The 70,785-nt window shown below is 39.8% G+C and overlaps 5 protein-coding genes across 7 annotated transcripts in view; 4 read left to right on the forward strand and 1 right to left on the reverse strand.

Moving 5' to 3' along the window:
• Nucleotides 1–2,345: 2,345 nt before the first annotated feature.
• Nucleotides 2,346–14,224, forward strand: GPRC6A (G protein-coupled receptor class C group 6 member A). The gene is made up of 6 exons (XM_051614927.1): nt 2,346–2,539; nt 4,099–4,402; nt 6,807–7,634; nt 10,297–10,509; nt 11,601–11,724; nt 13,104–14,224. The coding sequence occupies exons 1-6, from the start codon at nt 2,346–2,348 to the stop codon at nt 14,222–14,224; spliced, it is 2,784 nt and encodes a 927-aa protein (XP_051470887.1).
• Nucleotides 14,225–19,467: 5,243 nt separating this feature from the next.
• On the forward strand, nt 19,468–24,086 carry FAM162B (family with sequence similarity 162 member B). The gene is made up of 4 exons (XM_051613409.1): nt 19,468–19,612; nt 20,124–20,235; nt 23,629–23,737; nt 23,976–24,086. Exons 1-4 carry the CDS (start codon nt 19,495–19,497, stop codon nt 24,072–24,074), a joined length of 438 nt encoding a protein of 145 aa, XP_051469369.1. The 5' UTR covers nt 19,468–19,494; the 3' UTR covers nt 24,075–24,086.
• Nucleotides 24,087–24,882: 796 nt separating this feature from the next.
• KPNA5 (karyopherin subunit alpha 5) lies at nt 24,883–45,660 on the reverse strand. 3 transcript variants are annotated; one of them, XM_051613406.1, is made up of 14 exons: nt 45,538–45,660; nt 42,751–42,884; nt 40,400–40,501; nt 40,224–40,323; nt 39,366–39,460; nt 38,489–38,620; nt 37,490–37,578; nt 36,311–36,410; nt 33,905–34,068; nt 32,754–32,832; nt 31,609–31,734; nt 30,801–30,928; nt 30,227–30,405; nt 24,883–28,527 (listed from the first exon to the last, which is right to left on the reverse strand). In XM_051613406.1, exons 2-14 carry the CDS (start codon nt 42,877–42,879, stop codon nt 28,340–28,342), a joined length of 1,611 nt encoding a protein of 536 aa, XP_051469366.1. In that variant the 5' UTR covers nt 42,880–42,884; nt 45,538–45,660; the 3' UTR covers nt 24,883–28,339. The 3 variants fall into 3 exon arrangements, with proteins under 3 accessions (XP_051469366.1, XP_051469365.1, XP_051469367.1); XM_051613405.1 differs by lacking the exon at nt 45,538–45,660 and adding an exon at nt 45,070–45,182; XM_051613407.1 differs by lacking the exon at nt 45,538–45,660 and adding an exon at nt 42,025–42,139 and having other exon boundaries at nt 42,751–42,836.
• A 98-nt stretch (nt 45,661–45,758) lies between these two features.
• ZUP1 (zinc finger containing ubiquitin peptidase 1) lies at nt 45,759–57,179 on the forward strand. The gene is made up of 9 exons (XM_051613408.1): nt 45,759–46,058; nt 48,361–48,474; nt 49,411–49,520; nt 50,257–50,425; nt 53,131–53,319; nt 53,633–53,801; nt 54,454–54,605; nt 54,946–55,166; nt 56,347–57,179. Exons 1-9 carry the CDS (start codon nt 45,818–45,820, stop codon nt 56,392–56,394), a joined length of 1,413 nt encoding a protein of 470 aa, XP_051469368.1. The 5' UTR covers nt 45,759–45,817; the 3' UTR covers nt 56,395–57,179.
• Nucleotides 57,180–64,960: 7,781 nt separating this feature from the next.
• The window catches only part of LOC127383144 (amine sulfotransferase-like), a 9,766-nt gene continuing 3,941 nt past the window's right edge, over nt 64,961–70,785 (forward strand). Inside the window, exons 1-3 of the mRNA XM_051615606.1 lie at nt 64,961–65,046; nt 66,754–66,923; nt 68,248–68,456. Coding sequence (XP_051471566.1) covers nt 66,785–66,923; nt 68,248–68,456 — 348 coding nt within the window. The 5' untranslated portion in view covers nt 64,961–65,046; nt 66,754–66,784. The remainder of the gene's footprint in view (nt 65,047–66,753; nt 66,924–68,247; nt 68,457–70,785) is intronic.

The raw sequence follows: 70,785 nt of genomic DNA on the forward strand, positions 1-70,785 counted from the left end.
ATCACTAGTGGTAATTATGAGATATAGGTCTTGAAAACAAACAATAACAATAAAAACCCTTGCCTTTGAAAATACTCTACACTGTGATGTAAACTCAATGTAGTTGAGTTTGAAGCACACCTCGTTTTGTGATGTTTTTATAAATAACATTAAATTATGCACCAATTATGTGTGATGTTTATTTTGTCAACTTCCACTTTCCAGAGTGACCAAGTAAGGATTTTTGTTTGTAGGTAAAATGCTTTTCTGTAGAAATTAACAGCTTTTTTAGACACTGGCAAGAGTAGTTTCTTTTCTGGTTGCAATAACAAATTAGAGTAAATTTGAAGTTTTGAATTATCAGTACTGTGTTTCCATTGAGTCCCTAATGCAATACTTAGTGTTACGTCCTTAAAAGTTATATTTTCTCCTAGAGACATATGGCTAAATATTTCTTGTGGCTTGCTTGAGGAAATAACTAGCTCAAATCTTATGCTTTAGCTGCATAAAATATACACCTGGTTTATACAGAAAACTGTGTGCAAAGTCAGGGAAAAGGAAGCACCAGAGTATATGGAGCCAGGCTTTAGGGCACATTACCTGGATGGAAAGGAATGAGAACTTGAATATTTGCAAGTGAATGTCTTATAACTCAGGGCCAGAATCTAACTACCCTTACACTGCCATAAGAGGAGACCCTTTGGAATAACTGAAATTTTTGCCAGCCAGTACAGAAGCAGAATAAACTGGTATCATCATCTGCCCATAAATGCATTTGATCAGTTACATTGAAGAAAATGCAGGCAGCTGTTTACTGTATCCCCTGACCCATCAGTGAGAATGCTGCAGGGAAAGAAAGAAGGCAAATGAAAGCAACACAAGCAGTTGTATTATAATAAAGGAAAGTCTGAATGGTGACTTAACTGGGGATTAACATTTCCATTTGCAAATATGTCTGTTGCATTTGCATCTGCAAGAAATATCTCTGTTGTAAAAGGATACACACACTATGAAAAGACTAGTAAGCAAAAAAAGCAAAATATAATAATTCAAATTATTTTATGGTATGGATTATGCTTATCAGAAAAAAATTTGTAACAGATATCCTGTTTCTCTTTTTTGCTTGCCAGAAAAAAAATCTTAAATTGATTTTTCTGTGTAAAACTCAGCTTTTTTTTTTTATAGTATGATCATACACGCTAAACAGTATGACTGACCCCATTCTTCTGAGATATTTTTGGCATGCTACCAAAAGAAGTAAAATCTGAAGAATCCATTACAAGAAAATGGAGAAACAAGCCAATGTCAAGGACAGAAAGGGATCGTTGCCAAATCTGTGTCTCTTATGTAAATTGGTATTGCTTAGTAGCATCACTCGTATTTCTATCGTAAAGAAGTTTGCTTTGGTGTTTGTGGTTAGAGCGTATGAAATCTGAAGTCCAGCCCCTGCTTCTCTTTTCCCCACTTCCCTTCTGGTGCAGCATCCAATTTCTGGGAATCCAAGAGGAATGGCGACACCAAAACCAGCTGCTGCCTGGTGTTCCTATAGGCCAGGAGCTGCTGCTGGTGTGCTGCTCTCCTCAGTCAAAGGCAGAAGAGAGCCTGCTTGCCCTCTGCCAAAAAATCTAGGACCAGTATTATGTTTTCTCACTGTTCTGTGTTCTTTAGATTAACCAGCAGCAGGCATGGCCTGGCTTGCAAGTACAGAACCTGATCCAAAGCCCACTGAGGTCCCTAAGCACTGTATGTGCATCAGAACCATGAATATAGCTTATCCAAACCAGTTTTATAAAAAGGTTTTTAAAATTATAAGAAAACATTTGAAAGAAAAGCAGTCTTTTGGTAGTTTTTGGGTGGGCTTTTTGGACCAGAGTCTAACCCAAAGCATACTGTGGCAACGAGGTCTTTTTTCAGTACTCTGGACCAGATCCTTAAAATATGGTTGCAGCAATGTCACTACCATATTACTATTGCTTCTTCTCACCCTGTACTCAGTTGGAAGGTATTCAAGACAAGCCCAAATTTATACCAAAAATATTTGCTTTGTGTTTCAGATAAGGTCTAATAAACGTTGAACACAGCAGGGCAGATTTTATGTCTAAAATTTCCTTTTAAACTCACCTATCTTCTCCCTTTTCACTCTCACACCCCTACGCCCTCACATTACATGTGACAGCATTGCTTTAGTACCTTTGATAAAATAGCCTCAGCCAGTGAAGCAAATACAAGCACCTTGTGAGGTGTGACTAACTTTTGAGTGCAGCCCTTCTCCTTTGCTGCTGTTTATAGATGACATAGGAGCCCTGGTTGGCTCTACAGCTCACTTAATTGACTTAAAGCTGGTAGTGAGCAAGTGAAATAGAAACATGGCATTCCTTTGCTTTCTGATCCCCTGCTTTGTGATCGGCACTGATATCGCTTTCTCTTGCCAGAATACTCATGACTTTGTGGGTGCCAGTTCTCCAGGGGACATTGTTCTTGGAGGCTTGTTTGCAGTTCATAGTGAAATGCTGCGTTCAGAAGAACATCCCATCATGCCAGTAATTCAGAACTGTGCTGGGTGAGTAATACTGGAAACTACATAAATAGCAAAGAAGAGATGGCTGACACTGAGCGTGTACTTCTCATATTAAGACCAGCAAAATCTATTTCACTTGCATTTCTCTGGTCTTTAAAAAGACCATCACAATAATTCTGCATAACATAATACAGAATGACAAAGTATGGCAAAGTTACAGTAAAATATACGTGGCTGTCTGAGGAAGGAAATGAATATTTGATCCTATGTCAGTCTTTACATATAAACAAATAGCTCTGGGGTTTGTGCTGAACAATTATTTAATTTCCATGTAAACACTAATTTGTTGTTATAAGTCTGAAGTTCTTTGCCATGCATTTGTTCATTATTTGATATGAAGTTGAATCTAAATGATTTGAACACAGGCAAATTCTTCCCACCTCACAGGGCAGATCAGTTTAATGTGTGATTGTACCTTGCTGACCTTGCGGTCTGTAATTATTATTATAATTACTGTAGTTAGCACAATTTGTATTATAATTATGTCATTATGTTACAGGATAACCTATATAGAAACCATGTCATGTATGTGTTTAAGCTCAGACTACATGTCCAAATATTTATGTGGTTGGTTCCAAATACTACTGTGCTTGAAACATCAATATTTCTGGAAATGGTGCAAAGGAAACCTGGTGAAGAACTTTCTTTTAACTACATACTAGTGCTTTCCCAAGCCCAAGAATTACAAATATGCCTTTTGTTTAATTTTAATACAGGTGTAAACGCCCAAATTTTATCTGAATTTTACATGCAACTTAATCCCATACCTGATTCTAATAATCAGCTGGACATAAAGGTATCCATCTGGATTTATTTCAAAATTATGATGACACTGCTATTTTTGTTATTCTTCCATTATTTTTCTATGGAGTCATAAATTATCTCAGACCCATCTGAAGTTTAATTTAGTTTGCAAGATCTGTAAAATTTAGAGAAGCTTGCCTGAGAGGAGGGTTGGGTACATTGCAGTTCTGGTTAAGGGTCTGTTACAATATCCACTGGAGGTAATGGGAATAGCTGTATGGACTTCATCAGGCTTAGAGAGGATTTTAGGAATGTCAATGCAAGCGCTAGAAGATTCAGCCTCTGAAATATTTGCTTTTATTCTGAAACATGTAGTCCTTTCGTTTCTCTGCTTCATGTTTATGGTGACAATAAATATATGTTTTAAAAGTTTATTGGGCAGAATGAGTAAATTGAAACAGCCCACTAGCTTTGACAGATGCTTCCTGAAGCTATCCCTTGCAATTTTTCTTGTAACATGAAAATTTGGGGTTTAGTACTTGTTTTTTTTCATGAAAACATTTTTAATCACGTATGTTTTAGATTTTGTCTTTATTTGGCTTAATGTACCACTTAGATGGGACAAAAAAATATCATTTCTAATCTTTTTTTTACAGTAAACCCCATGCAAATCACTCCAAACATACTAGCCATTATTTCTTTTCAAGTTCTAAGGGATATGCTCAAAACAGACTTTGCTTTGGCCTTGTTCCCAGCTATCATTTTTTCTAAAATAGAACTTCTGTGTTTCCTGACAGCTTTGAAATTCAAATTTTTCTTCAGACACTCGCAATGATACATGCTATTGAAACAATCAACAATTCAACCCTGCTATCTGGAGTTACTCTGGGCTACGAAATTTATGACACATGTGCAGAAGTCACAAAAGCCATGGCATCTGCTCTGAGGTTTCTGTCTAAATTCAATTCTTCTGAGGATGTTGTAGAGTTCAAGTGTAACTACTCAGACTATATCCCAAGAATCAAGGCAGTCATTGGAGCCAGCTACTCGGAGGTGTCCATGGCAGTTTCAAGGCTGTTGGCTTTGCAGCTGATCCCACAGGTAGGTTTGAGGGAATTACTTCATTTTATCGTGCTTAGAACACAGATACAGCTCTGATGGTGGGGACTTGAAAGCCACATGTATGCTTGCAGGGCAGGATTTGTCTCAACCTAAGAACATCAGGAGGGGTGTTACTCAACTCCAAACAGAGGACTAGATTCACTTGCCTAAACAAAGGCATTAAGGGATATTTTATATCCCTTCCTTTCCCCCTGTATTCAGCACTGATGAGGCTACTAAACTGCGTTTAGTTCTGGGCTCCTCACTACAAGAAAGGCATTGAGGTGCTGCAGCACATCCAGAGAAGGACAATGAAGCTAGTGAAGGGTCTGGAGAACAAGTCTCATGAGGAGCAGCAGAGGGAACTAGGGTTGTTCAGCCTGGTGAAAAGGAGGCTGAGGCGAGGAAACCTTACTGCTCTCTACAACCACCTGAAAGGAGGTTGTAGCAAGGTGAACATTGGCCTCTTCTCCAAAGTTACAAGTGATAGAACAAGAGGAAATGGCCTCAAGCTGCACCAGGGGAGGTTCACATTGAATAGTAGGAAGAATATACTTAAGGAAAGGTTTATCAAACACTGGAACAGGCTGCCCAGGGAAGTGGTCAAGTCACCATCTGTGGAGGTAGTTAAAAGATGTGTAGATGGGGTGCTTAGGGATATGGTTTAGTGTTGGACATGGCAGTGTTGTGTTCATGGTTGAAGTTGATCTTAAAGGTCTTTTCCAACCTAAATGATTCTATGATTCTATGATTCTCTATGCCCAAGGCACATGCTTCTGAGTGCTGCTTCAGGATGGTGCGGGGCTCTTGTCAGCCTAGGAGTGCTGTTAGTCAGTCCTGCATGGCTGTGCCAGATACTCCAGTGTACCTTGGATCCTTGGATGACACTCAAAGACTTTGTTTAGGCAACAAAGTTATGCTTGCCACATCTAGTGGTGAATACGAGAATAAGCATCTCAAACTTAAGGGGGAAAAAAAAAAGGCAAAAAAAGTTTGGGCAGAAATTTGAAAATTCTCTCCTGCCTGAGAGAGATTAGATTTTGGAGTCTGTTACAACTATGGGCAGGGAAGTGGGGAATATTTCTCTAAAATAAAGTTTTGTTCCTGTTACTCTACTACAGTAGAAAAGAGGGAATACATCTTTATAGATCCACACTGGTCCTTCCCAAATCATTCTTCTCTGCTTCTGACCTCTCTAGGACTAGAACAGTCGCACACTTGCACTTAGGTTGCTGCTTATGTTTCTACTTTCACCATTGTAAAAGAGTTTGGGTCAAGGCCAGGAGCAACAAGAAAAAAAGGAGAACCCCTTCCACACCATCCTATCTTGCACCTTGTGTCTGGTAATTTGCCAGAAATTACCTCCTGCAAAGTAGCAGTATAGTAGCTAAACATGTGGAAAAGACATAAAATCGGAACTAAACATGACTTCTAACTGAATCTTCTCTACAATGGTAGGAAGTAGTTACAACCTCCAGCTCCACCACAGGAACGATAGTAAGTATGAAAATTAAATGCCACACTTGACCATACTCAAAAGGCAAGTGATTGGGATGTAGACATGGAAAAGGTGACCCAGCACGTTTTTCTCCTCTGTAATCTTCTGACGTCAGTAACATCTTGCATCCCTCCAGACTGGTGAATCTGTTTTCAGAAAGCTTAGACGTATTGTTTTAAGAATTTTCAAGTAATGTATGAAATATAAGTGTAGGAAAAAAACCTCCTACAATCGAATAGAAAAGGATTAAAACTAAAGAGATTTAGATAATTATGTTCCATTCACCTTTTTCTAGCTGTATTCACAAGGAAAAGGTAATAAATCTTTTCTATGATGGAATCATAGCATTCTGTAGTACTGGTTACTGTTAGCTTTTCTGGGAAATGCTCCTAACAGACTTAAGGAATCTTTAAAATAAATTAATTACATCTTGGAGAGAAAAAATATATATGAGTGAACCATACTAACCTACTCACTGATAGAAAAATATTGCAAAATGTAAGGACACTATAAATTTGAATAATAACTCAAAAAAGACTCAATGCTTCAAATGTTTTAAATACTGTTTTGAAGAGAATGTTGATGGTATCTGAACAGAAACAGAAAACACAAAAATCTTATACCAGTATGATTGCTGTATCAATTTTTAAAGGTTTTCTTCCCTGCCTTTACCAAAGTAATTCTGTTCACGAAGATGAAAACAGAGGAAGCGGTACTGGGCATGACTCTGCTTCCAAATAGCAGGGTGAGGGAACTTGCCCCATTTGGCTCCACCTGCTGATGTTCAGTCACAGGAGGAGGAAGTGTTCGATTAGGCTTGATGAAAGAGCAATTGTGGCAGTTTGGGATCTCTTGGCATCTTCTGCAGGAGACCACTTCTGTAACTAAATTGTTCGCTCTTCCTAGGTCAGTCCTGTGTCATCAGCTGAAATCCTCAGTGACAAAATCCGGTTTCCTTCTTTCTTCAGGACTATCCCCAGTGATTTCCATCAGACAAGAGCAATGGCCCACTTGATCTCTGAGTCTGGATGGAACTGGATTGGAGTAATAGCCACCGATGATGACAATGGGCGCTTTGCTCTGGAGAGCTTTGGAGTCCAGGCCATGGCAAACAATGTTTGCATAGCTTTTAAGGAAATGCTGCCTGCCTATCTCTCTGACAACACCTTTCACACTAAAGTTGATCATGCCATTGAGAAGATTGTCAAGGAAACCAGAGTAAATGTTATTGTTGTCTTTATGAGACAGTTCCACGTGCTCAAACTATTTCAGAAGGCAATTGAGAAGAATGTAAATAAAATCTGGATTGCAAGTGATAATTGGTCAGCTGCAGTCAAAATCAGTACAATTCCAAATATCAGACAGCTGGGGACCATTGTGGGATTTGGATTTAAAAGCGGAGACTTCTCCACATTCCAAGACTTTCTTAGAAACCTTCGTGAAAAGCCCACTGACAACAACAAGTTTTTACATGAATATATTATGCTTTTGTCAGTCTGCGCACATCTGGAGTACCACGATTTTCAAACGTGCATTTCAAACCAGTCCCAAGATGATTTATTGCAAAACGTTGAAAATAACCATCAGCTCTGGAGAGACGATTTTTTGAATGCTAACATTGAACCAGGGTTTATCCATAGCACGATACTTGCAGTCTATGCCATTGCTCATGCCATTAAAGGGCAATGCAAAGACAGAAACTGCAAGGATCCCTCTGCCTTCACTCCCTGGGAGGTATGATGTTCATTCTTCCAGGTCTCGTTCTTTCTGCAAAACTTTCATCTCATTTTTTCTCCCACACTTTTCAATTTGCAAGCTTGGTCCTTTTCCTAAATTTCTTCCTGTTCCTGCCCTTCTTCACCAATTGAAATCACAGCTGATGTGCTAGAGCAGCAGCATTTAACTGGTGCAGTGCTGAGAACAAGAATCCAGTTTTGCCTCCCTTTTTAGGCCTATGGAGACATGGGAGCTCCTGGTTGTAAGCCATGGCTGTGCTCTGCTGGTGATAAAGAACAATTACTGCATTTCACATACAGTTGACTTATCAGCTGTTCAGCTACTAGTGGTTGGTCCTGTTGTAAACCACTATAATCCACAGCAATGAATGCCCTTGAGACATGGGGTTATTGCAGGAAAGGAGCATTCACCAAAGAGTTTCAGTTTTCCTGTTTCTGACCATTGTCTGTGTTTTGTCTGAATTTAAGTATTTTCCTCTTTAATGAATCTTTACTTGAGAGTCAAAATGCAGCAAACTGTTCTTCTGTCTGATACTGATTTGGACTGAAGTGAGTGGTAGGAAAATTAGACACAGTTTTTAAGATGGGTGAGGTACTTGTTATCAACTCTACTGGGTGGGAAAGAGAAGAAAAAATCAGACAAGTAAACCTGACCTGACCTTTTACCCAAGAACCTGCTCAGGAGTATTCACTTTTACACACTTTTACTCGGAGGATTAAACAAAAGTTCATTTAAAAGTCAAACAACTTCTGAAGCACTCTGACTTGCTCTGACCTCTTATCCTAGGTCAGGGCAGGTCAAACCAAGATAGGGGATTTGAAAAAAATAAAACCAGTAACAATCAGATCCTTACATGCATTGGTAAATGCAAATGAGACAAATTCAGGACTGCTCTACAGGGAATGCAACTTTATGGAGCTCCATTTATATAATCATTAAATGATATCCCAAGCAACTCAACTTAAAAATACTGTTGAGAGGCTAAGAACTCATTAAGAAAATGGAAAGAGATAGTTATTCCTCTTGTGCTATTTTCATAATACATTTCCTTTATACTAAATTTAAGCCCTCTGGAAATTGATTTGTGTATTTATAAAGCTTAGGATGCAACTAACCTGTATCACGAATCTCCACATAGAAAGAAATGACAGTCATTGGTGCTACAGACTTTCAAAAAATAGCCATCAGTTACATCAAAATGTTGCTAATTATTAGATATTGCTGTCTGAAGCTCAAGATATATTCAGAAAGCTCTGAAGTTCCCATATTGTTAGAGAAATTGGAAAAGTAGAGAAGAGAAAGGTTAAATTACTAGCCTGAGTGTATAAAATTTAAAAATTCCTATTCAATCCCACACACCATCCAATTCAAATGCAATATTGTTTACATGTACACTTCAGTTCTTCATGAACTGGTTGAGATACAGTGAGAGTATATGAACTCTCAAAAAAACTACATTGTACTTGAAAAATTGCCATTATATATGCCAGATATGTTAAATACATACATTTAACAAAGCCTGTTCAAGAAAAATACTTGTTAGTGTGTTCATTAAATGCTACAAATATCACAAATGGATCCATATGAGTGTGTTTTCAAAGGGGTGGTTAATGTCAGCCTTTTACTAAGATCTCCAGGTTTTTCTTGTTATGAATCCCTTCGCCAAAACAGGCATTAGTCCTGCAAAGGGATAAAACCTTTAATAAACCTTAAGCAGCATCCAACTAAATGTATTAGAGTTCAAATATCTGCTTAAACAGATTTTTTAATATTTGTTTAGACTTATGTGGGGAAGAAAAGAACAGTTTCCCACACCTTTCCTTCAGTTAGGAAACCTGGTAGTTAATGTTAGCCCTTCTGTGGTCTCCTCATGAACTGGGAGAGGGTTATATGTGCCTTAACCTGTCCTCTTCTAGATTCACAAAGAGCTTTTTGATCTGGCTTTTTATGATGAGGGAGAAATTCCACCCTGTGGAACAGCATGAGTTGCAATATGACACTGGACAGTTGCCTTATCAAAGCATGCTTGTTTGAATATTTCTGACAATCTGTCATATATGGCCTTGCTGTTTATTGCCATTGATCACTTCATCTGAGCAAACTGGCATGTATTATTCATTTAACAGCTTTGAGTCTTGCCTTGCAATGTAGAGTATCAGTCAGAGTCACAGCTGAAAACAATATTAGATATTTCATGACATGCTAGAGGAGGTTACTCTGGAAGCAAATGTTGCCCAGATTCACTCTGGTGACAGTAAAGTAACAACAGGAGCATCCCTCATGGTCATTCTTTGCAATAAGAAGAGTTCCAAAAGGCCATTAGTACTTCCAAGCAAAAATATTTTATTTCCTAGCATCGTACAAAAATTTCCAAAGCTGGAAAGTAATACTAAAGTATTTGTGCACATTGCACTGAATTAAGAAATTATGGAGGTTTTATTAATAAATTTTTAACATCAAGAGGATTGTCTGAATATATAGTTTTGTCAAACATCAAATTAAGCAGTTATTAAAATATTTTTTAATGTTAAGATTTCTTTTACTCCTAGAAAATAAAATTTCTTTTTAACTTGGTATTATCATAGAGATGTTAAACTGTTGAGTTAATTACCTTGACATGATATTGGTGTATGTTATTTTTCCTTATATTTATGCTCAGCTTCTTGAAGAACTAAAAAATGTTATAGTGGTTGATGATGATAAAGAAATCAAGTTTGATGCCAATGGAGATATGAGCACCAGTTACAACGTACTACTTTGGAAAGAAATTGATGGACACATGGAAATCACAACTGTGGCAGAATATGACCCAGACAAAGGTGATTTTATCTTTGAGGATGAGGAGAAAAGAAAAGAATTTCTGGATTTAAAGGTAACTTTATTTTCTGACATAACATGTGAAATTTGTTTCATATGTCTTCTTCTCTCTCCATTATTTGCTTTACTGTAAAAAATATAATAAATAAAATAAAAGAAGTTTTGTTAATTATTTGCTCTCTTAAAGCTGTAGTCAGCACAACTACAGGAGTCTGAGGTAGGTGGCACCACCTGGAGCCTTGGCACTGGTGTAGACAGGACTCTTGGATGACCCTGGACAGTTGCATCTGGATGATTTGTTTTCTGTTTGTGGATGGAGGTCTTGGTTTACTGTGCACCTCTGTGCTGCCAAGTATTTCTCTCTTTTGAGATGGGGCAAGGCTGCTTACTAGGTGAGCTGAATTTAAGTCTCAGTGTGTGGACTGAGCTGATAGAAAAGGCTGATGACAGCATAAATCTCAAACCTTGTTCCTCCTTGAGGCACTGTGTAGGATGGCAAGGAAATGTCTCAACATCCTTGTGAGCACCATTGTGGAGTGAGAAGAAATAACAGTATCCCTCAGGACTGTTTCTCCATTTTACAAAAAATTGTCTTTGGAAGGAATAACTGAGCTCAGCCCTTGAAAGAAGGCCCTGATGACTCAGGGCTGAACTGCAGGAACATTGGAGCTGCAGTGCAGAGCACCAGCCCAGTGGTCTCCCCAGAGCCAAGGTGCTCTCTCGAGCAGCTCTCAAAACCAAGTAGGGATTCAGGATCTCCCTTGTGAAGCCGCCCACTCAAATCCCCCATCAGATGCATGTGGGCTTTCTTTGGAATTGATCCTCAGCAATATAAATTCCAGGTTCAAAGGTGGACGAGACACTTTGATCTGGATTTTAAAGGTACAGATAATTCCACTGATTGGCATAATAAAACTATCAGGTCGATAATGACCATCCTGCCACTTGATGACCGTGTGGAGAAAATACAAGGAACATGGAGCCTACAATGCCTTTTTCAGCAACGTCTTCAGATTCCCTTAAAACATGTTAGATACAAAAAGAGAGTGCAAACTGCAGAATTAATGGAGGTTTATTTTAATGTTTCTTAGTAATTAGTTGTGTCTGAGTTGATTCTTCTCTTTTTCTGCTCTGTGCACGCTGCAGAAGGTTCAGTCAACATGTTCCCAGCACTGCAGGCCAGGACAGATGAAAAAGGTTACAGAAAGTCCACACACATGCTGCTATGAATGTGTTTACTGCCCAGAAAACCATTACAGCAATCAAACAGGTAAGGAATTGTGATCTGAATAAAGATTTACTCAGACATCAATACAATTGTTTTGCTTAGGTATAATGTGCCTTGGCAACCTGGGGTATAACTTGGGAATGGGATTAAAATATTTGTTTAGGCTCAGTTTTCCATATATGAATGTTCAGCCTATAAAACTTGGTTTAAGTGCTTTTTAGAAGACCAAACATAAAGCAATTTGATTTTCCAGTTGACTTGCATTATCCTTTGTTAGGGTGAAAATTCTTGGTGATTTGTCAGTGAGACTGACTCTCATTAAAACAGAGGCTTGCTTCCCTGTCTTTCTGCAGTACACTAAATCCATGAAGGAAGGCAGTTTTAATGGTGAGGGTGGTAAGACACTGGCACAGATTGCTCAGAAAAGCTGTGGATGTCCCCTCCCCAGAGGTGTTCAAGGTCAGGTTGGATGGGGCCCTGAGCAATATGGTCAAGTAGAAGGTGTCCCAGTCCATGCAGAGGGGTTCGGAATTAGCTGAGCTTTAAGGTCCCTTCCAACCCTAACTATTCCGTGAGTCGATGAAGCTCAATAGTTATGTATTTTGTTTACCAGCATATTTTTTGTCTTACCGGGGAGTACTGTGAATTTTTTTATAACTGTACAGTAATATTTTCTAGTTTGAAAATCATGGTACTCCAGATGTGCACTTTACCACTGGTTCATTTATATGCTTAAGCAAAAATTTTTAAAGGAGAAAATTTGATACAGAGGAGGGAGCTGGAATTAAGAAATGTGGGGTACAATGTACTTCTGATATCCTGAGAGCAGAAGGAAATTAAATTTTATCATTTTTAATAAAATAATTGTGACATTTCTCCATATCAGAGGGTAAGAACTTTAAAGCAAAAGTAACCTTTCAAAGCATAATCTAAATCAATGTTTTTTCTCGTTGTTGTATTTCAAAAGCTGTCTGCAAAGAGAATGTTGGGGGTTTTCTTGTCAAAATACGCAAACAAAAGAGACATAGTTCCAATTTCTGTAAGATAATCAATTTACTCCAGGGTGGTTGTTCAGGTTTCCGTTAAAGTTTGCCTGTCCAGAGCTCTGGCCAGGTCACGTATCATCAGTCAGCGGCGACCGAGACAGTTTTAGGACCCTGGTCCTTGTCCCCTCCCTGCTCCTGGCTGCAGGCAACCCCTGCTGCCAGCTGCTCCTGCCACAGCCACCGCAGCCGCCGCTGCCACCAAAGCCCTGAAGCTCCTCCACCTGGACGGCGAGGGCAACACTAGGAAGGAATCAGCCCTGGTTATTCCCATTAGCACCCCTTCCCACATTCCTATTGTATCTCAAGCCTCGATAATCCGCTTTGCAGTTTATTTACTTCAGGTTTTTAAGTTATCTTCCTTTTTCCTGCTTTCAGATATGGATTACTGCTACCGATGTAACAACAAAACCTACTGGGCTCCAGTCAACAGCACCACATGCTACAGAAAGACAATCCATTTCCTCTCCTGGACCGACTGGTTTGCTATTTTCCTCCTCCTCCTCTCTGCTTTTGGGGTTGTGTTGGTTTTGTCAATTAGTGTGATATTTACTAAAAACTTGAACACACCAGTGGTGAAGGCATCTGGAGGCCTCACCGTTTGCTATGTTATTCTCTTCAGCCACTTCTTAATTTTTTTAAGCACTGTCTTCTTCATAGATGAACCCACAGAATTCAAATGTAAAACTAGGCAAGCCCTCTTTGGCATAAGTTTTACACTCTGCGTTTCATGTATTTTAATAAAGTCACTAAAAATTTTACTAGCCTTCAGCTTTGATCCCAAGCTGCAGAATTTTCTGAAATGCCTCTATAAACCTGTTCCCATTGTGGTCACCTGCACTGGAGTTCAAGTTATCATTTGCACCTTCTGGCTAATATTTAGGACACCTTTTGTAAAGCAAAATTTCTCAATTCCAAGAGCAATAATTCTGGAGTGCTATGAGGGCTCTATTGTGGCTTTCGGAATTATGCTGGGCTATATTGCTGCCCTAGCTTTCATTTGCTTCATATTTGCCTTTAAAGGTAGGAAGTTACCAGAGAACTACAATGAAGCCAAATTCATCACCTTTGGCATGTTAATCTACTTTATAGCGTGGATTGTATTTATCCCCGTCTATGCAACTACATTTGGCAAATACCTGCCAGCAGTGGAAATCATTGTTGTTTTAATATCCAATTATGGAATCCTCTGCTGCACTTTTCTTCCGAAGTGCTATATCATCATTTACAAGCAAGAAACAAACACCAAATCTGCCTTTCTCAAAATGATTTACACATATTCCTCCAAGAGCGCAGGCAGTGTTGCTGTTAGTCAGATTTCTTTGGATTCAAAGTCCTCCAGCTTCCGAGCTACTGTCTCAGACTCGTGTAAACCTGAGGAAAACTCTGTGAATGGAAATTGCCATTTCCAAGCACCTGAGCAGAGACTAATAAAAGAGAAAGTTCTTCCTAAAAGTACTGCAAGGGCTATGGCCAGGAAAAGACCCTCCAGCATATGACTGGCATTGTTAAAGTACTAGAAGATGTAAAGCCATCTTTTGGGAGCCATTTCTCTTTCAAGTCTCTCCTTTTGGCATCCTGAAGGAGACCAAGCCACATGAAATGCCTTCTCCTCTGGTATTTAAGCAGCTATCCATTACCAAATTTGCAAGGCTTTCCTGGCTCACAGAGTCCAGCCCCTGATCCTGGGCACCAAGAGGTGCAGTCTCCTTCAGCAGCTCCCTTGCTTCCCCAGCTTGCTCACATAGACCTGTGGGAACCTGTTCCCCAATCTCACTTCCCCAAGTGAGGCACAAGCATCAGGTAATTATTATGTCTTGCAGATATGTAGGCAGGACCATATGGGTTTATCCCATGCTTCTTTGATGCCCAATTGTTTAAGGAGCTCTTCTTCTCATCTGGCCCTGTTCTATTGATCAAAGAGAACCTTCTTCCAGCCTTTGTTTGCTTGGATAAGCAAGATAAGTCCTTTTGTCTCCCCTGTTAAGATAGGTTTTCCATTCTTTTGAGCATCCAAAAGTCACCCTTTTTACTGAGTGTCAGTGAATCTTTTTTTTTTTCGTTCCCAAAATAGCACCCCTTATTCCAGATGAGTGCTGCAGTAACTTTTAAAGTCCCTTGTATTTACCAGGATTACAATAAAATAAACACAATTCTATATAAAAATTAAAGAATATACCTGGAGCTCTGCAGTTATACATATGTTCATCTACCTTTTTCCTTATACTCAGAGGCAATACACTGATTCACCACATCCACCTCCTCTGACGCATGAGGAGAGAGGACCCACTATGTTTGTCCCCAGATGCCCTCTTAGCTGAGGATGTAGTGTCAATGTGTATTGTCAAACCTTATAAAGACTAATTAATTCCTCTCATTAGCATAAATAATGACCAGGAACAGCATGAGTGCATCCTAAGAATTTTTGCTTTTTTGATATATATTTTAAAAATATGATTTTCAACAAGAAAATAACAATGCACTATGTTCTGATACATAGAAACAGTACATGAATTAACTGATGTGAGCTGCACTGGATGAGTCTGTGCTCTGTAGCTCCATGAACATAGCTATGCTGTGCTTTCTACAAGAGGCAAAAGGTATGTTCAGAGGAGGAATTTTTCTGCTGGGACCACAGTACCACAGAGCATTTTCAAACCCTAAAGAGCAGAGCTGTGTTGCCAATCCAGGACTGTGAAGGATAATTTTCTGAGTTCCTAAACCCATGGCTTGGAACATAACATTTTCCTCTTTTAATTTATGTGCTATGTCACCACCAAATAATGCTCATTTATTGAGTTTTGTCCATGCTTCTGTTCAGATCTGGAATAAATAGAAGTTGTGGCAGGCCAAAATAAAACGCAGTACACATGACGTTACACATATATGTTGTATTATTGTTATGTAAAATAAATCTATTTTTCTATTATTTCTATTTATGTGTTGTAACCTATATCTGTATGATTTTTTTTTTACTTCTGTTTTGTAAAAAAACATATATAAATGTCATTTCAAGACTGGACACAGGCAATGAAATTACTGTGACCTGAAGACTATGTATGAAATACGCATCTGTGAAAATGTTTTTAAAGTAATTTGAATGGCAAGGATGCAGTTTACATACATATTTAGGTAATTAGCTATGTTCTGTAGCTGATCAGGAGAATGAAGATTCATGCACATTTTTAAATGATGAATGGTGTTCACACATCAGTTGTTGCAAATACTGTTCTGAATATAAAATTATGCACAATAAGGTTAAAATTCCCACCATTTGCCTGCCAATGCAGCAAAAAGTCTCTCCTCAAAAGAGAGAAGCAAAGGTTAAATTGCACAAAACCTGTCAGCACTAAATTGGTTAGAAAAGGTAATTGTCTCACACATTGCATCTGTATTTATTGTTTTCAAAAGTGTCGAGCATGTCATGTCTTGGAGGTGCAAGGGAGGGGGATGATTAAAGCCATATCATTATTTAAAATTGAGTTTGCTTACTTAATTTCCTTACCTTTTCTCATTAACTTTGGTTTGGCCTTAAACAGTAGCAATACACAAACTTATGCTGTGTTTCCACCCAGTAGATCTCAGTCTGCTTCTTACAAATATCCTTTAGGTTGAAAGCCAAGAATGGTGGAGCATTCCCCTCTTCAGGGCAATGAGGAAAGTGTCTTGAGGAATAGGGAGTGGACATAACAGTATGAGGATGTCTACAGAGCTGTCTTTAAGGAAAGGCATTGTATAAGGAAGAATTTCAAAGGAGTCCTGCATGCTATGTCTGTCTTTCCAGCTACTCAGGTCTTCTGTGTAAATCACAGTCGACGGTGGCACGAGAGGGTGTAACAGATGTGCTAGCTAGACTTGGCAGAGAGAGACACTGTACCACGTTTTATATGTCTTTAAATGCCTTGTCTGCAAGAAGCAAGTGAGCATATGTAGGTAGAACATGAAGGGATCATGCTATCCTATACTGAGGATAAAAAAAGCTGAAAAAAGGGGGTTGTTATGCTAAAGCCAGCATTTGTATGCATCTCCTTGCCCAGAACTGTAAGCATTCCAGTGATCTAACCATTCCTGTTCCCAGGCACAGACATTAAATGAGCCTGAAACAGGCGTTCACCCCCAGAGCACAGAAAAGGAATCGCCTTCCCAAGTCAGAGGGAAGTCATAGCACAGCCTCCCTGGAACCGCAGCCCATGGATCAGACTGTGTGGGGGTGAAGGGGTTGGCTCTTCTTTCCAGCTCTTGGCACACTCTGGTCACTTACTTTGGAAAGATCCCAACACTTCTCAAAATGCTAACATGCATGTGCCCTCCTGTAAGCTGTCCATCTCCAAGAGCAACAGGGAGGACACATGGTCTTCAAATACAATTGCTGTCCACAGGTGAGTCAAGTGCGAAAGCACCAGTTGCTGAAGTCAGTGGGAGGCTGCTCTGATGTAACTACTATTTAACCTTTCAGGATTTCATGTCATTCGTTGTTAACGATGCTAAATTATGCATTCTGAAGCCTCTATCACACAGTGTACAGTATCTTTAGAGAGAATTAAGACTATGAAGGCAACCAAGTTTTTTAAGTCCCAGGAAATAATTCCCTCAAGTTTTCAGTAGCTCTAGCTGGACAGATGCCTTTCAGCTGCCCATAATCTGTAGAGAAGTTCTTTAGTGAGTGCTGGGAATCACTATTTGTGAGCTCTAGGCTTCCTCCCAGCAGCTCTGCAGATGGCTATTGGAACTACAATGATTCTGAACGTGTGGGTCACCAGCACGACTCATAACGTAGATGTCGAGCAGTGCAGCCCAGATGTGCTGACCCTTCCTGCCCTTCCCAGCTGTGTCTCCAGACACTTGACACTAGGCCACTCTTTTTGAGCAGGAAGAAGGCAAAGGAGGTACTGGCAGATTGTAATCCTGGTATCACCCTCCAGGTCATTTCTACTGATGTGTCTTCATCTCCCCAGCAATGTTCTGAAATAGAGCAGCATTGCTCAGGGGGGAGGTGTGTGTATGCAAAGAGACGCATATTCCTCCTTTTTGTTATTTTTAGAAGGACATGAGAAACCCACAGTGGAGCTTTGATTCAGGGGGCCAGATTCCTTTTAGAGAATGGATCATTTACAAATAGAAGTTTTGTTCTGAAATAGAATGTGGGAATTTTTTGTTTTTTTTTCAGTTAGTGTGACTGAAATGAAATTGAATGGCTTTGGTAATTTACCGATTACGACATTTTGTTATTTTAATAATAGAATTATAGAATCACAGAATGGTTTGGGTTGGAAGAGGCCTTAAAGAGTATCTAGATCCAACCCCCCTGCATAGACAAGGACACCTCCCACTAGACCAGGTTACTCAAAGCCCCATCCAACCTGGCCTTGAACACTTCCAGAAAGAAGGCATCCACAACATCCCTGGGCAACCTGTTCCAGTGTTTCACCACTCTTACACTGAAGAATTTCTTCCTAATGTCTAACTTAAATCTCTTCCAGCTTAAAGCCATTAACCCTCGTCCTATCATTACACACGACCTTATAAAAAGCCCCTTCCCAGCTTTCCTGCAGACCCCTTTCAGGTACTGGAAAGCTGTTATAAGGTCTCCTCAGAGCCTTCTCTTCTCCAGGCTGAGCAGCCCAAATTGTCTCAGCCTGTCTTCATAGCAGAGATGGTCTAGCCCTCGGTTCATCTTTGCGGCCCTCCTCTGGACTCGCGCCAAGAGCTCCATGTCTTTCCTGTGTTGAAGGCAGTACTCCAACTGGAGTCTCATGAGTGTGGAATAGAGGAGCAGAATCATCTCCCCCGACCTGCTGGCCACACTGCTTTTGATGCAGCCCAGGATAATGATTTTGGAGTGGAAACTGTACACGTGTGAATGCCGAAATATCAACGTGGGACTTCTTACTGAATAGAAAGTGCTTTTTAAAATTATTTCCAGAATATGTTGTTCAAACAGCATTTTAGAATACTTATGATCTCAAGGATGCTAGAACTCACTTACAGTGACAAATTTCTGATCTCCTCTACTCAGAAATTTGCTTTCAGGAAGAGCTGCTTATCTCTATCTCCGCTCCTGAAAATAGATAACTGAAGGTTATGGCTACAAACAGTCCCAGACTCCTCATTTTTGCTGTCACACTGAACACAGAACTTTAGCTGCTGCCAGACAGTCATCTATCCCTGGGGAATGGGGCTTCCTGTGTTCATCCACAGGCGTTCTGGTGATGGTTAACAGATGTAAAATCTTCCACTGTGTGGTGCATCAGTTGAGACAGTGTGTTGCACTGGCACTGGTATTGTGCTGGCAAGGGTTGTAGCTTGCTAAAAATGCATTCTGTGCTGACTTTTCTGGTTTTATTTTTTTAAGGACATGTTCGACCATTCAATATTTTCAACTGAAGTGAACAGAAAAGCCTGTGGTGAGAATCAGTACGTTTGAACCTCCTGCAAGTGGTCGAATGAGCAAAGCACGGATGTGGGCAGGTCTGTGTTGTGGGACTTGAGCCCACCTTGCACTGCGTCGAGAAGCTGAACCCCCCGAACGTTTCTTAAACCGAGTTTTGACTTTACACATCGCAGTTTCCAGACTAGCGACGGGGCACAGCAGCCTGTCAGGGGAGCAGGACAGCTCCCTTGCCGGCGGCCGCTCCGCCTTGCCTCGCCTCGCCGCCGGGCGCGGCTGCAGCGTTCGGCGGGGCGGGGCCGGGCGGTCCGGGGCCGGAGCCCGGAGCCCGGACTTCAGGTGGCTCCCGCCGAGACGGAGGGTTGCTGTGCTGCTCTCGCCATGCTGCCGGCGCGCCTGTGCCCTGGGCGGCTCCTCTCGGCCGCCCCGCTCCGCCGGGCCGCGCCGCGGGGAGCCGCCGCCGCCGGGGAGCCCGCCCGGGGCCCGGGCACCAGCCGCGGTAAGGGGCGCGGCGGGGGGACGGGGACGCGAGGGCTGGGGGCGCGGCGCGGCGCCGGGGGTTCCCCCGCTGGCTGGGGTACCCACACCTGCACGCTGCGGGGCCGCCGAACCCGAGCGGCAGAGACACTCGTTGCGTGCGGGGGTGTTCCAGAGAGTGCGCGGAGGCAACTCTGCGCAGTGGGGACACGGGTGTTGAATCCTTGAGTTACTCTTCTAGCGACCAGGATGGGCAGGGCGTTTCCCCTTCCACCGTTAGAATCATAAATCGTTTTGGTTGGAAAAGACCTCTAAGATCATCAAGACCAACCGTTAGCCCAGCACTGCCAAGTCCCAACTAACCCATGTTCCTAGACACCACATCTACACGTCTTTTAAAAACCTGTGGTGATGGTGACTCCGGTACTTCCCTGGACAGTCTGTTCCAGTGCCTGACAACCTTTCCTGCCACCCACCCATCATTGATTCTTAGCGCATAGTTTGACAAAGTGTTTTTTTTCCTTATCTTTAAGCTGAGCAACCTCACAAAGTGGTTGCAAGTTACAAACCTTCGAAGTTTGACAAAAAAATCCTCCTCTGGACTGGACGTTTCAAGAAAGAAGAAGAGATTCCTCAGAGGATCCCGTAAGTGTGCTGCTTTTGTCCAAGAGGAACATGGAGCTGAAGGGAAAGTGATGGCGTGATCCTGATCTAAAACTTTTCCACAGATTTTGAACCAGTCAGTTTTTGAACTTGGACACAAATTAGAGGGCAAAAGAGTTTCCTGTTCTGGTTAGAGGTTAAGATGAAAATATGTTCCTTACTGGGGTCCCCAGAGCCTGGGATTAAGAACTGGATCTATCTGAGGAGACAGCCTTGGTTACATTTATGTACTGGTTTGTTTATTTTGCTTATTCCTAATGTGCAAGCTAGAGAAGGATGTTATTGGTAAACACTATTTTTTGTTTATAGCTCCCATAAATGGTTCTGAGGGAGCCACTTGTCACTGAATGATTGCATCCAGGAAACTGATTTATTATAGAATTTGAAGAAAAATAGAGAAGGAGGTTACAAGAGAAATGTCCCCCACCAAGGAAAACCAAGTCATTGACAGAGCCTTTGCCTCCCATTCTTGTTGACTCATTGGACTAGATGATCTTCAAAGGTCCTTTCCCACTCAAGCCACACTGATTCTGTGGTTCTGTGACTTGCTGAAAGTTGGCAACCCCCAAGGGAGTCAGTCACTGAACATGTGAAACCCCTGTAGTGTTTGTTAGTTGCTGCCTTTTTCTTAAGGTTTTTGATAGCACATTAGATGTCTCTCTCCAAGACACGACTTCCTATCATCACAGTATGTCCCTGTCTTGGGTGGTATTTTGACAGTTTAGCTCGTGTTTGCTGAGCTGGACAGTGGCTTTCATCTGTCCCACAACTCTTGCGCTATGTTAGTCCCACCATCTTCCGTATAGAAAGGTTCAGAAAGGTCTCAGAAGTTCTAAAGGCTCTTCAAGCCATCAGGAGGGTTTTATAAAGACCCACAGGTTTGCCATTGCCAGTCCCTGTACATACTTGCACACAAATTGCTCATTTCTGTGCAGTGGTTGGCCTGCCATGTGCATGTCACCACTTTGTGCTTTCTGGGTGAGCAAAATCTTCTAGAACTGTAAGATCATGAATTGTAATATACTAGAATAAGTTAATTGTGACACATGGAAATGTGTGTCACTGTTTTAACTACTGAAAAAAAAACAACCCAGACTTGCAAGATTTTGTTACCTGTGAACACAATCTAGCTGCTGAAGGTAGCTTGTACTAAGGATCAAATCTGCAGTCCTTAGTCAAGGTGGCTGGTTTGCTGTGTTTTGCTTTTTTTCTTAAAACAGCTGTTGTTGACTTCAGCAGAAGTTTACCCAGAGCCTTAATTAAGGATTGAGTAGCAAAGGCCCTAATGTACAATTAGGGAGGATATAATCAGGTCTGTTTTCCTTGAAGCAGAACCAGAAAGCAGGGAGAATGTGAAAATCTGCTTCAGGAGAGTTTTGATTAGCGCATTGTGAAATATGGTTAGGCTAATAAGCCAGACTAATTACATTTATAGTGATGCTTTTGTTGCTACAAATGGATTAGTGGATTAATGATTTTATGTGCTAGTCTGATGTGCGGTTTGTTTCAAAGACGATATTTACCACTGTACAAAACAATGTACTTGGGAGGTGCAGGCCTTGTCAGTCACCTGCAAGAAATGTGGCAAGTGCAACACGTGTGTGTGTGGCAGGGAAGGGGGTAGTGTGGCACAGTCACTCCTCAGACTTGCTCTTTTCTGCTGCATTAAGCCTTCACAAGAAGCACTGCAGCTCTCAGCCCAGGAGCAGGTTCCTATGGACAGAACTTCCACTATAAAACCCAAGCTCAGCCCTGTCCTACCACTCATCTTCTAAAGGTGTTTTAGGGGAAAGGGATCACTAAGAGATCTTTATTCACAACATAAAATCAATAATTTATGCAACTATCCTTTTAACATATATATATTAAACCGTAACTACATATTATGTATATTTATATTCTATATCTTATGAACAGATATATTTATACATATAAAGCATTCCCATGTGATTTATGAAAGGAGAATAGTGCACAGAATCACAGAATCTTAGGGGTTGGAAGGGACCTCGAAAGATCATCTAGTCCAACACCCCTGCCAGAGCAGGATCCCCTAGAGCACATCACACAGGAACACGTCCAGGCGTGTTTTGAATGCCTCCAGCAAAGGAGACTCCACAGCCTCTCTGGGCAGCCTGTTCCAGTGCTCTGTCACTCTCACAGTAAATAAGTTTTTTCTGATGTTTACGTGGAACCTCCTAGGTTACAGTTTGCACCCATTGCCCCTTGTCCTATCACTGGACATTACTGAAAAAAGCCTGGCTCTGTCCTCCTGACACGCCCCCTTATTTGTAGGCTTTGATGAGGTCACCCCTCAGTCTCCTCTTCACCAAGCTAGAGACCCAGCTCCCTCAGCCCTTCCTCATAAGGGAGATGTTCCACTCCCTTCATCATCTTTGTGGCTCTGTGCTGCACTCTTTCAAGCAGTTCCCTGTCCTTCTTGAACTGAGGGGCCCAGAATTGGACACAATATTCCACATGCGGCCTCACCAAGGCAACCAGCATTAGAATGAGCATCTTAAAAACAGTACTCCCAAGTATCATGTCTGACTCATAAAATGACTTAGCTGAAGGTTTTGAGACTATTTTAGTGATCTGGAGATTTCTGGTACTCCTGGTTCTCAGGGGTATGCAGCCTACTGCTGCTTCTGCAAGTGGAATAGGGTGGAAAGGGGAGCTGCACCAGTGCAGCTTGCTGGGCTGAACAGCGACTCTCACACTAACTGCTGCCAGACACTGGGCAGAAGTTTTCATTACTTTTTGCCTTGGATGACCAGCAAAAATAATAGATTGTTCTTGTTTAGGTGTTTCAGTAATGGTGAGAAGGCTGCATGAGCTTCCCACTAAATAAAGCTGCTGCTTTTCTAAAGAACTGACTAAAATCTCTAGCTCATAGCAGTACCACCCCTGTTTTCATCATCTATCTAAGCATGTGGAGTCCCTAGCCTGCAGTATCTGGGATGCCTTCTGAACAGGTTAGACCTGACTAAATAACGTCTAAAGTTAATTTTAAATAAAAGGAACTTGTTTTCACCACATCTAGTTGACACCACATACATTTCTCCATCTGTTTAAAATATGTAAAACCCCTTAAATTTCTAGAGCTTAAGATACAGCTTCTGGTATATTTCCCCCAAATATTTAAGGGCAAGTACTTCTGTTTCCAGCTTAAAAAAACCCCAACCAACCAGCTTAAATCCATTAAATGATGCTTTTCCACTGGAAATGGATTAGGGTCAGAAAACACAAAGTTCTTGGGTGGTACATAACCAGACATAGCAAGCTGAAGATGCTCATTTTAAAAGCTAATTCTATTATTTTATTATGAAAAGACATTCATAGTTTTGTAACCATTCCATTCAATAACTGTAATTACAGGCCAGAGATGCTAGACAGGGCAAGAAACAAAGCTCGAGTTAAAGCTTGTTACATCATGATTGGACTCTCCATTGTTGCCTGTTTTGCAGTGATTGCCTCAGCTAAGAAGGTGAGTACAGCACTAGCTAGTCAATCAATATATGGCATGGTTAAAAATGATGGATTTCTGTGAAAAGTAGACAAACCTCAGCAGCAGTGACTTTTCACTGCCCTAGTTTTAGCTAACACAGGTTCCTATCGCCCTGACACGTAAGTCATTGCTGGCTGTTCCTGCATTGAGTAGCTTTCCCTGAGGTGCATCATTACTCCTACTACACTACTCTGAAGTAGATGTTTTACTTCCACAGGCTGCTGCACGTCATGAGTCCTTAACAAGCTGGAACCTGGCAAAGAAAGCCAAGTGGCGGAAAGAGGCTGCGTTAGCAGCGGAGTCAAAGGCAAAGTAACTTTGTATGAAATGCCAGAAGTCCTTCTAGGGGCAAAATTAACTGTTGCCGAGAGCGATTAGTGAATTTCACCACTAAACAGACAACTGCAGTATTACATACACTAGAGCAAATAAGGATAGTCACAGGATCACAAAAAGAAAGAGACAGTCTTTTTTATTAGAGTTAATGGATGTACTCTTCGCAAAATTAAGATTAGAATGCTTCATGCATGATTAAAAGCAGTAATTAATTTCAAAGGTGATGAGGTAGTTTCCCAAGAGTTTCAGGTACAGGGGAGCCCAGTTTCCACTACCTGTCTTTTAACACTTCCTTCAGGCTTATCTTGAGCTGTTACACAGGCTAGCAGTATTTTTCAAAGAAGGGTTGAATACAGCAGAGACCAACCAGTAGTGAAGTAATTGCATAAAAACTGCAACAATAAGGAGACTTTATACAATTCACATTGGCAATTTAATACAAAGAGCAAATTGTAATCAGTCAGAAATGTTACAAATTTGAGACTGAGTGAGGACAGGAGAAATGGCTTGATGATCCCACAAATTCTCAAATCCTTATAAACTCCATGGGAAATCCCAAAGTGGTTGGTTCTGCAGGACTGTGATTATTGTGCAAGTGTTATGTTTGGTTAGATATTTACAAAACATGTTTGAAACCAGAAAGTTTTCCATCTGGTGACCATGCCTAGTTTTACAGTGCACAAACTAGCCAGCTTGAATTCATTTACTTTAATGCTGTATTCAAAATGGCATTTTTTTTCTAGTTTAAGAAGCCACACTTATTGAAACACTAAATGAAGACAATAAACATCTGTAAAATAGGTTTTATTGGTTTCTGTATGGTATTTGGAGATTTAACATTCCATAATATTGCATACTACTCATATGTGTTCTGTTACAGTAATGGGCCTTTGGCCTGGATTTAAAGATGCACTATTACTGTCTGGAGTTAGCGTAGGTAGTGTAGTTTCCACACATTGTATAAAGATTTTGTGCCATAAGTAACTGAAATTTCTAATTCCAGATGTCAGTGAACTTTTGAGGTCACAGTTAAACTTCACATCAATTGGCAGACCTATTACAAAAATCCTCAGTTTTGGACAATTCAGTAAATTTAAATCAATTGAGAACTAACCGTGGAGGAAAGACAACAGTGCATCTTTTAAATTTTTTTAATTAAAGACAGACCCAACAATAAATATTTTCCAGTTGCAAACTTGCTCTACAGCTAACTTATATCTGTGCCAACATTATTACTATTTTCTGATTGCTTCTAGCAACAGTGTTTAAAGCAAATACTAGAAAATAAAAAAGCTGTATGAACCAGTCCTCAGACAAAAGTGCAACAATGAAAAAAGATATGATTCAGTGTATCGAGTATGGAACTAAAAAAAATAAAATCTTATGCTTTGCATAGTTGCATAGATTAGCTAGTTAGTATTCACATTTAAGCAGAACAAATGGTACCATTTTGATTAAAACCAAACCCACAAAAAAACCAAACCCCTGTATTTTTAAACATACTTAATAACTGACAGGGCACTTCAGATACCATATAAAATAGCAAGCTTCAAGAGATTGTACTCTCACAGGGCTTTTTGGGTTTTTTGTTTGTTGCTTTTTTTTTTCTCCACACTGGTTTCATCTGTTTAGGCAATGACATATTAACACCCTATCTGCAAATGACTACACCAGAGCTGACCTTAAGTCACCATCTCTGGTTTTATATTGTTCATTTATGTGCTTTTTAAAAAATGTGATGTAAAACCAGGGATAAAATAGGAGAGGCCATCCTGTATATTTAGCCTTTAAAGGAGAATTTTCATTATTATTTTAACATTTTAGGGTAAACCAAATGTTGAGTTTAAATAATGGTTTTCATCAGCCAAATTCATCAATTTTAATTCCCTTTTAAACTGTCACATTTAAATGTATCAAAGGCATGAAATAGTTTATCTAAATGCATAAAGTGCAGTCACTAACTGTTCACAAATATATTCACAAAACTGAAGACATTTTTTCAAAGTAATGTAATACTTTAAATGTCCCATCTTTTCTTCAAGTCTTTTAACCAAGATTTTTATAATTCAGATTTGGTTTAAATTAGAGAGGCTTATAAATGCAGTTTTTACAGGGTTCTCCAAATAAACAGCAGGCACAGCTGGTTATGTTACCAAAACAAAGTTGTGATAAACAATGGAATACCCTGTTACCTGAATAATTTTCTTACACTAGAAGAACACTGAAATTCAGCATTTGCTAGTAATCCTGGTAGCTTTCCATGACTGTTACCCTGTACTTTGAACAGATGGGGTGAACGAAGGAAGGTCAGTATATGAAAACCTAAAACTATGAAAGTAAAAAGGGCACAAATACAATCATCTAACAACATTATATGAAAATTTGGCAGCTGTACTCAGTATTATCACACTACTCAAAACTGTTATATGCTGTACAAATCTAGGTTTAAAGTGTCATTTGCTAAAATATCTCCTTATTCAGAGTTCATAAAGTAACAGCACTCCTATATACACTTCTTACACTCCTATCTTCTCCTAAAAAGACTTCAAAAAGAGATTTCTTCCCTCCCAGTTGTCTTGGTCAAAACTGACCACTGATCCCAGAAAATCCACTTCAAGTCCTGCATTCAATTACAATATAGTATATATTGCTGTAACACAGAAATGAGACATCTTAGAATCTTAAATTGCATGTAAAAAAAATTCTAAATATAAAATGGTACTGTAAATGATACCACCTTTAACGTGTATTATTCAGTGCATTAAAGTATTGTTTAGTGACAAGCACAGTACCATGGAGTAAGTAATTTGAAGTTTTAAGTTGCAGCTTTTATTGAAGCATGAGATCTCGTAACTCAGGAGTTTGATGTTAATACATTAATTATAGGTTAAAAAAATAATACTTTAGAGTTAACCCAAAGTATTAAACTTCTCCAAATGAGATATACTACTAATATGCTAGAAAAACTACTTATATGCAAGTCCAAGCAGAGCAAACGTTTCTCTGTATTCAAAATTGTTAACATAAATATTAGAATTCTATTTCTTTTAGTGCTTAACTGCAAATACTGTATATCATAAAGCCTAAATATTCAGATAGCAGTAACTTCTAGTTAGTTTTGGTGTCCAAATACTTAATGCTATTTACATACAACAAAGTTTTCCTTCAACTGGAAAGGAGTGATTCACTATTTGTTCTTCACTGCAGTTATTTCTATTGTCTTATCAAATAAAACAGTTAACTTAAAGAACAACTCAAGTGGCAGTAGCATATTTGGTCAAAAAAAATAACACCTACTCTCTAAACTTTTAAGAAGCTACTGTACTAGAAAGACAAACATTACAATGTATCTCAAACTAAAGTGGTGCTACCACATTTTGACAGGAGACAGTTGTAAACCATCTGCTTGGTGATTTGGGCAAATGACTATCCCTGTCATTCATAATCACAGCATTCTTTTAATAACTACAGCAACTGCTCCCACAGCAAATGACTTTTAATGCCATTTAGCAGCTTTAATTACAGAGCCAACATCAAATGACCAGCAAGCTCTCTATTGATTTCAATTTGAAAACCTCTGAAACAGTCCTCTTCCCACATGACTCAGAAAAAGCTTTTCCATATATTCAATATTATATTAGCATTATATATGTATATCTATTATGTTTTTAAATACATTTTATAAATAAATTCAAACAGTGTGTTGTAAAGCAATTAATGCATAAAAGTTCCACAATTTTAAATAAATATTTTTCACATTCCAATTCAGCTTCTTACAAGCTCATCTTGATTTCATGCCTTAGTTCTGAAGCAATGTTTTTGCTTCAATACAAGAGGTAGATTTAATAGAGACTGGGCAAGTCAAGCCTACTGCCAAAAATGCAACTGTCAGTAACTGTATTGCTGATATGCAGTTTGAGACTATGTGAAAAATTCAGAAACACTACCTAAAATCCTACCAAGTCTTAGCTTAACAGTTTTTGTTAAATCACAATTAATGCTTTACTTCAGACATGATTAATCACAGTTATTTTCTGTACATATGAGATAATGAAAAACACAAATACAAAACCAAGAACAGTTGTATCTAACACAGTATATAAAAGTGCATGAGCTGCTTCATCTGTTTTTGCAAAACATATTCAATTTCCTGTAACTTTGGCCATAAAGAAAAGACCTCTGGGAAAAGAAAAAAACAAAACCCTACAAGTGTTTACTTTTTATGCTTGTTGTCACTTTAATAGCTTACAGCTGAAACCCCTCCATTGGAGCCTCCTGCTGTTGAAACACAAACTGCTGCTGACTTTCATCCACCTGAGGTGCAATACTGGAGTCCTCTTCTTCCACACCAAAGTAATGTTCTATGAGTTCGAAAGCTTTTTGGTAGATCTCTTGGTTTTCATGCCTCTGAAGAAATTCAATTTTATCAAGTCCTAAATTTGAAACAAAACATTTTCAAAATCTAGTTGCTTAAAAGAATGACAAAATAAAGGCAAAGAAACCTGTAGTATGAAAACATAGTGGTGATTCTTAAGATAAAAAACCCATGCAACCCCAAATCGTTCTCAATTCATTTGATATCACTTATTCTTAATTTCTTAACTTCCTAACACATGTATTTCTAACCTTCCTTTCCTGCAGCATTTTCTGCTATTCAAACTCATTTTAAAACTATGATAAAAGAATAGGAATTAAACTAAGGAGGAGGTACTATCTACAAAGAAATATACCATGTGTACAAAGAAATTTAAACTGTACATAACTGTTTGCTATAGCAATTTCCAATATCCCCATTCCTTTTTATTACTCTTTCAGTCTTTCCCAACTGTAAATTCTATCCCCAATTATGGAGTCATCACTGGGCAGGCAGTCTGGTATCATTTTTTCAATTTAACATTTGAAGACATTAGCTTTCCAAAGGCTTATAATCTGCAAGCTAGAGGACATAACCTCAGCTCTACTGGCAGAATTAACTGCTTGGCAGACAGTTAGGTTGATTCAAAGCTCCTTTTTGACTATTTAGGGTAATTCAGTTTTCACTTAAGTTGGATTAGGAAGAGTTTGTATTAACCCTTCTGGTGACTACTGGGCCCAAAACAGTGAGCATGATATAATCAGCTGTCTCCTTCACTGAACTTCTACTCTACAGCTTCAGCAGCCTATGCTAAACTGGTAACAGGAAAAAAAAAATTAACCTAGACATTCAATAGTTGAAATTGTAACAGAAATAGAAATCTGGAACAGAATAAATTCTATTGAAGTATTCAGTACTTATTCCTCTTACATGTTAGATTGCAAAGTTCTTCAAGTATGCACTTGATTTTAGAAGTACAACAGGGAATTCAGATTTCAAGGCTGCTTTACAGAAAAGTTAGTACTGTATAATGTGGTCAACCAGAATTATTAGCAGTTTCTGGACCACAAACATCTGCCAATTTTGCTTTGTCAGGAACTACAGAAAGATAAATCTCCATAAATAACGCCAGGTTCATTATGAGCCAGTTTAAGTGTTAATGTTGATAAATCAAAAGCATCTGGTCATGACATTCCACACCTGTCATTTCAGTTTTGATACCTCATCTTTAAAATGTGATTTAGTTCAACACGTCTTAAAAGAAGAAAAAGGACAAAATACGTTCACAAATAAGTACAAACTTTCTCAATTGTATTATTTGAAGTTGATTTTGCTATTACTGGTATTTACTATACTAAAAAGTGATTTACTTAACAAATAAATAAAAAATCCATCTGATCTCACATCCCTGTTGGTAATTAAACTGTATCAGGCAAGACTATATATTAAATTAGTAACTCTATATGTAGGATTGGCTGATAAAACTAATGCAAATCATGGCTCCAATATACGACGACATCTGTGTATTAAATACTTTTGAGAATGTTTCTCCAGAGGCACATTTTGTAAACTGACCCCAGACAAAATCATCCACAGGTTTTCTGTGTTTAAACCCTTTCCCCACCATGTTACATTACTTATGATGCTTTCCTGTCCACTTCTGCTTGAAGACAAAATTCTAATATTAAACTTACCTACAATGATTCACAATGGTTTTGTTTTTACAGCCTGAAACTGGGAATTTCAGGTATGTAGATTTAGAAGAAGTAATTGCTTACCATATGCTTCCTCTATAAGGGCACAATAAGGATTAATGCCCATTCCATTTTGCTTAGACTCTTGTTCTCCAAGACGCAGAATATTTTCAAGTCCATTTAAAGCCACCTGTACTATCTTTGAATCCATCACAGTCAGGAGGTCACAAAGAGGCTTGGTACAACCTAGTGCTACCAAATACCTTTAGAACAGCAGAAAAACAGAGGGGGGTGGGAGAAAAAAGAAGGACTGATAATTCAGCACATTTATTCTCCATTTTCTGTTTTCAAATACTGAAACTGTTAACTAACTCTTGATTTTCTGTTTGACACTATTAATATCAACTCTGGAATATAACCCTGTGAAAGCTTTAGGTGGAATACCACTAACAAAGCAGTATCAGTCAATTTGTTATTAAGTCTACTGCATGGATTTCACTAGTTTTTCTGAATTTCTACATGTGCAGTCAGAGTTTTAAGGAATCACCATTGTGTTTAGGATTTTTGTTGATATGTTTGTCAGGATTCAAATGCCAAAATAAAAATGCCTTAGAGAAGATAACTTAGGCAGAAAAAAATGGTAACATATCAAACTTACCTAATCTGTTCAGGGGTTCCTCCTGATGTTGCATTAGTTATGGCCCATGCTGCTTCTTTTCTGGTGCGAAATTCAGCTTTTTGAAGAATTTCAATCAATATTGGAAAAATATTTGCATCTGTAACAGCCTAAGACAGGAAATTAGAATATTCTATGATAACTAATAAAGATTTAGTATACACAGAAAAAGAACATTTATACCCCTCAAAATAAGAGTCAGTGATGCCAGCTGATACCAAAACAATGTTTTTGTCAGAAGGCACCACACTAACTAGAACTACTAAACTGAAATTCAGAACTATTCCAACATTGCACTACACTATCAGAATATCATCGTTGTTGATTTCTCTGTCTCCCACAGACAGAATACTGCTTACTGAATAGGCCCATTTATAAACCTTAGTTTTCAAACCAGAGATCAAGCCTCAGAACAAAATTTCACTTTGTTTTATTCTGGTTTGAATTTTCTATAGAAAGACTGTGTCTATAACTGGAAACTATGTTACATATATTTAAGTTACATCAAGAAGTAACATTTTCACCCTTGATTGAAGTGAAGAAATTAATCCCTTTCTCTAGTACAAATCATGACAGCTATACTTCAAATATTATTTTATGAAGTTATTTATAATAATATTTCAAAATGTAGAAGAAAACATTTAAGGTAGTTCTAACTGTTTATAATTTTACCTAAGAGAAATAATTCAGAGTCAATGTAGTATCTACTTATTTCTCCCTGTGAAGTATAACCAAGTGAACTAGTAAAATGAAAACAAAACCAACCAAATAACAAACATACAGGCTTTACCTGAATTTGAGCTCTGTTTCCTGCAGTTATATTAGAAACAGTCCAACATGCTTCCTTTCGAATAGATTCCTTGGGACTACTAAGCAAGTGCAAGAGACAGGGTAATGCAGAGCAGTTTAGAATTACCTAAAATAATTTGAGAGTTGAAAATTGGGTTGTACAATATACATACAGATCTATTGCCTTGTGCAATATACACACACACACATATATATATATATATATATAAAAGCACTTTACAGATAACTTCAAAAGACACAGATTTTGCAGCACATTTAATATTACACAAAGTATTATAGATAACATCCTGGAAAAGTGAAGTGTTCAATGCTGCTGGATGCTCTCTTACTTGACACTCCAATTTGAGAGAATCTGCCCTCAATTAAGTTCAGGCCAGAAGACTGAAGACAGCAAAACTAAATTAAAGCTGGAATATTAATAACTGACAATAACTGAGAAATGTAAATCTAATTTGTATCATTATTTTTTAGTTTGTTTTTTAAGAGGCAGATGTTTTCTATTTAAATCTTTAGTGAAATCCTCTCCTGTAGAACTCACAACAAATTACATAATTATCTTATCTCCTTATTTCCCCTTTACAGTAGTTCTGTCAGCCTTTTGGACTAACTTTTCTTGAAAGCAAGAAGTGTCTTAGTATTTCCTGCATTGCTTCTAACGAAATTGCAATGCCTAAAATTAAAAGATAAATCTTTAGAACGAACTCCATCAGTAAGACTATCACATACAAATTCATGGACAAATCAAGTATGAACCTTGCTTATGGCAAAAGTCGAAGTGAAAACTTTTACTACTTTTGAAGACTTAAAAAATGGAACAAGAATAAATAATTGAACCTCCACTAGGAGGAAAAAATACTACTTTAAAAATGAATGGGAAGCAACATTCAAGGTACCAGAGGAATAAAGCAATTCATTACATACAGTGCTGTAAGAAAATGTAAATTCTTGCAGTAATTTTATGTGTAAAATAGCAGTCTAGACTGTTTGATTTGTACACGGCCTCTTTCAATGCTATATGCAGATACCTGTACTAGACTTTTTCTTTTGGTCACAAATATCTTTTACAGAATTCTGTAACTTTTCTTCTACCTGCTGATTATTTGTTCTTATATTAACTAGTCTTACCTGTGTTTGGATATCATCCCCAGTAACAATATTTCCAACTGCCCTTAGTGCAGGGGATACCACCTTGTAATCATTATGCCTGGAGACAAATATTGAATTGCTTTACAATATCAAAGTGTTAAAGTATAATTTTGCATTTTCAGTGAACAATGGTTTACTTCAGGTACTAAATTTTGAATTGCAGAAAACATTGTATTACTTCTTACACTTTCCCTGTTTAGCCAAATTGGACAACTGCAAGCCCGTAACTGAATTGCTGAATCAAAGAAAGGGCATCTCTGTGGAACAACACAACTTAAGAGCAATCTAACTGCCAAGCAGACTCATTTCAGCCAGCTCAAGTATTACCGAATACAACATTGGAACGTGCATCCTTCAACAGCAATAGAAACAAAAAGGAGTGTTCTTATCTGTATACTAAAACTTAGCAGCCCCCCCTTCGTAAGACAACTTTCCCCTTCTTTAAGTCAATAGTCCTAGAAGCCAGTACATTAAGCCCATATTCCAATGTCTGTAACATGAAGGAAGGAAATCTCCTTAGCTGTCCTAAAGCATCTGTAGAAGAAAAACCAACCTCACCCTTTCCTGACAACTATACAAATGAGTTTTTCACAGGCAACTGTGCTGTCAGCTCTGGGAACTACTATCCCGAAGTTGCTTTGCAGTCCTCATGTGAACACAGGGATTTAGTCTCCTTTTCTAGGACAATAATGAACCATAAAACAAATATACTGAAACAGTTCAAAAGTGGCAAGAGTCTGCCTCCAGATTTTGTGAGTCCAAGAACTGTCTGTATTGCAACTACACCTCCTAGAAAAGTTAAGAAAACAAAATAAAACAATGAAATGGAAAAAAAAGAAAAAAGGTGAGGAACTGATTTACAATTCAAACTCGGTTTTCAGTCTTCACCTTTCTATTTCTCCATGTAAATGAAATCCTATTTTAAAATTTAAAGAATATAAAGGAATACTTCGGAGAAAACTTTTTTTATTGTCAATCTCAGAAAAAATCCCAGGAGCCAAGCAACTAAAAAGGATTCACACTGAATTCATGTTGATCCCTTCTCACAAAATAAATTCAGACTTGAGATGAGAAAAAACCCCTCAGTCTGACTTCATTATATTAACAGTACTCGTGAAGAGAAGACTTACATCAGCAGCTCTACCAGTCTCCGACACACTCCAGAATCAATAACAGCTTGAATTTTATCATTGGGACCATCTGAAAGGTATGAGAGGGCCCAGCAAGCATCTGCCAGTACATCTGGGTCACTGCTAAACAACAGTCTTGATAAAACATTCAAGCAAGGAGCAACCTAGGTTAAAGAAAAAGAATGCATAAAATTAGGTGGTTTATATATTTTCAAGCTTCAGAGAACATTCTGCAAAGGCACAGAAGTGCAAAACTATTTAATGCCAAAGCACATCAGTTTATTAATGAATAAGGACCTCATTAAATTAGATATCCAATTCAAACTGGCAAATTGGATAAATTCTGACTCATGGACTCCTTATTTAGAGGTACTATATTAGGTATATATTTGTTCATCTTAAACAAAAAACATCTGCTTTTTCAGGTAATCAGATGATCAGGAATTACTGACACTTTTTTTAATCACTCAGGGAACAAAATTTCACTGCAATAATATTTTGTTATATTGCTGTCTTTGTAGGAGTACTAGAGGCTATCTGTAGTAACCAATCTACAAATGGTTTACCACAGAGAAACTTAAGAGTAATTCAGAGGACTCAACATTCACTGAACCAAATTAAACAAGCAACGACTGATGTCAGCTCTCACTGCAAATGTAGTCTCTGGTCTTATCTCCTAGAAGTTCCACATAGACAGAGCCAAAAGAAGCAGACCTTCTTAACACCACTTAAAACCTGCCAGGTTTTAACTGTACAGCCTGAGAATTTAATATTCTTTGTAGAACAGAATTCTTTATCTTGCATCAGTTTTGCAATTCAGCCTCCTTCATGTGTCCAACTGATGCTATTGCAAGCAGCAAAAAGGAGCTGCTCATACTAGCAATCACCTATATGGCATCATTTTCCACTGAATTTAAGTGTTTAAGCAGCACGAAATCTTGCTGGCTTTTCACTATCAGAACAAAAGCTTACTGAAGGGTATAACTTAGGCACAGCAATTGTTAAAGAATCAATTAATTCACATCAGAAATTCCCCTTTTCATTAATACCTCTCCAAGAATTATTAAGAAGCAATGACAAGAATTACTGCTCCATGAGGTAAGCTTCAAGACACAAATTCTCTCCAGATTATCTGTAATAATTTAAACTCTTGTCTCTTCTACCAGAATATCCAATGTTCAATTCCATTTTTTAATGTCATTAACCTCACCAGAAATTGATTTCTTAGTGAAACTAAGAGAATCCAATACTACTAATAGCCTCTAAAGTGATATAAACCCATACTGGAGGGAGGACAGCATACAGACAAAACACCTCTATCATAGTCTGATTTAACTGCATCTGATAGAGCAGAACACTAAAAATTATATTCTTACAGCATGTGCTTGCAATCACAAAATAAGTTCACAGAATCTTAGGGGTTGGAAGGGACCTCAAAAGATCATCTAGTCCAATCCCCCTGCCTAGAGCACATCACACAGGAACGTGTCCAGGCAGCTTTTGAATGTCTCCAGCGAAGGAGACTCCACAACCTCTCTGGGCAGCCTGTTCCAGTGCTCTGTCACTCTCACAGTAAAGTTTTTTCTGATCATAGAATCATAGAATCTTAGGGGTTGGAAGGGACCTCAAAGATCATCTAGTCCAACCCCCCCTGCTAGAGCAGGGTCACCTAGAGCACATCACACAAGAACGCATCCAGGTGGGTTTTGAATTACTCCAGTGAAGGAGACTCCACAACCTCCCTGGGCAGCCTGTTCCAGTGCTCTGTCACTCTCACAGTAAAAAAATTTTTTCGCATATTCACCTTGAACCTCCTATGCTCCAATTTCCACCCATTACCCCTTGTCCTATCACTGGTCATCACTGAGAAAAGCCTAACTCCATCTCCCTGACACTCACCCTTTACGTATTTGTAAACATTAATGAGGTCACCCCTCAGTCTCCTTTTCTCCAAGCTAAAGAGACCCAGCTCCCTCAGCCTCTCCTCATAAGGGAGATGTTCTACTCCCTTAATCATCTTTGTAGCTCTGCGCTGGACTCTCTCAAGCAGATCCCTGTCCTTCTGGAACTGAGGGGCCCAGAACTGGACACAATACTCCAGATGCGGCCTCACCAATGCAGAATAAAGAGGTAGGAGAACCTCTCTTGACCTACTAACCACACCCTTTCTAATGCACCCCAGGATACTTACATGGAACCTCCTATGCTCCAGTTTGCACCCATTGCCCCTTGTTCTATCACTGGACATCACTGAAAAAAGCCTGGCTTCCTTGTCCTGACACTCCCCCGTAATATTACATTAAAAAGATAAAATTGAGTCTGTCTCCAGATTCAAAGGTTCTCTGTGTTATAACCCATTATAAATGTAATTTGTCCTCAGCTTTCCAATTCCACAAAATATTATACCTTACTGAAGTCTGGAGGTGGGTTCTTTCCTCTACAGAGATTTGAGAGAGCCCAGACTGCATTTCTAGTTGTTGTAAGACGATTTGAATTTGTTAAGAGTCTGTCAAAGAGAGACAACAATTAAAAATATTTTTTTAATTGAAAATGTTAAGTCTTTTTACATCTATCACCAACAGCACTTCAAATCAGGAAAAGAAATCCTATTATTTGGCACTAGTTTCAATTTATTTCTCTTCATAGCTTACATGCTGCAAATATTTCAGAATCAAGTGAATCTGAACAGATTATTTTATGTGGCCATCTCATTCCCAAATCAAGTACATGCATATAAAGTGAACCATTGCTCATATGAAAAGTCACATCCTCATCTTTCCTGAGGGTCTTCAAAAGTACCTAGGAGACACAGCCCTCCCTGGAATTAATCTTCATGTTTTCATTCAGGGAATGGAATTAATAACAATAAAAGCTGATCCACAAAAATCAGGTTCATATTCAGATACATACCAAAATGTGTGAAAATGTTAGTCCTTTAAAACCTTGAGGAAGATAATCACATTCTCCTGTTATTGTAAGCTATTTTACAAATGTTTCAAAACATTATATTATTTTAAACAATAATAAACTGAACAAAATTTGTGTTCTGTACATTTTTCCCTGTGATGAAGCAACCTTACATCCTATTGTAAGCTGGAATGATATTCCTAGTGAAGAGAAATCCTCCTGTGAAACAGCTCATGTAACAACTGCTCTGCCAGCTAATCTCAACAAGCAAATGGATTGATGCACATCGATTGGAGCCTGAAGCTACTGGACCAAGGTAGGAAACCCACCTATTGCCAAGTCAGTTGGAATGACACGACTGCAAGTGAGTAATCTTGCTTACCCTTTATTTCCACAACTCTGACAACACAGTTCTGCACAACACTGAAGTTTCATACCTGTGAAATAACACTTCTCTCCTTTTGCAAACATTGGAAAACTTCCTGTTGTGGACTAACTGATTAAACATATGCCTGAAACTCAGGTAATCCAAAACATTACAGTCATAGCGACATAATGAAAAAAGAAACAGTCTCAACTTAGCAAAAAGTTTATATTCTTTTCAAATAAATTTCAAATTGAAGTTTACAGTTATCTGTACCTGTATACTGTATTATAACATTAATTTAAAATACTTACTCCAAGAGGGGTGGCAATATTCCACAGTTTAAAACAAAGTCTCTGCATTCTGCATTATCACCAGCAATGTTACCAAGAGCCCACACTGCCTTAAAAAACAAAGCATCGAAGTGAATTTATTACATGCTTGCAAATCAACATTTACAGATAATGTGTATTTTTACAGTAAATATTACAGAATCCATAAAGCAGTATCATTACAGAGATAAAATTTCAGAATACTTCTGATTTCTGTATTACGATTTTTTTTAACTCATATGAAGTCCATTACACACACCTGAAGTAATCCTTTCAAGGAAATAAAGTTTTCTGTTATGAAAATATGTTGATTCATGTGCTTTTCAATAAAAGGATGCACACACTCTTTCTCAATAGCTACACTGGCTCACTATGTGTAACAAATTCAACAAAACTAGCTCCAAGTTGCAAACAATATATGAGGAATAAAAAAGTTAAGTTGTGAACTTTCACTATACAAACATGGTAAATAAAAGCCAGTAAATTACAGCTTCTCTTAAGCAGAAGCAAAAAAAACCACAACCACCAAAAACCCAACCCCAAAACAAAATACAAAAAGTTCAGGAAAATGCTACTGAAGGCTGTAATGTAGTAAGCTGGAAGAGCAGAATTATATAGGACATAAAGCTGCAAGATAACTTAAGGAAAAAAATCCACATTGTTTTCTCCTATGTTCTTTTGATTACGGTGTTTTAGATCCTGTCCACCTGTAAATGCTCCAGCAGAAATGAGGTGCTTTCTTCAAGTTACTCAGAACATGAAATAAAAGAATAAAATACAGGTTCAAAGAAACCTGAAGCAATTGAAAGGAAAAAAGAAAAAAAAAAAAAAGAGAAAAAATACACTGAAGGTAAACTTTTATCTTCCTGGAGCAGAAATGGGATAACAGAAACGGAGCTCAAATCTTCTCCAACCACACACACTTCTAAAAAAACACTCATAAAATAATTCTATTATCAAACACCCTAAAAAAACAGTTACCTGCTCCTGTACATCTTCATGTTCTGAACTAAGCAACTTAATAAAAATTGGAACAGCTCCGGTTTCAATTACAACTTTAGTGTGTAGAAAAGTTCCAGATGCTATGTTTGTCAATGCCCAAGCTGCTTCAAACTGTTGAGGAACAGAAAGACAACCATGTTAAATCACTCAGCAGTAAGGCTTAAAGTAATGAAAACCAGTTTGACATGACAGTTGCAGAGGTTAAATCTTCTAACCTTTTTTTCTTTTCACTGAAATGCAACTATTACTACTATTGTACTTTCTGCACAAAAGAAATAATTGGCATTAACAAAATCTCTATTTAATAAGCACCTTTGGTACTTCAATTATTTTTAGGTTTTGGCTTACAGCACTAACTGTAAGAAATAGTATAAGGAATTAGTACAAATCCCGTCTGTTTACTCTACAATATGTTAATTCTTTTTAAGTATGAATGCACACAAGGCTTAGGTGCTATTCCATGGGCGACCACAAATAGAACAACCTACCCCTATTGTTAGTTATGTATTTTTCAAACAAGATTCTGTTCACACATCAATGCTGATCTTAATATAACACTCTGGAACCTCTCAAACACATTCTGCTTTCAACACCCTTGTATCTCAAGTATTTGACCAGCTGAATACATAACCCTAAAGACTACTATGAAATTCACAGGAGTCAAGTCACAACTTCAGTGGCAGTAACTGACATTTTACACAATGAAAATTTACAGCTTCAGTGGTTAAAAGTAATTAAATGTGGTTACAAAAAAAATCCGAAACACAGGCTTTCCAAAGCTGTTTTGGGGGGTTTCTAATCCCATTCCAAACCCCAATCAGTACCAGCCAAACTCACTTGCACCAGCCAAACTCACTTGCAGAGTGTAATTCTCACTCCTCTCTAGAAATTTCACAAATCTCTGCACTACTCCTGGTTTTTGTATGACTTCATCTATAGGTGGATTAGGCTCTAGAGGATAAAAACAAACATATCTGTGTGAGGCTAACAAAAAAGACCAAATATATTACTCTTCAGTGTGACACAAAACATTATTACGATTCTCAGTTCTTACAATATTTTTTTAGCATTCAGTAATTTTAATCTCAAATGAACTTCTGACTTTAGAAAGCGCTACAATTTAGTAAACACCCTATTACGTATAATAATAGTAACACATACTAGTATCCATTGGCATGTTAGTAACTTATCAAAAAACACTGCTCACTCAATTAGTAGTTCAGTGGAGGACCAAGTATGATCAGATACTGTTTTAAATTACTGAGCATACCTTTACCTACCATGCTTTACCAATATCAGCATTAATTTAAGACTGCATAACTTACAGTCCCAGCAAAGCCAAGTTACAACTGTTCTTTGGCAGCCATATGATTTTTCTCCCCTCAAATAAAGAATGACAATCAGAAGCTGGATCACTGCAACAAGTACCGTAAGTAATGTTCGTGTGCAGTTAGTTACTGCCCTGGACACTTCAATCAAAACATCCTTGCTTTTGTTACTTTGTCTGAAAGACTTAACATTAGAATAATGAAGCTTTCTGTATTTAGCCATTAGGTTGGAATAGATTTGGCATGGTTCCTCTATAAACAGAACTAGAAGTTTCAGCAAGCTCTGTTTTCAAGTAAAACAAAACTAAAGCTTAACTGATTCTCTTATGACAAAAATCTGTAATAACAACAGAGAAGGAACAAAAAATCAGGCAATGTTTACATACCTTTAGATAGCAATTTTCTGAATTTCTGAGTTGCTGTGAGTTGCTGATCAGGATCATCTGAGAAAATCATCTGCACCATATCCACTGTAATAACTTCTTCCTAAAAATGAAAGAGGATTTCTTATGTCTAGTACTACGCTCATTAACTGATAACGTTCTATACACACTCCAATTACCTCTGGGATAGGTACAGTAGAGCTGACATCAGGATCCTGAATTGGACTTTCTACCATAGATTCTTCATTTCCCGGGAGAGAAACATTTCGGCGTTTAAACAGCTAAAAAAAGAAGGAATTTTTGGGATACATTAGAACTTACCATAAAGTGGGTACTGATGACATACACTTGAAAAGATGCTTTCACCAACACTAGTAAAATCGTTTGCACTACTCACCTTCCTACTCATCCCTGCAAATGGAATTCTACATGAAAAGTTCAAAGAACATGAAGAAGAAAAACACTACTAAATCTGTATATTGATGAACTGCAACACTTCAGAGATACTTAAAAATTGAAGCTCTTTTTAATTAGCAAAGATCCATAAATTTTTCCACACATAAAAAAGGTAGAGATATTTTTTACCTTTTACGGCTCATAATTAGCATTTATTTTTAAGAAGGAAACAGTAGTCTACAAACTTTCTGCTTTTTAGTTTATAGGCTAAAACCATCAACACAGCCAATGTTTGTATTTCAGTTACAGTCTATTCCCTCCTGCAACAGAAGGACTATGATCTCTTGTTTCTTTGCATGCCAATTAAAAAGCACCTATATTTAATATACAATTGCAGAAAGATTACAACAGGAACATTATTTTAATATATTTAGAGAAAAAATGGTGTAGCTTCTAGATGAACTTTCAAATTATGTAACATTAAACATTCTCTAAGCCCCAAAATTACTTAAAACATTGACTGGATTCACTGTCTATGCTCAGAACACATACCTGCACTGTAGTATTTAATAGGCTATGCTCAATGAGTGCCTCTTCATTTTCTGGCATACAAGAAAAACACATAAGTCTATTTTTTTCTAGAAACCAAACCTAATTTTTACCTTTAATCCAGTACTACACTTACAACTACTGTAATTAGCAATTCTAAGAATCTTTTATGTTGGTATCTTTAAAAATAAATGTTAGAATTTCTGTGCCTTTATTAAGATTTCATCCTTTAGCATAATAATGAAACCTTCTACTAAATCCTGAAGGTTTTCTGTTATTGCACATGCCCAAAACTGCAGAAGGAACTCCATATTTACATCTACCCGTATTTCAAACAGGAAACTAAAACAAGGCATTCGCTACTTTGCTCAACACAATTCTGGACTGGGCACAATCCTGGACACAAAACAAATACAGAAATCTGAGCATAAACAACGCTTAATTCCATTTAAACCCACAAGTAAGAAGAAACAACATCTCTCTTCCGAAAGACCAGCCATTCTTTCTAGCACTCAAAAAGGACACAGAAGCTCTTGGTTGAAGTGTACAAACTGTTTTTGCTTAAGCTCACAGTCTATCTATCAGCTACAAATTCTTCTGGAGCGAAAACAGTCTCATCTCCCTGCATAAACTTATTCTCCCCCGTTCAAGAGCTGAAAAATACCAGTCCAACAAATTAGGATCAAGGAGAGTATTAACAGTATTCTCACTGTTACAACAGTCAGCATGGAAGAGGGAAGACCCGTTATTTTCATAATTTATCTAGTGAGTATTTACTACAAAACTTTCAGCAGGAACTGCAATGCAGTCACCCATTCACAGGTAAATGCTCCAGTATCATACTACTTCTTACTCTTACCTCTCTGGCTCAACTAATTTAAATTCTTTTTCCTTGCAGTAGCACCACTTTCCCAGGAGAAAGGTAAGCATTTCCAAACTCAGAGAAGACTGTAGATCAGTGCCTGGGACACTCTCTAGGTTGTGGGAGACAAATTTAGCCACTTTAGACCAAGCAGAAAAACAAACTACATTCCTTACTTTCCTGACAAGAAACTACTGAACTTTCTGGGAAAAGGAACTACCACAAATCACTATATTATACAATGCTCCATGTACTCTGATCACCAAAAAAATCAATAAGGACCACTGCAAATGTTACATGCAATAGCTCAGGGATCACTAATTATAGAAGAGCTCTTGGGCAATTTGAAGTATGTCTTCAAAGACAAAAATAATCCTCTCCCTTCTAACAGTTCAACTTCGGTCCAAATTCTAAAAGAGAATGCATGGCTTCTAATCCTTATCAGAAATAAAGAGTATCCTTTCAGCCTAGTCTTACACGTTTAAACCTAGTCTAAGGATTAAACTCTCTCTTGTGTAGCCTAGTGAATTAAGAGAGTTTCTGTTCACTTCTGTTTTATAATTCTATCTAGATGTGCCTGGTGCTCCCCAAGATTGCACAGAAAACAGACATTCAGCCTGGTGCTCTGGATTCTGTTCCACAGGAGTCTGCTTAAATCTCTTCACAAGAATTTATCTTCACAAGCACTTCACAGTCAACAGCTTACCAAGATACTTAACTTACCTGTTCTTCCCTTTTCTGTTTCCGAAGCTGGATTCCTTCCTCCTCTCTTCGTCTGCGCATTTCTTGGGGATTAAGTGCATTATTTTTGTAGCTTTTCATTCTGAAGTTATCTTTACCTGGGCTTGCCATATTGTCTATTAAAAAAAGAAAAATTACTCCAAAAAGCCACATCTTGCAAGGCAAACCTGCCATCTATTGTACTACAAAAGTATCTAAAGCAGCAACTATATATTCCTGTAGCTGCTTGCATACCCAAGTTCATCAACAAAAATCTCTAAGGTAGAAATCAGAGAAGAATCTTTGCCTGGACAAGCATTTCTAAACCGTAGAATAAGCTACAGATCACCTCAGGGATCAGATACTTCATTAAAAAGCATAAGCCACTGTGAAAAGAATTACAGGTCCTATAAGAAAACTGAGTAACAAAAAGCAAAACCATTACATTGCTAAATCTTAAATCTGTCAGCAAGTAGAGGAATTGCTTCCTCCTCTCATAAAAGAGACATTAAATGTATTAAAATTAAGGACAAATCCAGAAGGAAAACTTACAGCAATTACTGTTTAATTTAGTATCTTACTGCAATGTTTATTTTTTAGAGGCCTATCTTGCAAACATAACACAGGATCTAAAGGTGCATTTCCTTCTGACTGTATACAGAAAAAACTGCAAAGAAACAAATTAAGGGTCAGTAGCACCCAAAAAAGGCATACACTTCTCAATTTTAAACTAACAAAATTATTTACTTTAATTAACAGTTCTTTTGATGTATTAGATGATTAGAATCTGTCATTTCAGGCGTATCAGTGGAGAAAAGATAAAAGTGGTAAAACATAGCTCTGTCACTAGAATGATCAAACTGACTGAAAAAGATTTTTAATAGCATGGTTCTAGTTCTTAAAGCTAAAACTGTAGCTTTCATTTGAGAAATAACTGTCAAAAATATGATTTAAGACTCCACACAAACTCTGTCACTTGTCTGAAATTCTTCCACAACAAGAAAACCTACCTAGGAATATCTGAACTACATTTCTTGAGTTGCATGCATAATTCTCCATCAAGTTCCACGCTGACACTATTTTATTTTTAACAGATGAGCAGTACCAAGGACTGCTAAGAAACAAACAAAAGCTATGAGAGGAAAAAAGCCCACAGACTTAGGCTGACATCAACAAGACATTCTGAGGACTCACCAGCCTCTTTCACTCAAATACATTTGCTTTTCAAAAACCTTAATAAACCTCTGCCATCTCTGGACCAAGATGCTAAGTGTGCCACTGTCTAAGGCAATTCTCTAGTAATTGTCATGTAACTTTTAAGGTACAATTTAAGAAGATAATTTTCTCAACAACACTGCTGGTTTCACTTGTCCTAGAACATCATCACTTCCTTAATCATTCAGGCCTTGCTAATTTAATTAGCAATAAAACTGTCAGGCCAAGCAATGAACCAAACATGAGAAGCATGCATTCACAGTAGCCCAGTTTAGGTCACCAGCTCTACAGAATTACAGAGGATGGAAGCTGTCATCAAAAGCGTTTTTAAAAAAATAAAAGTTTATTACTTCACTCCTCCACAAGGGTTTTGGTATAGACGTAAGGGGAAAAAGACGGTCCCTCCCTGATCTATTCAGGCTTTACGACTTCTGCATCGAGATCCAAGGCAGTCTTTATTTCCGATCCGCAAAACTACACCCGTTTTCAGACCTAAGCCCCGCCACCCACCATATGCTGCGTTTTGCCCACTTGTTGTGCCTAGACTAAGCCCTATCCTACTAACATTTCCCCCTCCCTCCCTCCCTGCCTCCCTCCACAAGGCTCTCTGAACACCCCGCCAGGCTGGGCCACCCCCCCTTCCCGACCGGCAGCGCAGCGGAGGCCGCACGGGCTTCCCGGCGCTGCCGACGCGCTTCGCACCGGCCCAGACCCCGGCGCAGGGCCGGGACAGACCCCAGGTTCCCCTGCCGGCTGCTCGGCCGACAGGACAGCTACCCCGGCCACAACGAGCGGCCGCCGAAGCCCGTCACCCGCATCCCCTGAAGGGGAGGCGGAAGGTCCCCTCCAGCGGCAGCAGGGCGGGGAGGCGGGAGGACGGCAGCCCTCGGCGGGTGGAAGCGGCGGAGAACAGCAGGGGAACACCTCGTCCCAGCGCCGACCCCCCCGCACGGCACGGACCGCGCCGCCGTGCGCAGAAACGCCCCGCTGCCGCCAGCCGCCGCCGGCGGGGCAGGAGACCGGCCTGCGCCCGGGAGCCCCACAGAGCAAGGGGCAGCACACCCCGCCCTGCAGGGGAGACACAGCGCCTCCTCCCCCCGCCCTTACCCATGGAAGCAGGGACGCTCGGCTCCCGCCGCTCTCCCAGCCAGAACTCCCCGCCCCGCAGCGCGGCCCGGGCAGCGGCTCCCACGGCAAGATGGCGGACGCCGCCCCGCCGCGCGCCGCACGGCCCGGGGGGCGGGGTCGCTGCTCCCAGCAGCCTCTGCGCGCTCAGCCCCGCCCGCGGGCGCAGCGGCGCCGTCCCGGGGGGAAGGGACCCTCGGGCCCAGCGGGCCCAGACCCCTCCCTGCTCTGCAGCGCTCTCCCCTAAACCATAACCCCCCCCCCCCCACGTCCAGACCACCCAGGGATGGTGACTCCACCAGCCCCCTGGGCAGCCTGTTCCAGTGTCTGACCCCTCTTTCTGTGGATAAATTTATTCCTGATGTCCGGTCTGAACCTCCCCTGTCGCAGCCTGAAGCCGTTCCCTCTCGTTCTGCCACCGATCACCCGTGAGAAGAGACCAGCACCAACCTCTCCACAACGACCTGTCAGGTCCCTGTAGAGACTGAGCAGGTCTCCCCTCCGCCTCCTCCAACTAAACATTCCCAGCTCCTCCAATGTCCTTCACCAGACTGACTCTCCAGGCCCTCCACCCGCGTCCCCGCCCGCCTCCGCACTCGCTCCCGCGCTGCGCTCCCCAGCAGCAGCGGGCAGGAAGGGGCGGGACGCCGCCGCTTTCGTTTCCCGGCAGCGCGGGCGGGGGCCGCGGGGCGGTGCGGGCGGGCGCTGCCCCCGGAGCCGGCGGCGGCAGATGCGGGGCGCTCCCCCGGGCCGCCAGCCCCGCTGCCCGCTCTGCGGCGCCCTCGCTGCCCCGGGCTGCGGCGGGCGCTGCCGGCACGTCGAGCTGGCTCCCCCGCAGCCGCCGGGCGCCCGCCGCCCCGCGCTGGCGGAGGGAATGCCCGGGTGCCCTTTCTGTGGGGAGGCGGCAGGGCGGGAGCTGGAGGAGCACGTCCGGGCGCGGCACGGGCAGCTGCTGGGCGCCCCGGGCGCAGGTGAGCGGCGGCGGGAGGGGCTGCCGCGTGGCGGGCCCGCGGCGGCTGGGGCGGGCCGTGGCCGCCGGGCGGGGAGCGGAGAGGCGGCCCGCGGGTCTCGGCCGGTGTGCCGGGAGCAGGGCGCCCGGGAGGGCTGCGCCGTGCGGGGGGTGCTGCCCGAGCGCCGCGTCCCGCCGGGGGCGGCCGCAGGGCGCTGGGATCGGTCACAGGGCGGTGAGGGAAGAGGGTGGAGGCGACTAACATGGGAAAGGACCGTGAGCGAGCCCGGTGGGGACATCCTGAAAAACTTGCTCTAGGGCAGATCGAAAAGCAGTAATACAGACGATCCTTCGATGTTTAGCGTGCCCCAAACACACCATCAGTATTCAGTACATCATAAAGGATTTGTGGGATAGACTGGTTTGGGTTGGAAGGCACCTTAAAATAATCTAGTTTCAAACCTCCTGCATGGGCAGGGTCAGTGTACTGTAAGGCCATCTGTAAGGTTGCCCTGGAGCCTTCCCTTCTCCAGGCTGAACAACCCCAAATGTCTCAGCCTGTCTCCCATGGGAGAGGAGCTCCAGCCCTCTGATCATCTTTGTGAGCCTCCTCTGGACTTGCTCCAGCTGTGTGCCATGTCCTTCTCGTGTTGGGAACATAAGAAAGGGCCCCAGAACTGAAGGCAGTACTCTAGGTGAAGTCTCATGAGAGTGGAGTAGAAGACAGGGAAGTGTTTTTTAGCTGTTTGACATAGATTGGGTTGCAAAGGTTTCACTTCTCCTCTCAAAGTCTCACATTTGACAGGATCCTGCAGAGTAGTTGCAGTGCTCATTAGAGAAAGGAAGTTTGAATTTTTCAATAGGGACTTAGGAAAGATCCCGCACTGATGTATTCTGAAGTACTAAACATTGATTTGGAGACCACAGGGGTGATCTGGGCGTTAAATGTGGAGTAAGGAAAATAGGTAATTATTTTATATTTATAAAATAGGTACTGTACTTTATTTTAAACATGGTCAGAATTTTATACTGATTAACCATCCAAAGTAGTTGGTAGCTGTTTAAGAAACTCATAGCATGTCTTTTAGTGGGTAGTGCTCTTAGAAGACTAGTGTTCTTGATGTAACAAGCTTTGTATACTGACAAGAAAAACAAGTGATGGTTAGGATGCAGCATTTGGCAGTATAATCAAGCACACTGCACAGTCCTTGGTTAAAAATATGTTTCTCTTTTAAAAAAACACAACAAAAAAGATCTTAGCATTGAATCATATCTTACTTCTATGAGTGCAAATAATGCAGAGCTTGAATAGATAACTTACTTGCCTGCATGTCAATTTCTGTTTTGAAATTAGTTACATTAAGGGTGTTTAGGTTTTTTACATACATAGAATGTTTCAGGAAACCACATGTTTGCAGTGTTAGGCAAAATGTTGCTGTTGAATTTAGATTATTACACCTGCAAGTTTCCCTCCAGCCACTCATGAACATTTAGCTTGGGCAAATCCTTTCCAGAAACAGCTAAAACAGTGTATTGATTCCTGTGTTTTGTGAACCTGGGAAGGTGCATGTAGAATCTAGGACTTCAGTAGGAGGCAGTAAAGGTGGATTCAGGTTCTTCTCTGGTGCCCAGTGACAAGACAACACGCAGGTGCAAGGTAAAATACAACAAATGCCATTTAAATCAACAACACTTTCTTTACTGTGAGAATGGTCAAACACTGGAGTAAGTTGTCTGGGGAGCTTGTGGAGCATCTATCCTTGGAGTTATTTGAAAACTGACTTGAAAAGGCCCTGTGTAACTTGATCTGTTTAATTTGACCCTGTTTTGAGGACGAGATGGTCTCCAGAAGTCCTTTTGAACTTTACCGTTTGTATATGGTACTCTTCAATAATCCTGAAACTGCAGAAAGAATATTTATACTTTATTCTTTCTGCCTACCAACTACTGTGTTATCATGCAAATATTTAAGTTTTGTAAGCAAGTGTTCTTCTGTTAGCAAGACAAGTCTTTTCATTAACAGTTTGATATTTCAGACTAAATATTTGTAATACAAATATTGGCATAGCAAATTGTGATGGGGCAAAACCTGATTCATAGAAATAAGGAAAATATGTCTTAAAATTGTCTAGTATTTAGATACAAATTCTTAAATTATTAAGAGAGCAACAGCTGCTTAGAATTTGCTGCCTTTCACTGGGGAATTTCAGTGGCAACACAAAGTTCTTTACTGTGTATTTATCTTAGACTGTGTATCAGTTAGGTGGGAGATTCTCACAAAAGCCATGAATTGCGTTAATCAAGAAACTGCATTTGTTTTTCAGACACAGATAATGTTGAACAGCTGTATGAATGTCCAATGTGCAGTCTTACTTGTACAGACATTCAGATTCTTGAAGAACATGTGGATTTACACTTGGAACAAAGCTTTTCAGATGGTACGTGAAAGGATTCAGGCTTGATACTTGAAAGCATTTACAAGTCTTTGAATGTTGCACTGTAGGATCTCTGAAAAAATGTAAAGTAAATATTTCCTGATTTAAAAAGAGTGCTGGACACATACATAATGAAGGTAACATAGCTAATAGCAAGTCCTATCACTTGCTTAAGTGCTCTTTTTAATTACACATGCAAGAACAAGTATTTGTCTGTGCATGCTTCTGAAGTAAATGCACTGTGTGTTAGCCAAAACAAAAACTTAGAGCAAGAAATGTTGAAAAGACAGCCATATTATATATTATTTTCTAGCTCTGTAGAAGGTTTACATACATGGAATTTAGCATGGCACATTCCAGTGTGATAAGCTGAAAATTGTATAGCTCATTAAAATGTAATTTTTTTTCTCAATTCTTTTCTCTAAATGCTTATGCTGATTCATTATTCATAGCAATAAAGGAATCAAAATTAATTTTCATTATTAGCATGGCAAATAAAATCCTAAAGATTTTCTATCTAGTTCTCTGATCCTAAATTTGCTTTTGTCACTTTGTTGTGAGACTGCTGAGACTGATCATAGAAGCTAGTAAGTGTGTGGTTTTCAAGAAACTTGGACTTCTTACTAACAATGAAATGAAACATTGCAAAAAGCTGTTTTCTCAGTAGTAGAGGTACATGCCAAGTAATTGCTCCAGTAACTGCATAAACCTTGTCCAAGTCAAGAGTCTGAGTCTTGGTAGAGTGAATGCAGTTAATCCTTTTTAGTGTTAGTTGCTAGCAGCTCAAAATAATGTGGAATGCATCTCCTAAAATTAATTCCCCGTTGTGTGTATATGTCTGCTTAGAAAATAACCTTTAAAAAATAAATAAATTATCCATCACAGCGTTGTTAACCTCCCTATCAAGTCTTCTCTCTTTGGAATTTTATTCCTGGGTAGGTGGAAGTATAAGAGATCTAGAACTGGCTCAGTGGCTCCAAAATGAAGAAGATAAACGTCAGAGATCAGAAGAAGAGAAGCGGGAGAGAGAAGAATTTAAAAAGCTGCAGGTAGAGTAATATTTCTAAGTGGTAACATTTTGAACAGTTGTGCCATTGGAAACTGAGTATCTTGAAACTATGGTGACCTGTAATGCCCATGCCGTGTCAGACCTGTGCAGTCAGGCTGTGTTGAGGTAGTGGTGCAGGGGTGGGCTACAGGCAAATACAAGCCCTTAGCAGCCTTGATCCTGGCACAGGTCCTGGCTGTACCTGCCTTGAACTACTTGGCTTTACTGATTTGAGTGGTACTGACTCAGGATGGGGCTGGATGCTCTCTGTGCATGGCGTGCTGCCATCCCCAAGGGCCCTGACATACCTGCTGCCTGGAGCATATTCCCTGGCAGAGTGCTTGAGACCATGAGCATCCTGGCTATCCTCTTCCTGGACACCATCACTTGCTCCAGCGACCACTCCCCTGCCAGGTCCTGCTTCCCTCACTCTCCCCCTTTTCCCCCCATTTCCCACTTGCTACTTTCTGGCTAGTGACTGCCTCTGTGCCAATAGCTGTCTGTCCAAGAGGGAGCAGAGGGATGTGCCTGCTCTTCCAGCTGTGGCTTTCCTAGTTCCACAATCCTATTCAGAAGTGAAGCTTGGCCTTCAGCTCTGAAATACCATAAATCTGATGTTTTTATGTCACACTGTTCACTATTTTTCGAAGTTACTGATTGTGCATGCAGCTTCTCAAAATCACTAAAAGTGAGTTTTAAAAATGTGATTTAAATAATGCACGTTCTATCCCTAACAGAGACAGTATGGCTTGGATAATTCTGGAGGCTACAAGCAGCAATTCCTGAAGAATATGGAAAAGGAAGTCGATAGAGGAAGGATGCAGCCTTTTGAGTATCACAAGAGAAAAGCAGACATGATGGAATGTTTGGCTTCTGGTATAGATGATGGGAAAACAAAGACCTCAGGTAAGAATGCTGAAATTATACAACTAAGACTGTATGGTTTAGACCTAGGGTGTAGTGATCGAACCTGTATTTAGCAAAGCATGTAATTGGATGTTTAATACTGGTTGCATCCTAGTTCTAATCCTTATTTTCTAGATCAGTCCATACCAGTTTAGTCCTAAAGTAATAAGGAAAATAAAGGTTTATATCTAATCTTTATCCTAATGTAGAGACTTTTTTCCTTCTTTTTTATTGTTTTGGTTTGGGTTTTTTTGTTTTCTTTTTTCCTATGCAACCTTGGAACCAAGTTGTCTAGTTAAGGATCCAAATGCATTATGTATCAAAAGATGCAAATATCTTACTACAAGCTGGTTCTCCTTGAGTGAATACTTGTTTGCTACTTAGTACCCATTGGTTCCTAATCTAGTGTCTGTTAAAATTTACAGTAGATTTTTATCTTGTGTTTCAGTTAGTTGTAGCTAGTTGTAAGTTGATCCCGGGTAAGGACAATGTTCATCTGATTACAAATCCAAGAGAGGACTGGAAGAAGTAGACATGTACTTGATACCTCTTCTTTGAAGTGTTTTATAATTGGTACAAAACTGCAGTGTTGATGGATTTCTGTGTCCCTTTCAAAAGGATTTCCTTGTTTTTACTTGTCAAGACCACAGTTCACAGGTCTTTTAGCTTATTGCTAGTGGTTCTAGCTTACAAAATATCCAGTTGGTTCTTGACGGTAACATAATTTTTTTTCCTATAAGATATATTGAGTGGAAATAATACTTTTAAAGTTTTCATTCTTGGTAATGATTTAGACTTCAGAAAGTAATTCAGACAATAATCTGTAATGGGTGTGGAATTATTGTCTTCAGAACACCATGGCAAGAAATGGGCTTTTGAGAATTTAGATACAAAAATTGGAGAGAGTGTTTCCAAGCATGTTCTTCCATGCGACAAAGGAGGATTTGGAATATCCTGCAAGTAGATTTAAAGAAATGTTTACAGTAATTCTCAAATTCTGTGCCATTCATTTTCATGTCTTAGTTTCTCCAGGAAAAATAATTTGAGGGGAATAAAAAGATTACATAGTATGCATAAGTATTTCCATGTTCTTAAGGGGATGTTGTACTGGAGGTGGCCATGGCATGGGAATGCTTTTTTGGTGGCATTAGTTTTTCTGTTTCATTGTAATAGAAGAGAAGAAGGTTATCAAGAGTAGTCAGCATGGATTTACCAAGGGGAAATCATGCTTGGCTAATCTGATAGCCTTCTATGATGTTGTGACTGAATGGATAGATGCAGGGAGACCAGTGGATGTAGTCTAGCTTGACCTTAGCAAGGCTTTTGAAACAGTCTCCTATAACATCCGTGTGAGCAAGCTCAAAATATGAGGGATAAAAGAATGGGTAGTGAGGTGGATTAAGAACTGGCAACACAATAGAGCCCAAAGAAGTGATGGTCAATGGTGCAGAGTCCAGCTGGAGACCTGTAACTAGTGCAGTCCCTCAGGGATCAGTGCTGGGTCCAGTCCTGTTCAATATCTTTATCAATGACCTTGATGACAGGACAGAGTGTCTTCTCCGCAAGTTAGCTAATGACATGAAGCTGGGAGAATTGCCTGATTTGCCGGAAGGCTGTGAAGCCATTCAGAGAGATTTGGACAGGCTGGAGAGCTGGGCAAAGACGAACCTAATGAGTTTCAACAAGAGCAAGTGCAGAGTCCTGCACCTGGGAAGGAACAACAAAAAGCACCAGTACAGGTTAGGAGGTGATCTGCTAGGGGGTAGCTCCATAGAGAACGACCTTGCAGTCCTGGTAGACAAGTTCTCCATGGGACAACAGTGTGCCCTTCTGGCCAAGAAGGCCAGTGTCATCTTGGGGTGCATTAAAAGAATTGTGTCCAGCAGATTGAGGGAGGTTCTCCTTCCCCTCTACTCAGTCCTGGTGAGACCTCACTTGGAGTATTGTGTCCAGTTCTGGGCTCTTCAGTTGAAGAGGGACAGAGATCTACTTGAGAGAGGGCTACAAGGATGACTAAGGGACTGGAACACCTACCTTACAAGGAAAGACTGAGACCTGGGGCTTTTCAGTCTAGAGGGGAGAAGTCTGAGGGGGGATCTAACTAATGTCTATAAATACCTGAGGGTTGGGCATCAAGAAGGCGGGGACAAGCTCTTTTCACATGTGCCCTGTGATAGGATGAGGGGCGATGGATTCAAACTCAAGCATAGGGAGTTCCACCTCAGCATGAGGAAGAACTTCTTTACTGTGAGGGTTACAGAGCACTGAAACAGGCTCCCCAGAGAGGTTGTGGAGTCTCCTTCTTTTTACCCTAGGTTTTTTTGTTCCTGCTCTGGCAGGGGGATTGGACTCGATCTTCAGAGGTCCCTTCCAACCCCTAAGATTCTGAGATTCTGTAGTAGTTCCTGTCCATATCACAGTTTATAGTGTAGTTCAGGCTGTTTTATATTAAATATTCATTGTGTAGCAACAGTGAAGACACAGCTTGACTTATGAAAGCCTTTTAGTACATACTTCATCAAGATGGAATAGGTGCTGTGTCCACCGATTAGGGGATTTGGGTTCTAGATGTGATGTTGGATCATCTAGAGGTTTTAAAATAAATTATCTTAAACTGTATCTGTTCCGAGCTGGGGAAATAATGTTTTTCTGGTGAATTTTGTAGTTGATGTTATTGATAAACTTTGTATTTGATCTTCTTTCAGGAGTCATTGAAGCACTGTGCAAGTACTATCAGAACGAAAACAAAGACGTGAGGCGTGTATGGCTTTCCTCAGGAGTAGATCACTTCCACTCATCTTTGGGCGACAGAGGCTGGGGCTGCGGTTACAGGAATTTCCAAATGCTCCTTTCCTCACTGGTGCAAAACAGCTTGTATAATGACTGCTTAAAAGGTATTCAAGAAAATGCTATCCATTTGTTTCATGTACCTCAGATGACAACCTGTTTATTGATGTTTTGCCTTTTCATTTACACAGCAAGGATTACTAGGTCAATGGGACTGATTAAATGCTGGCTAAACCACTGGAACTTACTATGAAAAGAAAGATGAATGCTGGCAAGGCATGATGTCGTTGAAGTTTTAGCTTTAGTTTTTTAGGTGCGTTGTTGTAACATCAACTGCCTCTCATAAAAGAAGCTCCATATTTTTAATTCATAGAATATTTCAATAACTGTAACCACAACTTTAAAACTTCTCTCTTCCAGATACTACACTAATTCCTAATATACCAAAGATTCAGTCCATGATTGAAGATGCCTGGAAAGAAGGCTTCGATCCTCATGGAGCATCTCACTTCAACAACAAATTACGTGGTTCCAAAGCATGGATAGGAGCCTGTGAAATTTTTTCACTGCTAACCAGCCTCAGGATAAAGTAAATATTGCTTTTATTTGTTGTTATTTTTAAGTATTGATTTAAGTCCTGTACCTTTAAAGGTCAGACTTGCCAGCTGCATGATTGTCACTAAACCACTAAAACCTTAGTGGCTTTAAATCTAACCACCTTGTAAACAGATCTGATTTAGTGCAGCATAAAGCTGCATAACTACTTATGCAGGCACATAAACTGAACAACTACTTAGATCATTGAAACTTGGTGAATATGTCATATATGCATAGAGTCAAAGACTGATTAAAAACTTAATTTATCTGAATTTTCTTCTCAAGAAGAATCTGAATTTCAGCTATTCAAGTGCATAATTCTGAAAGTTTTTATGCAAAAAGACCAAACATTTTAATTTTGACAGGCTTCATAAGTTGTTGTTGGACTCAACAGAGTAGAGCGTTTCTTCATTATGATGTAAATCTTCCAGTTTTGGACAGTATATATTGCAGTGCTTTGTAATTATATGTCCTTTACTCTGTTTTTTTTAAAAAATAAGTGGTCATGACCGCTGGACACCTGGAATTGCTGTGTTTACCAAACATTCTCAGTGCAGGAAGCAGAGACTGAGAAGTGAAACAGTTGTTTTAAGAAACAACCCCTTTGAAACATTACTGTTGCTTTCATTCTGAATGTTCTGTAGGTGTCAAATCATTGACTTTCACAAACCAACTGGCCCCACGGGTACGCACCCTCGTTTATTTGAGTGGGTTTTGCGTTACTATTCTACCGATAATGAAGGTGGTGCAAAGGTAGTGTGTACTTCCAAACCACCCATCTACTTGCAACATCAAGGTCAGTATCACAATCTGCTGGTTTCAAACTATTCTCTATCTTTCTTCATATGTGCTGCAACTTAAGAGCAGCATTTTACATTCCTTCTGCATTTAATGGAAGGCATGGCTTTGTTGCCTGTTATTCTTTTTACTTGGTAAGAACTGTGTTACAGTTAGTATTTGTATAGGATGGAAGAACTGGATGTGATTTGGATCTCAACTTTTTGATACCTGCTCTTTACTTATAACTACCTTGCTAAACTTAAAGTGATGTTCTCCTTGGTCAGAAAGTAAGTAGTATGCTACAAGGAAATAAATTAGTGTGTTTTTAAAATGCTGAAACTCTATTTTGAAATTAGGTCATAGTCGCACTGTTGTTGGAATAGAAGAGAAGAAGAATAAAACCTTATGTCTGCTACTGTTTGACCCGGGTTGTCCTTCCCAAGAAATGCAGAAACTGCTAAAACAAAGCAGTGATGGTACTAATATCAGACTGCTTCGGAAGTTCGTGGGTAGCTTAAAAGAAAAGCAGTACCAAATAGTGGCTGTAGATGGTGTACTCTCATTGGAGGAGAAAGCTGTAAGTATTTCAGAAAATGGTTTCTGTCTAAGAAAGTCTAAGAGAGTCTGCATCTCTTCTGTACTACTCAAATGCATATAAATATATGGCTGCATGGTGAATATTTATCTCTTCATGTTCCTCGTTCTTCTCTGCTACTTTCTGCTTGTTCTCTGTGAATTGAGTAATAACAAGATATCAAAACTAAAGAAGTGTTACATGTAAATGCATGCCATCTTGATGTAAATGACAACTTCTTTTACAAAGGTTGCAGCTGTTTGTGGATGTAAACTGAGCTTTTTTTCTTTTAATTTTCTTACAATATTGTCTCCTAACTTACTGTGGGCATATAAGGTACTTACAAAGCATTGACAGACCCAAGTTATGTTCAGAGGTTTTTATTGCAATTTTGTAAAGCTGTATGGTATCTCTCAGCCTGTCATAGTTGAAGAACAAGGCACACAGATCATGAGGCCTAACTATCCAATGTCTCCTTAACTTGTACAGTAGAGCTAGTGCATCCTGCTTTCTGAAAATCCTTAGAACTTCATATATTAAAAAGCTGCATGTTTGAGCTATTTCTCTTTGGATACTGTAATTTTTTAAGACCTTGGAAGCTTTCAGGTGAATGACAGATAAAAATTCTGTTTCTTAAGCTTCCTCTTTCCTAAACTAACAAATTAATTCTGAAGAACCATATTGTGATTTTGTGGTGTCTTATCACCACTAATTGGGCATGTTCAAGCTTCAAGACAGGCATTTCTTTAAACTGAAATAGTTGGTGACTGAATCACCCACTCATATGTCTTTAACAGCTGTATGTTGAAATGAGGTATTGTCTTAAGTGTTTTCTGGCACTGAACATGCCAGAAACAAAGTGAAACACATCCAGGCTCTCTTCCTCCTGCTGGTGAAAGCTTTACAATTCAGGACACACTAAAAGGAAGTGTTGTATGGGATTTGTGTGGGGTGCTTTGTTTGTGTTTGGGCTTTTTTTTTTCCCCTTTTTTCAAATATTTGATTTATATTGACAAATATAAATTATTTAGAATTTTGTCTTGAAAGCTTTTCTTTAATCAAGATGAAATATAACCCCTTATACTCATTAAGCTTACTAAACTGCTAATTTGGAAAATTCTCTTTAAAGTGGTATTTTTGTTCATTAAACTATTCAATTTCCCTTCTCTCCACTGTTTTTTAGGCTTGCTGCCGTGCTTCTCAGGTCTTAACATCAGAGAAGATTCCTTAAAGGATGCCTTTATTATCTTTCTTACCTCTTTTGGAATCTGCTGGATGCAAATCATTAGACTTCTGAACTGTGACCCTAACTCAACAATTTCTTGACTTAGCTGTGTCTCCATAAATGTTTGGGGGCCCTGGAGAAGCACAACACTAGAGTAAACCTGTATTTTTGATCTTCAATCAATACTGCCCTCCTGATGAATCTGCAACTCTGAGGTATTACAGTTACTGTCTTAACTAGAAGATTTTCTGTTTTCTTAGTTAAATTACAATGCAACACCATTCTGTGACAAACTATTACACCATAGTTAACTGTCAATGAGCAGTGGATAGAGATCCTGTGGAACTACTTTACTGGAGTGCCTCTGTAAATGTATTTATGCTGACTCTGTTGCCAGTGCTCCATTTCTTACCAAATTTGATCAACAAATACCTATTACGTCTCAGCAAATTCTCCTGCAACTATTTGCAAAGTCCAGAGACAGATCAGTGATTTTACATGGTACAATCTGTTCCACCAGGGATTAGTTTACTACTGAACTTCTTTTTAGCTAGCTGGCTAGTCCAGCTGTCACTTGTAAACACAAACATGTGTGCTTATGAGGTGGGTCAGTGTTAACATTGATCCTAACTCTGATCCTATCTTAGACCTCACAGGTACAGATCTAAGATAGTGGTGTCCAAAGTAGAGTGCATGTGCTCTAAGGACTCTGCAAGACCATTGACTGGGAAGTTTTCCTTTTGTATCATGAATAAATAAATAAATAAAACATTGAGAAGTGTTTTGTTTCATATTTGTCATACCTTTTTATTTCCATTTCTGTGTATGTTTTATAGTTTCTATTTACTCTAAGTAGAGCTTAGGTACTTCCCTTTAATTCAGACTCTCCTACATGTTGACATCTTGATGTAGGTGTAGGAGTCTTACTGTTAACCTGTTTCTCTCATGTTTAACATGCTCTGGCAATAAGAACTAGTATCTTCTTAAAGTAGTGACACATATTAGCATGTAAAGATATTACAACCTGTAATCAATAATTCTTTCTGAAATGTGCATGAAAGTAAAAAAAAAAAAAGTAATAATTATGAAAATGTGTTCATTTCAGTTGGTATGTAGAAGTGGCCTATAATCTGTGGAAGGGTTAAATATTTAGGACTCTGGAGGGGCTGAGGCTAGGGACAGAGTTCCTGGGACCTGGAGGACCATCCATGGCCAGGTTAGCCCTGTTCTTCACTTGCTGTGAAGTGTTGCAGCCATGCTGTCATTTAACCTCTCACAGGTACGTTTCTGTCTCTTCTGCACTGTTCCCTCACCTCTCCTGTGACAGGGGCTAATTCCAGATCCAGAATATGCTTCACCAGTGTGACACTGTGTCCAGATGGACAGCCACCAACCATTTGAGACATTGAATTCCTTATGTAAGCATGACCTTATGCCAAGATCCCAATAAATATTCATTATATTTGGGTTTTGTTTCAGTTTGTTATGGGTCTTTTTGTTTGTTTGTGGTTTTGGTGTTTGTTTGTTTTTTTAACAAGCACTCTGGAGTGTCAAATGCCTAATTGCACATTTATTAAGGTAAAGTTCCTGGTGTCTCTCTTGTTTCAGTTTGACTTCAGAAATGCTATGTAAAGGTCTGACCAACCAAAGTGATAATGGTATAGTAAACAGTCACCTTTTCAGGGAATGGCAGCTGGAGCAGGGTAACAGAGTAGCTTTCAAATTATTAGTTGGGCACCACTAGAAAGAAAGTACTGGGGTAACAAAATGTTAAAATAATGAGACCCAGGACTTGCAGCCTGAATGATTACCAAAAATTTACTCAGAGAGAATGAGTGCATTTGGGCTCAAAGCTGACTAACTGCTCACGGAATGTGGCGTCTTATCATGAGGCTCCTTTGGGTTCACAGAAGCTGAACTTTTTATCGTCTTTGCAAATAGTTGCCTCAGAGAAACAACGGGATCCTGTTTGGATCTATTCGCAAGACCCTGAATATTTGGTTAACCCCTTGGATGAAGAAGCTGATGGCATGTTCCTGAAATTCCAAGGACTTTGATCTGCTTTTCCCTTCCCCAGTGGCAAGGCAGTGGAAGTAGTAGTACACTTTTGTCATCAGAAGTGAAACACAGAGACTTGGCATTGCTGGGGGTCCTAGCTGCTCGTAGTCAGATGCAAACTATTTTCTGAAAGAAGCAGTGTCTGTGAACCTATTGTCCTGGTTTGAGCCAGGATAGAACCAATTTTCTTTATAGTGATTTTACTTTTCAGCTGAGTCCCTTCTAAGTAGCGCAGTTGCTGAAATTAACAGCGTGTTTTTCAGTCAGTGTCTGCCCCTAGGACCAATAACACTATAATGGTTACGTGAGAGTATGGTGTGCAGACCCAATGCTTGGTTCTGAAAAACATCATATGCTCTGGAACCAAATGAGAGTAAAGGGGTCACATGTGTGACCCTCCTGTGAGGAGGAGTGGAGTGAACAGGTGACTGAAATTAACTAAATGAAGTATCCCTTCCCCTACGTGTCATACTCGGTATAAATTTGAGGGATCAGGAGTGTCAAGCTCTTCTCTTATCTGTGGCTGGTGTCCTGGGAGGATTCTGCCTGTTTGTGTGCCTTTTACACCAATCCCTGTGTTCCTGTATCCCTGTGTTCCTGCACCCAGCTCCTATCTGCTGCTGACAAAAGGAGTCAACCTGGGACTTTCCCAGGGCCTGCCCTGCTGCCTCAGTGGTGACATGAGCATTATGGGAAGGGGGGCACAATAGTACTTTCATCTATATTTGTATGTATTTGTATATATTCTATTATTTTCCTTTTCATCACTGCTGTTTCATTAAAGCTGTGTAGTTTTGTTTCCAGCCCATGAGAGTATCTCTCCCTTATTCCCCCTCCTTTCCCTACAGGGGGAGGGAGGAGGGTTAACAGCCATTTGTTACTCGTTTAATTGCTAGCCTGGCATTAAACTGTGACGCCTCTGCAAGACAGATCACAAAGTGATCACTGAAAGGCCTCCTGAGTCCACTATACATCAGGTGCTGAAGAAGTTTATTCTGTACATGGAGTAAATTAACTCACAGAAAAGCTACAGGTGATTATAATGAAAATTGCCACTTGGATTCATTTTAACTGTTTTATCATTATTTTGAAAATGTGTTCATTTGTCCTTGGGAACAAGGTCAAACTCTGTAAATTCAAAATTTTTTTTGGAAAATGTTTCATTGTTTTTTGTCTATTTAAATTCAATTTATCTTATATATGACTTCTTCAAATATTTTTCTTCCTTGAAGAAGGAAAACAACATGGGTATGCAACTACTCCATCAGGTTTCTTGCTTTTCATGAAGCACATCAATTACTGACAATCCTGGAGATGTGCTAATTACCTACTATTTTTTTTTTTTTAAGTTGAATAAATAACTTTTTAATATACCTCAGTAAAAAATCCAAAAGCAAAATAAAAAAAATATTAAAATTAAAACCTCCTCTAACAGTAACTATTTCTCCATTCTTTCTCTCTAATCTTTATATCCAGAACTCTCCTTTTCCTTCTGACTTTTCCTTTCCGTCTCCCTGTAATTTTAAAATATAAGCAATGTTATATGGATGAGGTTTATGGCAGCAGTACCTTGGTTACTTCCCTACCTGGGTTATGAAATTCACATGCCATGAGTTCACAGTACACATTAACAGATTATTTATATTTCTTTTTTATCCTCTACTTGTTACAGCAGTCTCATTGTTGGATCCGGGTAAAGGTTAGTGTATGCAAAGGAATTATTTCTTTCTTATGCAGAAAATATTGAGCAACAAGGAGCAATAAGCTGCTTTTACAACCAGATATGCCAAAAGCATTTAAGCAGCTGAGATGCACTTAATAAAGTGTTGATAGGGGTACAACAAAAACTGTTGCCTCAAATCAAAAGAGGTTATTGAAATTATGTAGGAAAACCTGTCAAATCCCACAAAGCTTCATGACAGAAGTTGTAACCTACACATAGGTTTTGTCATGAAACCTAGGTAAGACTGATCCCACTTGGCTTGACTGGTCCCTTTTTTTCTTTATGCAATTTTGAAATACTGCCTGGAAATTCCAAGAAATAATTAAGGCTGATCAGTTTGACAACGTGCTGTTTGTTGGTGCTGTTAGAAAAACTCTCTGTGTGTCTATCCATCAGCATTCTTTTGGTTTATTTCTTCACCTGCTTTTGTTCTGAGCACAGGAGCAGGGTGACTGACACTGTGGCATCATCTGCATTTTACTTCTTCATTTGAATGCTCATTCCTCTCTCGGAGATCTCAACAGTATCTTCTGTATTGTTGCTTTCACCTGTGGCCCTCATAGTTGAATGTATGCAATTTTTTTGCCTGTGGTGTGATAGAAGGAAGAATGTCCCAAAGTTTACATTGTATTATTAAAATTTGCTATTAACATTTCATTTATCGATTCACTACAAAAAACATTATTAATTTATGCGGAAGTAATGCCTAAAAGCCCAAATACCTAGGCAAAGTCCAGAGTGCTAACAAGTGCACACACAGAAGATTAATGCATTTACAATCTAAAAATAAGACAACAAACAGCAGATGGACACAGCCCTGTCCCAGAGAAAAGGGAAATAAGGAAACAGGATTACTGTGATAGACAATGACTGTCCATCTGCTGGCAAGTGATTTACAGGTGTCATAGCATAGGGTGACCTAAAGAAGGGCTTTCAAGAAGGAAAATTATCTTGTTTTGTAGGTATTAAGAAGGAATTTGTTTTAGGCATTATGAAGAATATTGGAAGAGGGTGATAGAAGGTGACATGGTCACTTAAATGTCATTTATGCTAAAGGAGAGAAAAGAGGTAGGAGGAAATAAACAGTCTAAATTTTGAACTTACAGGCAAACTTCCTTCTTCCGAAGAAGTGGGAGTTAGACAGGCAAAGGGTATTTGCTTCTCACGTTTAAGGAGAAGAAGCCAAATACGTTAATCATGTTCTTGCAGATCCATCAGAGACATTTATATGAACTGATACATTCATTGATGGCCTCTACATCTAAGGACTCTCTGGAATTTATTCCTTCCTGCTCTTTTTTACTGGCAACTGTTACTTCTAAGAACAAAATGTTCGAAGGTCATCGTTTCAGATGACTGACAATCAGAGTTGGAGGTTCTTTTACAAGAAGTAAGCAGAAAACATAGGGATGTCTGTTGTGCCTTAATCTCCATGTCTAAATTAATTATTTTTCATCAAACATGCATGAGCAGCTTCATTTGCTAATTTCTTTTTTGAATTTAGTCAAAAGCAAAGATTGAAGATTGCTCTTTTGGACCCTGTCTACTATATGATATAATACATAGACAAAAGAGGACATTTGAAGTAATACCTATGGCTGTGTCAACCTGAGGTCCATTATATGATTTGTTAAAATAAATTAACCATCTGTAACAGAAGAATAATTAAATAAGTGTCCTGGTCTGAACCAGGAGGAAGCCACTTTTCCTTTTACTGATTTCATTTTCCTTCAGTAAGCTCTCTTTTAAGAGTAAGGCACTGGATAATAAACACTGGAATGTTTTTGTTACAGCTGGGACTCCAAGGTCATGTCTTTGTTCTGCCAGCTAAGACACTATGGGGAGATCTATTAACCCCCCATAGGAGGCTGAGTTAGACAGACAGCAAAATTGGCCAGAGATATTCCATTCCATATATCTATGTAAGCTCAGAGGAAGGTCAGAGATCACAGAAGACAACTTCCTTCCTGCTGCTTCTTCTCTTCTCTTCTGTCCATGGCTGGTGTCCAGGGAGGACTCTGTCCATCCATCACCATCGACCCCCAGACTCGAGCTCTCCTGACCCTCTTAACTCTGCTCTCTCCAGCAGCTCCAGAACTTTTTGGGACTGTTCATAGCTCAGGAGATGCCATGGGAGTTGCTGGGGTTGGGGGGAGGCAAGAGGGGTTTGCACATTCCTGAACACATTTGTATATAATTAGATATATATTCTTTTATCATTAGTGTTTAATTAAAGCTGTCTAGTTTAGTTTTCAATCCAGAGAGTCTCTCCCCCTCATTCTCTCTCTCCTTCCCTACTTGGGTGGGAGGGGGAGTGGATTGAGAGCATTGTTGTCACTGGTTTAATTGCCGCTCCTGGGTCAAACCATGACAAACGGTATACTCCTCCAGCCCCCATCTACCTTTGCAGGATCTGAGGGATGCAGTGTTGAAAATCTACAGCTCTGATGAAGAAATTTGACACCATCCTTATAACTCCTTCCAAAACTTCTCAGACTTCAGTTTTACCCTGGTGATTTTTCTGCAGTGTAAAATTCACCAGCTCTTCCCTGTTTCTAGCTAGAGAATTCTGAGGACAAAATGCAAACTAACAGGTATCACAGGCAAAACCCTCTCTCAAAGAAAGATCTACCCTCAAATTAACAGCACTTGTTAAAACATCTCTGCTGTAATCCGGCTGTGATGCATTAGTGGGAATACACAAACAAAATTTGCCAAACATCTCATCTTCCAAAGACAAATCCATTCCATGGTGTTTTAGAATTGTTGCAACTTAAAATTGTCCCACTCCCATTTTGCTGAACTTGGGAACTTGGATACAAGGCACACAGGTAAAACACATTCAGTTGTGAATTACAGGAGTGAAAGACAGGGGAGAGTCTGCAGGTGACAGAAATCCTGTAAGAGAGAGCAGACACAGTCTTAATGAGAAATGGCTTCACTTAGCCTTCCACTCTGATGGTGGCCCTTAGGTAACGCTAACTTGGAAGCTTCTTTGGTAACTCAGGCATCATGATCTTTGGCATGGATTTTGTGCAATAAGGGTCAATACTAAATGTTGGTATGTAGTAGTATCTGAGGCATGTCTAAAATAAAGGAATGCCTTACAAACTTTTTTTTTTTCCCTCAGTTGGTGGGCAAAAATCTGTTCCTTTGCCTATTCCTGAAATGAGAGCTGAAGAAATCTAATTTAGTTTGCCCTTTTTTTTTTTGCTATGACATTGTTGAATGTGTTTTGCAGTAACTTACGTGAAACTTATTGTGGGATTCCATGTGCCTAATTTAGGAACCGACTTTACATTTTAACATTACAGTATAGGTAGGCAGAAGGCCTGTCTATTGTCTGCATAGGGGACTTCAGAACTGCACCAGTGTGCTGTCACTGTAGAGACTTGTGAAAGAACTGTGATGAGTAAGTACAGAAAAGTGTTGATGTGAAGCACCAGAGGAAACAACCAGAAAAATATGTAAAATGCTAATAGCACTGAGAACAGGGGTTTTCTTTAAATTATACAATAAACCTTACATTTCCTTTCCCAATCTTCCACTGAACTTTGTGCAACTGCACCTACTGTGCAAGTATGTGTTAGGTGTTTAGATCCCAAAGTTAATTATTAAAATTGCAATGGACTGTTTACCCTGAAAAAGAGAATATACATGAAACCTAGGTTCAATTAACTGCAGATAGTCTGTAATTCAGTGTTACTGACAAGCAGGGTCAAATCCTAAATTTAGAATGCCAATGTTTTACAGTATCCTTAGGATTCACATGCTATCCCCACTCACTATCTCTTCAATCACCAAATGGCTTTACATGCTATTTATTTTCACTGGTAAATACCCCTTCTTAACCTAACTCGTACCTTCTTGGCTCCCCAGCTAGTTCACAAAGCTGATGTGGGACCAGTTCTTCAGAGTGATGTGCCAGGTGCTGGGACACTGGTGGAGCACCTCCTCACCTAATTTTAGGATCAATTGGTATTGTCTTTCATCATTATTAAGCATTTGGAATAGAACTCAGAGTTACAAAGTACTAGGCATGCCTGATGGGAGCAGAAAGCAAGGCAGAACAGGCTTAATTTTCCACTGTAAGGATTTCCTCTGTGGTGAAAAGAATCTCAGCCCTGCTCCTCCTTCTGACTCAGTCATGTGCTGACCAACCTGACTGATCGGCTCTGCAAGTTTGGGGATTACCTAGGGAACTGATCTTATACAAAACACAATACAGACCTGGGTAACAAAATTGTCTTCTTTGTGATGTTGTTCGAGTGTAGGTTTCAGTGAGAAACATCTCAGGCATTATTTTATTTCAGTTATAAAATACCTCATAAAAAACTCAACAAGAACACACACACGTGATTAACCCAAGTAGCTCGTTCCAGACTCATGGCTGAGACGCAGCTGGACCAGTCTGAACAGCCTCTTCGGTGGACTGGTGGATTCAGGTTGTTCTAGGGGATTACTGTCTCACATAGATTGGAGATACGAAACTATTTGGGCAAAAGTTCAACAAAAGTGAGGGAAAAATACCTAGACAAAACCAAAACAAAATCTAGCAAAAAGCAAAATATTGTATTCCCTTCTGCTCCTCTCCAGTCTTCCTCAATAATGCTGTAGATAAATAAGAGGAGGAATAGAAATCAAAATGAGCATTTCAAGATTTAAAAAAATTCTTTCTGGACTGCTTTCACTCTTTCGCAAGTTATATTAGTTCTCTAATCTCTGTGTGTTAGAGATAAGCAAATATTGAAAGTGAGCCAACCAGCACGGGTTCACGTCTCAGTTATAAAAGAAACATTAGAAAGAGCTACTTGCATTCACTGAGCTGGGAAGTAGTAGCACACATCTCCGTGGGCACTGAACGGAGAGCAGAGGAGGTAAGTAAGCCTGAAACTACTACAGTGGTATATCTGTGAGTTAAATGATGAACTATCACCCTCTCAGTAAAATAATAACAATAACTGTATATAGACATCTTTGTAGACCATTTTGGCAAGTACTTCCAGAAAGAGCTTCCGTGAACTACGGGCTAGAGCTGGTGAATGCTTGAGATGAGAACGGCTGTCCAGGTGGTGTTATCTCAGTGATGATGTGGAAACCAACATCATGGAAAACACAGGCGTTTCTGTGTCACTCAACAAAGAAATTGGAGTCATAGCTGTGAGATAATTAACTAAGGAGAATAAAAGTGTGTGGTCATTGTGGATTTAGGAATTTCACTGGCAGACACCTTTGTGTCTGCATTTGGAAACTGATTTTTGAGATGAGTTTTTGAGTTGCCTAGCTTGCTGGTACAAGAACACCTGAATGTTTATTTTTTCTCTCGTCATGTACAGATCATTAATAGGCTTTCAAGGAAACAGGATAGGGTTGTTTTTTTTCTGTGGTATATCTTTTCATGGTCTCTTCATACATCTGTAGAAGTCCCAGTGTGGGCAGTGGCTACCACCTTCCCCTGCCAATGAGCCCAAGCAGCCATGCCACTGGAGATCCCTGTGCCCTCTGAGGGGTCAGAGCAGGAGGGCAAGTGAAAGACCGTGCTCCCACCAGAGACACAGCTCCTGGCATGGGAAGACGCCACGGGGTGAGGCAGGGCATCACAGGGCTGGGCAGCAACAAACTCCCAGCCAGTTCACAGACCAGGAAGGCAAAGGAGAGGCAGAGCCCCAGCTCCAAGGATTGCCTGTTGTGGTGAATTCAGATAGCCTGGCTGGCATGTCTTGCACAATCGGCTGATTCAACAAATCTGGGCAAGGGTGATATCCTGAAGGTGGGGCAAGGTTGATATCCAAAAGGTGGAGCAATGGCAAACACATCAGTCCAAGAAGGCATGGGATTGGTTGCGTTGTGAAGGGAAGGCAGGGGACCGACATCCAGACAAAATTCCAGATAGGAAAGTCTCCCTCTCCAAATATATTTTAACCCACATAAGACAATGCTTGTGGTACCCAAGTCTGGACGTGAACTTGCTCATGTCATTTCTGCCAAGGCTTGTGCATTGACTAGTGATCTTAAAAAATGGCTCATGTACAGAGCAAGGAGGGAGAGCTCAAGATGTTAAGCTCACAGAAACCCATGGATGTTTGTTTAGCTCAAAGAAACATTACTAAACAAGACAGAGGATAAGTAGAAGGAGGCAAAAATTACAGTAAGACATTCTGAACACCGTTTCAGTCACAAAACTCAAAATGAGAGCTCAGTAGTCAAGCTAGCTCTACTGACATCCTAAAGATAACTCAAGTCACTTGGATCCCAGAGGAATCAAAATAAATTATGTTTGTATATGTTTCCTTGAGTTACATGAGTTTTTACATACGCATAGCATAAACCTGGGTATGAGTAAAGGTGACTGCTATATATATATATTTTTTTTCCCCACTAGAAATGTATCCTGAGTAATGTTCTTCTGAAAATCTGAAAGAGAAATTTCAGTGTACTGTTTGCAGATTTTAACTGAAATGCATTTTGCTAAAATCTGCCAGCATTTTGTTATTTGTTTGAATTACTTGATTGTTTGTTTGTTTGGCTGTTTCTGTGACATGACAAACAAAGAAATAATCTAACTTTATATTTTCTTGTTGCAGGTTATTTGCCTATAAGGACAACAGATTAACAATGGAACCATCAAAAAAATATCTATTCGAGTACAAAGGGTATTATTTTGGTGTAGAAACTACACCTGAGTATGTAGCTTCCCTAGAGGATTTTGAAATCTATGACAGTGACATATTTATAACAACTTACCCCAAATCAGGTAAGAACGGAATGTTTCTAAAGGGGGGGGGGAAGCAAAGCCCAGAAGGAATGGCAGCAGGTGTGGTTATGGCAAAGGTAGAAGTGATACAAGAAGCCTGCGGAGGGGTCATGGGTGACGAGCGAGGGGACAGGGATTCCAGCAATGTTAGCTCATCGCTGGGCAGCACTGGGCTGAGCTGCCCAAGTACGGAAGAGAGGAAGGAGGGTGGGAAGGAGTATTTAAGGGGTAATGACATTATGGCACTGGGATGAGCACATCTTTGGAAGGGGAAGTTTTGTTTTCCAAAATGATGGGCTGCCCTGGGAGAAGGAGGAGTTGGAAGATGATTCTAAGTCATGAATCACACAGAAGGTCTCTTTCTGTCATTCACACCTTTTTCTCTACCCAGTCCCATCATCTTCTCTCATCCTTCAGTCTAAGGTACCTTTCAATCCTTCTGTTGAATCTCTATCACTGCACAGAAAAATTGTCTGGATTGATTATGCAAAGCAGAGCAAGGCAGTAAACACAGCTGTGAAATCACTGAATATTGTTCCTCTGAATCCTAGGGCTATTTCCTTATCTTGCCCAGTGACTTTAAATCCACAATATGTGTACAGTCTAATCTCCAGAACCAAGAGCTTCCTTCCCAGATGTGGTCTTAACAACTAGGCTTCAGTTTCAGATGCCTGCCTTTCTCTGTACTTCTTCAGGGTAACCTACAGCAATAATTCAATTCTCTTCTGCATTGATTTGAATTCTCCCAAGTGTCCACCTTTACTGGCCTATGGCCTAAAAAGCAAAAGTAACCAATGTTAGTATAGTGCTGAGAAGGTTAGACGACTTGGATCTAAACAGTTCTACTCATTGCCCAAGTGGCCTAACCTTTCTGGATTTGTCTCCCACCATTACCACATGAACACACACTGGCACAGCAGTCAGCCACCTTCAGGGTCCTGCCTTTTTAGATCATACCTGCCAGCACCTGTGACTGACCTTCCCCAAGGAACTTCAGAGAGCCTATTGCCACAAGCCTTTGCTTCATGGGGATCATTTGTGCTTTAAAAACATGGTGTTACCAGCTCACAACTTCATCACAACACTTTGCAGGAGTTCTGGAAGCAAAGGTCTTTTCCAGATCTGCCAAGTATGAGAGATTTTTAGCTGTGTGGCCCACAGAGATGCAGCAATTCATGTTGTGACAAGAGAGTGAGGACAGACCTAAGTTGTGTGGTGAAACTCACTGTAGCTCTGCAGAGGCTCTGTTAATAAAGATATGCTCTCTTTAATTTTAAAAAAGAAATTTATCAAGCAAAGTTCAATAAAAAGTTTTTCTTCTTAGGAACTGTGTGGACTCAGAACATTTTGAGCTTAATAATTCATGAAGGCCACCGTAATGGAACAGAAAATATGGAGACCATGGACAGAGTCCCATGGCTGGAATACAATTTAAAACAAAGGGATTATACAAAACTTCCTTTGCCTCGTGTTCTTGCCACCCACCTGCCTTACTACCTAGTTCCAAGAGACCTGAAAAACAAAAGAGGACGTGTAAGCAATGTTATGTTTACAATTTCCTTAAAACCAATCCTGCCAATCTGCCCCAATGAATTGGTCCAAATCCCACCTTTTTTTCTTCTTTCAGTTCCCCATGTCTCAGTCTGAATATCACCTGCTTCATATATGTGGGGAGATCAGGGACCTTCTAAAGCCCATTTCTTTCTTTTCCTTTCCCCAGTTTCTCAGCCTCAACACTGATAGAGGGGTGATGCATCTAGGACAAGGGGTTTTAAACTGGAAGAGGGCAGTTTGGACCAGTCATTAGGAAGAAACTAATCACTATGATGGTGGTGAGACACTGGCACAAGTTGCCCAGAGTATCTGTGTTTGCCCCTGTGTTTCCCTCCTTGGAAGTGTTCAGGGCCAGGTTGGATGTGGCTTCGAGCAACCTGGTCTAGTGGGAGGTGTCCCTGCCCATGCAGAGAGGTTGGATGATTCTCAAGGTCCCTTTCAACCCAAGCCATTCTGTGATTCTGTAACATCAGGGGAATATGCCAGGATCAAAGATTGCACCTTGAGAAAACGTGATTCCAGTGAAGTCTGAAGAAAAGTCTCCCACACTGAAAATATTAGTAGGATGGGATATTAGGAGGTAGAGAGGGAATGTGAGAACTGCCTTTTCTTGTTCCTTGGTGTTGTGAGTTTCTGAATTGGACTCTCCATCACAAACTGTGCCATAGCTCAGGGCCTGTCTCCCATGGAAAATACTTCCTTAGAGACAGGTGTAACCACATGACTACTACACTAAAGCTCAATGACAGAACATGGACATACAGACTAGTCTGAAGATGTATATGGGATGCCTGCTTCCAACAGGACACCAGGAATTGCCTTAGCTGTCTTATTTTTCTCTGTGGCCAGGGATCTCATACTTCTGGTAGTCTTTCTTATAATGGTCCAAATGACATCTGTCCCCTCCATTCTTACTTCTGATGCGGGATTTTCCACAGCTGAGGGAACAGACAGCCATGGCAGAGCTCTGCCCACATGGGCTGTGGAGGCAAGCTCTTGGTGCTGCTGTTACCTTCCCCACACATACAGGTGCAGCAGGAAACTGCAACGGGCTCACTGTTTTCTTCACAGTACCAGTGAAGTTTATAGGTGAAAGCCCATATGCAGAAGATTTGACACCCAAACAACACCCAGCAAAGAATGAGAAAGTTGCCCCAAAATCACACAGAGCACACATGTCAGAAAATAAGGGAACTGTTGTGACTTCACAAAAATCTTGCCTGTGCAGGGGATCTTTTCCACCTCTACTTGAGTATGTCACTCAAGGTTGTTTGTATTTTCTATCAAGCCATAGAATAACTTTTGAGGTCAGGGCTTTTGAATTAGGCCTTATTGAGTTGTCTTGCAATGTGTTAGGAATTTTCATTTTATACAGTTGGAAATAATGGTTTTGTTTTTTGCTAAAGATAATTAGATAGATTTTCAGTCAAGTGGGAATCAGACGTTTTACCCAGATAGAAAGGCAGCCTGAGAGCATGATTCTTCTGTCTCTCTCTGCAAACACTTGTAATCTTGTAAGGGCAACATGCCAGGCTCTATTTTCTCTTCCTACTTAGACACTGACCGCTAATAGGCAGAAATTTAGTAGAAGCTGGCACATGCTGCCAGTCAAAAGGCAGAGGAGTCTGCCCATCTCACTAGTAATGCCTGGTCTATGCCCAAGGTAGCAGCTCTTGTGTGGTCAGGAGTCAGTAGGAACCAAAATAACCCTTGCCCACAACATCTCTCTCTTTTAAGATGCCAGGACTTTTACATATAATTCAAAAATCTGCCTGCACGCTGCCTCTGGCACAAGCATCACAGGCCAGGAGTTGAGGTCACAGAGTACTGGTGCTGTCAACACTACCAAAGCTGAAATTTCCAATATATTCTTCTTAATTTCATTGTAATTTTACACAGAAGTGTGAAACTGAATCAACCTTATGATTTTCTAGTGTTGTTACTGCAACCTGCCTGCCTTGCATAAGAAAACAGTGTCACTGAATCCTGTAACACTGATTCCATGAAGAGAGTTAGCCACAGGCACTCAACAACTGCAACTACAGAAATGTCACCACATATAAACAAATCCACAGCACCACGTTATTCAGAATTTACCTAATGTGATTGTCAACTTCAAACTGCTATTACATGCTTTTTAATGGGACCTATATAATAGAATCATAGAATGGTTTGGGTTGGAATAGACATTAATGATCATCTAGATCTAGCCTGCCTGCATTGGTATGGACATCTCCCAGTAGATCTGGTTGCTCAGAGAGCCATGCAACCTACCCTTGAAGACTTCCAGCAATGGAGAATCACAAAA

This window comes from Apus apus, chromosome 3 (assembly GCF_020740795.1).
Source record: "Apus apus isolate bApuApu2 chromosome 3, bApuApu2.pri.cur, whole genome shotgun sequence".
Classification (NCBI taxonomy): Eukaryota; Metazoa; Chordata; class Aves; order Apodiformes; family Apodidae; genus Apus; species Apus apus.

Coding starts and splice junctions, on each gene's coding strand:
- GPRC6A (XM_051614927.1), top strand. CDS start 2,346: ATGGCATTCCTTTGCTTTCTGATCCCCTGCTTTGTGATCGGCACTGAT. Junction 4,403..6,806: donor CTTTGCAGCTGATCCCACAG/GTAGGTTTGAGG, acceptor CGCTCTTCCTAG/GTCAGTCCTGTGTCATCAGC. Junction 11,725..13,103: donor CCATTACAGCAATCAAACAG/GTAAGGAATTGT, acceptor TCCTGCTTTCAG/ATATGGATTACTGCTACCGA.
- ZUP1 (XM_051613408.1), top strand. CDS start 45,818: ATGCGGGGCGCTCCCCCGGGCCGCCAGCCCCGCTGCCCGCTCTGCGGC. Junction 49,521..50,256: donor AAGAATTTAAAAAGCTGCAG/GTAGAGTAATAT, acceptor TATCCCTAACAG/AGACAGTATGGCTTGGATAA. Junction 55,167..56,346: donor TCTCATTGGAGGAGAAAGCT/GTAAGTATTTCA, acceptor ACTGTTTTTTAG/GCTTGCTGCCGTGCTTCTCA.
- KPNA5 (XM_051613405.1), bottom strand. Junction 40,324..40,399: donor CTACTGTACCTATCCCAGAG/GTAATTGGAGTG, acceptor TTTCATTTTTAG/GAAGAAGTTATTACAGTGGA. Junction 34,069..36,310: donor CACCTCCAGACTTCAGTAAG/GTATAATATTTT, acceptor TCTTTAACCTAG/GTTGCTCCTTGCTTGAATGT.
- FAM162B (XM_051613409.1), top strand. CDS start 19,495: ATGCTGCCGGCGCGCCTGTGCCCTGGGCGGCTCCTCTCGGCCGCCCCG. Junction 19,613..20,123: donor GGGCCCGGGCACCAGCCGCG/GTAAGGGGCGCG, acceptor CTTATCTTTAAG/CTGAGCAACCTCACAAAGTG. Junction 23,738..23,975: donor TGATTGCCTCAGCTAAGAAG/GTGAGTACAGCA, acceptor TTACTTCCACAG/GCTGCTGCACGTCATGAGTC.